This window comes from Carassius carassius, chromosome 49, assembly GCF_963082965.1.
Source record: "Carassius carassius chromosome 49, fCarCar2.1, whole genome shotgun sequence".
Classification (NCBI taxonomy): Eukaryota; Metazoa; Chordata; class Actinopteri; order Cypriniformes; family Cyprinidae; genus Carassius; species Carassius carassius.
The window spans coordinates 18,381,735-18,442,162 of NC_081803.1; the positions used below are offsets into that span (position 1 = coordinate 18,381,735).

The 60,428-nt window shown below is 37.0% G+C and overlaps 3 protein-coding genes across 5 annotated transcripts; 2 read left to right on the plus strand and 1 right to left on the minus strand.

Annotated features, from left to right (window-relative positions):
• Positions 1-2,238: 2,238 nt before the first annotated feature.
• On the minus strand, positions 2,239-32,335 carry aak1b (AP2 associated kinase 1b). Of its 3 annotated transcripts, none has more exons than XM_059545388.1 (21): positions 31,333-32,335; positions 27,815-27,933; positions 26,997-27,105; positions 25,627-25,769; positions 23,756-23,877; positions 22,414-22,495; positions 22,081-22,213; positions 19,444-19,547; positions 19,195-19,280; positions 18,943-19,109; positions 18,097-18,179; positions 17,351-17,656; positions 16,487-16,662; positions 16,128-16,348; positions 14,274-14,354; positions 13,876-13,935; positions 13,291-13,395; positions 12,561-12,662; positions 11,469-11,579; positions 11,048-11,152; positions 2,239-3,552 (listed from the first exon to the last, which is right to left on the minus strand). In XM_059545388.1, the coding sequence occupies exons 1-21, from the start codon at positions 31,496-31,498 to the stop codon at positions 2,954-2,956; spliced, it is 3,180 nt and encodes a 1,059-aa protein (XP_059401371.1). In that variant the 5' UTR covers positions 31,499-32,335; the 3' UTR covers positions 2,239-2,953. The 3 variants fall into 3 exon arrangements, with proteins under 3 accessions (XP_059401371.1, XP_059401372.1, XP_059401373.1); XM_059545390.1 differs by lacking the exon at positions 2,239-3,552 and adding an exon at positions 8,850-9,886; XM_059545389.1 differs by lacking the exon at positions 17,351-17,656.
• A 2,852-nt stretch (positions 32,336-35,187) lies between these two features.
• On the plus strand, positions 35,188-46,028 carry anxa4 (annexin A4). The gene is made up of 12 exons (XM_059544944.1): positions 35,188-35,295; positions 35,637-35,724; positions 37,381-37,475; positions 38,393-38,506; positions 39,279-39,369; positions 39,493-39,572; positions 39,737-39,793; positions 40,868-40,961; positions 41,743-41,838; positions 41,924-41,982; positions 42,075-42,197; positions 45,856-46,028. Exons 1-12 carry the CDS (start codon positions 35,287-35,289, stop codon positions 45,913-45,915), a joined length of 966 nt encoding a protein of 321 aa, XP_059400927.1. The 5' UTR covers positions 35,188-35,286; the 3' UTR covers positions 45,916-46,028.
• Positions 46,029-49,574: 3,546 nt separating this feature from the next.
• On the plus strand, positions 49,575-54,964 carry adrb3b (adrenoceptor beta 3b). Its single transcript, XM_059544907.1, has 2 exons — positions 49,575-51,015; positions 54,003-54,964. Exons 1-2 carry the CDS (start codon positions 49,819-49,821, stop codon positions 54,009-54,011), a joined length of 1,206 nt encoding a protein of 401 aa, XP_059400890.1. The 5' UTR covers positions 49,575-49,818; the 3' UTR covers positions 54,012-54,964.
• The last annotated feature ends 5,464 nt before the right edge of the window (positions 54,965-60,428 follow it).

Consider the following 60,428-nt stretch of genomic DNA (forward strand, 5'->3'; position numbering starts at 1 on the left):
CGACTGTACATATACATACATATACATATTTATACATATACATATATATATTTTTTTTTTTTTTGAAAAAAGTATATATAAATGATAATTGCTACTGCAAAGTCTCTTTGCTATAACATTTTCAGGTTTCACTCTAATCAACGTGGCATCATTGTAAAATCTGGTGCCACAATAAATAAAGTGGCAAATTTTGACAAATTGTAATATGAATCAAAGTAATGGTTCAATATACAGTCGTGGCCAAAAGTTTTGAGAATTACATAAATATTAGTTTTCAAAAAGTTTGCTGCTAAACTGCTTTTAGATCTTTGTTTCAGTTGTTTCTGTGATGTACTGAAATATAATTACAAGCACTTCATACGTTTCAAAGGCTTTTATCGACAATTACATGACATTTATGCAAAGAGTCAGTATTTGCCGTGTTGGCCCTTCTTTTTCAGGACCTCTGCAATTCGACTGGCCATGCTCTCAATCAACTTCTGGGCCAAAACCTGACTGATAGCAACCCATTCTTTCATAATCACTTCTTGGAGTTTGTCAGAATTAGTGGGTTTTTGTCTGTACACCCGCCTCTTGAGGATTGACCACAAGTTCTCAATGGGATTAAGATCTGGGGAGTTTCCAGGCCATGGACCCAAAATTTCAACATTCTGGTCCCCGAGCCACTTAGTTCTCACTTTTGCCTTATGGCACGGTGCTCCATCGTGCTGGAAAATGCATTGTTCTTCACCAAACTGTTGTTGGATTGTTGGAAGAAGTTGCTGTTGGAGGGTGTTTTGGTACCATTCTTTATTCATGGCTGTGATTTTGGGCAGAATTGTGAGTGAGCCCACTCCCTTGGATGAGAAGCAACCCCACACATGAATGGTGTCAGGATGCTTTAACTGTTGTTATGACACAGGACTGATGGTAGCGCTCACCTTTTCTTCTCCGGACAAGCCTTTTTCCAGATGCCCCAAACAATCGGAAAGGGGCTTCATCTGAGAATATGACTTTGCCCCAGTCCTCAGCAGTCCATACACTATACTTTCTGCAGAAGATCAATCTGTCCCTGATGTTTTTTTTTTTTTTGAAGAGAAGTGGCTTCTTTGCTGCCCTTCTTGACACCAGGCCATCTTCCAAAAGTCTTGGCCTCACTGTGCGTGCAGATGCGCTCACACCTGCCTGCTGCCATACCTGAGCAAGCTCTGCACTGGTGGCACTCCGATCCCGCAGCTGAATCCTCTTTAGGAGACGATCCTGGCGCTTGCTGGACTTTCTTGGACGCCCTGAAGCCTTCTTTACAAGAATTTAACCTCTTTCCTTGAAGTTCTTGATGATCCTATAAATTGTTGATTTAGGTGCAATCTTAGTAGCCACAATATCCTTGCCTGTGAAGCCATTTTTATGCAACGCAATGATGGCTGCACGCGTTTCTTTGCAGGTCACCATGGTTAACAATGGAAGAACAATGATTTCAAGCATCACCCTCTTTTTAACATGTCAAGTCTGCCATTCTAACCCAATCAACCTGACAATGATCTCCAGCCTTGTGCTCGTCAACATTCTCACCTGAGTTAACAAGACGATTACTGAAATGATCTCAGCAGGTCCTTTAATGACAGCAATGAAATGCAGTGGAAAGGTTTTTTTGGGATTGTTCATTTTCATGGCAAAGAAGGACTATGCAATTCATCTGATCACTCTTCATAACATTCTGGAGTATATGCAAATTGCTATTATAAAAACTTAAGCAGCAACTTTTCCAATTTCCAATATTTATGTAATTCTCAAAACTTTTGGCCACGACTGTACAATTGTTTACACAATTGAAAAATGTGACCAATTTCTCACATACCATGAGGGCCTCGAGTCAAACGGAGTTACTTTCCGATCTGCCTCATTTACCTCATCTAATGGATGCTCAAAGTTCTTTGCCCAATGACAGCCATGTTTTTTCAAGATACATGAATGGCCTTATAGACAGATATGGCACTTTGGACACAGTCATTCATGCTAATTTTCAAGTCAATCAGACAAATGGTTGTGTAGTTAAAAACTAAGTTTTTGTCCTATAATAGCACCCCAACTTTTTTTTTTTTTCATGCAAGCTCAGATAGGGGTAACATCCAGTTTGATGTTAATACGTCACTCTGCTCAAAAGTTATAGCCATTTTATAGCTTGTAAGTCCTGCAGGTGTTCAGAAAGGGATGATTAAATTATGAAGGAACAGTCAAAAACAAGACATTTTAACAGAATGGATTTATCATACAGATAATACACAGTGAATATACAGCAGATTGTTATATAGCAAAACTACAATATGCACTATTACAGATCGTAAAAGTGCTTCGATGATTTCACTGCATTAGATGGTGTGGATGCGACCGTCAGTTACTTACAGTCCATTCCAGTCCAGCTTAGAACGCACAGTACCTTGGGTTTAACAAGAACGGAAAAGAAACGTGATTCTCCAGCTATTTTTACCTGTCATAAGGCCTCAACACAATTCTGTCACCAGGTTCTGGAAATTCTTCCAGCTTTGAGACTCAAAAAGGTAGTTAGTTCTTCAAAAAGCTTAAAAACCATTGAATAGTTCCATCAGCTGCTCCCTGTAAACTAGTAAACTGAAAGCAACAAACTTCCTTCATTTTCACATTTTGCATCTTTTATTAATACTATGTATGATATATATATATATATATATAATAATGCATGAACCATTGCAAAAAGAAATTGGATGAATATACGTGGATTATAGACCATTACATCAATCAAAAGATGAAATCGCTCTCTTCATGCCTGGTGGAGCGATGCACAGAGGAAGAACATCGTAGTGAAGGTAAGCTAAAGTGCTGCGGTGATGCCAGATGGCGTCACGAGGACTGAGGTAGTCGTCTCATGATTGACTACGCCAGGATTGCTTCCACCACAGATATAACTAGCACTGGAACGGCACAATATTCTCAAACCTTAAGGCTTTCCCAATGGGCCCCGAGGTTGGAAGGGGGCTGCCAGGAAGGGGTCCATCACTGCTCGAACACCTACCATCCAGGAGTGAAGTGGTCCAACGGCGACTGAGCTCACGGCCGCCTGCTGCCCCACACTGGAGACCACGCGGTGGGCTGCAATGGGTTGCTGGGGCATCGGAGCCTCGACGCATTGTGGAAACCGGATTTGACTGTGCACCGGTGGATGGGGCAGAATTTCGTTGCCATTTGTGCACCTCGTTAGATGTTGCGGTCCAGACGGATCATTCCTTCTGCAGAATGGGGCCTGGAGGAAGACATCAGGCTGCGGATGGACTCGTTGAAGTTGAGGAAATGGAGCGCCGGTGAAGATGTCCCTACCATCTCGTCCACATCCAGGGAATGGGGCATTTGAGAAGATGTCTGGGGAGGACGATGGCGAGAGTTTGAGAGCTGTAGTGTTGAGGAGTTTGGAGTCCAGCAGTAGAAGCTTTGAACCACTGCTCGCATGCAGAACCTCTTCTTCCTCTGCAGGAACATCTGAGCACTGGATGTTATTGGCTCCTGATGAAGAATCATAGCCGTTGATGTTAGGCAGATCATCTGCAAGAGAGAATAAATTCAAACAAATTAAAGACTCCTTGTGGTCATCAGTTTTTTAATGTCTACATGTCTATCTGATGGTTAAAGGACAAACCATGTGCAAATTTATCAGTCAACACCACTGCTGAGCATTTTCTCCTTAAAACTGTGGTGTACCAAAGACAATCTCAGAAATTCAGTTTCCTACTTTAACATACAGCTAACCAATCTCCTCGATTTGCAGAGTGGGACTTTTCATATCATTAGCAGTCTGAGATGGCAAACAGGAACATGGTTTGGGTGACATTAAGACCACATTATTAGCTGTTTGATAAAGTAGTCAAGTCAAAGGGCAATAATTTCAATTACCAATATAGGTCTGACACTGTAGGGAGTGCTGAATAAAATGCATTACCATTCTGATGTACTGTATGGACTTGTAGACGAGCCTTTATAATTCATTCATGAGAACATGAACACTGTTTTTATGTTGAAATATGTCATTGAGGTTTAAGGGATAAAGGTAGTGACTGTGAGGGAACTTTTAAAAACAAAAATTAAAGGGGAGAATGCTTGCACTGTTAAAAAATTAAAAATCAGTAAAAATTACGGGGGCAAAAAGTAAATAAATAGCTACAGTACAGGCATCCTGGAAAGTTCTACAGGACTGGTTGGTGAAATGCTTTGTTTTTAAAGAGAATGACAGCTGGTTTATGACAAAGATGAATAAAAATAATAAAAACAACTATTTAAAAGTTTTTAGGAACATTAAGACTTACAAATAGAATGCAAATTTATGGCAAGTCATAAAACGTACTGTCTATCTAATTAAAAACAGTGAAAATGTTGAATCTACCAAATTATTAAAATGTTTTTATCTTTGTAATAAACTGACAAATCAGAAAAAACTGGTGGAAATGAGAAAGACGCATGATGAATCAAAGTTCATCCCAAGTAGCTTTTCCACAAGCTGTGGTGAATACCAATAAATAAGAGGCACACAACATCATGCACAAAAAATAATAAACACCATCTTGTCAACACACGATACTAAAATAATGCAATAAACATTCATTTACAAACATAAGATGTAACATAAAACCCTAATATACATTAATAATAAGAAAAAAAATATAAGAAACCGTTGGTCCAATAGACAAAAAAAATCTAATGTCAATTTGTTTTTTCACTAAATTATAAGAGGACTTGTTCTTTTTTACAATTTTCACAATATAGAATAAGGATACTGTTAACCAATCAACTGGTTTTTAATATAGCATTAGTCTTTTTATTGCTAAAAAAAAAAATTATATGTTTTTTTTTTGTTTGTTTTTTTTACAAAAACCTCCATCATCAGTCCAACTAGACTATTCAAAGAAACATCTATAGATGTCCAAACAAACAATGTGAACACTAACATGACCACCAACATTAATCATCTATTTAGGATGTTACACATTTCACATGAAAAGAGGTTAGCCAAATACAAAAGTGGTTATTTGCATATAGCAGCAGCAGAAACGGCTTTTACAATCTTCAAAAGTGCAGCTAATCGCACCTTTGAAGGCGGCTATTTGTGATCTGCAATGCCAATGGAAAAAGCATGGCCTGAAGCACAATACCAAATTAGGCTGCTTTTGCACCGAAGCTCGAATTTATTTATGAACTCCCTGCTTTAAGAGCTCATCTAAAGTAAATTCTATTTTAATGGAATGAATCAAAGCCTCCTAAACTGCAAAATTCCTACAGGCCTCCTGGCAAATTTGACTGCACTGGCTTGTGAAACAATTAGTTTGAATGGCGGTTGGTTTATGACTTTGATTAATAAAAATAATAACAACAAACATAAAAATTAATACTTAAAAGGTTTAAAGGCTGATTCAGGTCTGGATGCTGTAGAATTAGGTCATAAAACCAGAAAGGTACACAGACGTTCTTTAAAAAATGTTTGTACAATGTGCCCTAATACGGAGAAAGGCAGATGCTTTTTTCTTGTTTTGTGATTCTGCAGACGTCAAAAAAAAGATTAACTTAAGCCACCTGGCGTTCTAAATGCTATTTTGCAATATCCTTGGCTTACCAAATGGGCACTGTCTCAGTAAACACACATTTAGATCTCGGGTGGAAATCAATATGATTTACTTTTTCCACCGCAGTCTTACAGTGCCAAATGCACAGGTGTTTTTTTTTTTTTTTTTTTTTTGAACTTTCGGTCGGTGTTGAGAACGAAAGCTCAAATGACAAAGGAGGAAATGAGGGACGAGGAAATCTTACCTGGACAAGACAAGGCTCTGTCAGCCAGACCTCCAGCAAATTTAGTACCATGATAACTAAGAAAAACACCTTCAGTATGATCAGATATTTATGACAGAAGGAAGAAATAGATAAATTTGATAAATGTCTGACCTTTCTAAAAACGTAAAAAAAATAAATAAACCTTAAAATTTTGGTTTAAAAAAAAGAAGTAGTAATAAACAATCAAGTGCATTTGTTTGACACTCATCTTCATAAATTTTGGTACAAAATAATTTAAATTGTTTTTTTTGCATTTTTCTCTGTTTACCAACAGTCAGATGCATTTCATTCCCAAGGACTAAAAGTCTTATAATTTCTGATTATATTATAGTATAATTAAGGTTCATTGATGTACATGATTTGCTTGACTGCTGAGAGTGCAAAAATGTTTCAATGGATAAATAATTAACACTGGCACAATTTACATTCACATTTACATTTTATTTAACACCCCTTTCTTTGTTTAATGTTTTTCACAAAAATAGAAGGTGCACATGAACCCATCACTGCTCTAACACTGGGCTGAGGGCGTTTGCTACAGAGACCAATCGGGTTCCAACTCTGAGGATAAACATGGTCATAAATATTGTTTTTCTCTGAACAAAAACAGCACATAAAATCATAATCTTTGATTTTTGCACAACAACTCAAGTCGAACGCTACCCGCGGGGCAGAGACCTCTACTGAGAACTACAAGATGGAGCTTTAGGATTGCATAGGTTTACATGAGAGTCTGCGAATGTCTGTACAGATGAGAGGCGAGGATATAGAGAACCACCTCATAATTGACACTGCCAACAATAAATATTTTTCTATCCTCCACAGAGGATCGCTGAAGTGCAGTGCTATTCTGCCTTCAAGCAAACAAAACACCTCATAAAACATCCCAAACTTTCATGGAATTTTTCCATTTACAGAACTTTAGGGTGGGCGGTATAACTAAAAACCTCTATATATCACGTTAACGTATACGTCGTCGTATATTTATTAGTTGGAAATCCAAAAAATGCATGTTTATGAGTTTTTTTCAGCAAAGATTTAAATTATGTTAAAAGAATATCACGTCAAATATATGCTGTTCTCCTGAACTTTCCAGCAGCACAACTTTAATGTTGATGATGATGATACTAATAATAATGGTTTGTTGAGAAGTAAATCAGCATATTAGAATGATTTCTCAATGATCATGCGACACTGTGATCTAATGATGCTGAAAATTCAGCTTTAAAAGAACATATCAATTGTTTTGAAAATAGGCATTTTTCAACTCCCCTAGAGTTAAACAATTTTAATGTTTTCAAATCCATTCAGCCAATCTCCTGGTCTGATGGTAGCACGTCTAGCTTAGCTTAGAATAGATCATTGAATAAGATTAGACCGTTAGCCTCTCACTCAAAAATGACCAAAGAGTTTCTATATTTTTCCTATTGAAAACTTGACTTCTGTAGTTACATCTTGTAACGAAATCGACAGAAAATTTAAAGTTTTTCTAGACCGATATGGCTAGGAACTACACTCTCATTCTGGCGTAATAATCAAGGAAATTTGCAGCCATAACATGGGTGCAGCAGGTGCAATGATATTACGCCGCACCTAAAAATAGGCTACCGTTGGAAGTTAGCTGGGGACTATTTTCAGGCACTGGGTAATACCATTGGATATCAATGATCTATGCTAACCTACAGCTAAAAGTGTTACCGCCAGACCCGAAGATCGGCTGAATGGATTCGAAAACGGTAAAACTCAACTGTTTAACTCCAGGGGAGTTGGAAAATGAGCAAAAAAAAATTATACATATATACATATACATATATATATATATATATATATATATATATATATATATATATATATACACACATATATATATATATATATATATATATATATATATATATATACACATATATAATTTAAAAGTTTGGGGTATATCTGGCATCAAATAAAAATCTCAAGTAAAAAAAAAAAAAAATTCAAACAGAAATAAACTGAAAACAAGTTCCAATTTTTCTAATCACATAAGTCAAATTTGACAGCATGGGAAAAGTCGTTAATATTTCATAACTGTGCAAATACATCCAAAGTGATGCAAGTATAGCAAAATCTCTATGGGACCACCCAGCATTACTGCAGTTGCCCTTGTGAAACGCCAACCACGGTCAAGTTTATTTCAATGGCATTTACAGATTCATTTTTTTGACCCCCATTTTGGATCTGATCAAATGACTTAAAATTCTATAGTATGGCAGCCAGTGAATGGTAGTCTGCTAATATTGTACAGCATCAACGCGAGCATTTTCCCTGCTCTCAGTGGGTCAGTCTTATGACTCTCAGTGAATGAAAAGAGAACCTGTGCTTGAAACAGAGGTGCCTGCTGCGGGTCCAACTGTCTGAATGAAGCAGATAAACGACCTCACCACTTTCAACAACTAAGACTAGCTATTTATTTACCTCATGTCCACACACACACACACACACACACACACACGTAGAAGTACTGATATGATGATTGGCCTCAGGCATGTCTTAACTTCATATTCATAAACACCGCCATGCTTTGATATGCGTCTGATTCACGAGGATTGTGCAAGAAAGCATGGCATCAGGCTGTAGTTTCAAGGATGATTTATATACGTACGGCGTTGAGGATTGTAGAGCATTTCCCTCAAGACTACAACCCGTTTTTGTTGAAGATAAACATCTCAGAATAAAAGGCAATGAAAATCCGAAAACAAATCTAGTTGATTTGTTTACGAATGGTGTCAAACTGTGTCAGGATGCTTCAAGATTGTCCTCTTTTCTAATCGACTTTGTTCAGCAATGACGATCTGGCCGTTAGAAGATGAAACCGACAATTTACATTCGCAAACACGTTTCAACACAGAACAAAGAGATAGTTTCCTTTTAAATAGGTTTCATATACACATGTCTGCATTTATATATGGATACTTGATTCATACATTCATTCTCTAACACTATTCATATTCACATATAATCTTAACTGTATATGAAATATTTATTTTAAATTATTTCATTATGTATACTACGGGGTAAGATTGAGATCTCTGAAGGAATTGCTGGACATTTGGACCAGATGATTTATACACAGAAAAAATCACTTTTGAGGGCGGGAGGGTCGCATACTGCAGATATACACCAATTTACATTGTTTCAAGTCAACGTACAACATCAATAGAGCTATTTACAAAGAAATAACAGAGAAATTATGGTATGGAGGTCATGAGATGGCGAATGAGTACCAATGATGGCAATGAGAAGCTTCTAGCAGGTTTTGAAGTTTTAAAATGACTCTACATTAAGTTTTAGGATCTGTTCATACCCTGCGATCAGTCTGGGTTAAGATAAATTGCATGCCTACCTGCCTGTCTGTAAACATTTGTTTCGATTTGTACTTTATTTTCTGTCTGGAGGTAGCCAACTCCTTGAGTCTAACGACGAGACGAGCTTCCTGAGTGCCACTGAAGACACGGCTAAAGACTGAAGAGAAGAACAATTTTGATGTTTGAAGCTCAACGCTCTCACTCTTGACTGTGTGGCAGATGAAAGTGCGCATGTACAAAGGAACAACAGATATGGACACAGTAGGAAACCAGGTTTTGAGCCTGGAGAAAAAGGTTGCACCAGAGTTGAACAAAAAGTTGAACAAACTCATCAAGGAGATAAACATCATGGTGCAGGGGAGGAAAGCCGAGTTATGTCAAATCAAATGAGCGATGATGATGAGGATGACGAGAACTGCGGCAGGGAAAGAACATAAAACGGAAGATGTGATGAACAGGAAGAAACTGAAGTGACGGAATGAAGAAGAACTGATTAAAGAGGGAAATGGACTATAAAAGAGGGTGGAGGACAGGACAAAAGATTGCAGGAGGGATTCAGGGTTAAAGACAGAAGACTACAGCGGTTGGCGTCATCTTCAGAACAGCAGGAATTATCTGTACGGTCTAGAGGTCGATGAGCTGGTCCACCAGCAGCAGGGAACGGGCCAGGTTGGGCAGGCTGGACTCAGAGCTGCCACTGTTACTGCGAGAGTGACCTCCTAGAAGAGGCCAAATGGACAGGAAGGTTAGGGGAGGAGGGAAGGGAGGACAGCCAGATTAAGACAAGGCCGAGAAAGGGGACAGCAAAAGAGAAAGAGAGAGAGAGATAGTAAACATTTAGAGAAGTCAAGAGACTCTTACGAAACTGATTTTTTTTTTTCTCCAAACAAACTATAAAAGGAATTTTAGATATTTGATTCAGCTAGAGCCTTCACATGTAAAATGTAAAAATATGAGATTAATAATTTATTAGGAGAACCTCAGTGATTTGTGCACCATTACTGAATTGGTAGTTAAAATAAAGATAATAAAATTAAATAAAAGGGGGAAAAAAATTCAAACCGAGACATGATGCCATAGGAACCAAATGAAAGAAATAAGTTTAAGTACTAAAATGACTAAAACCTAAAGTTAATTAAAATATATATTTAAAAAACTATGACAATGCACATAAATAAAATTATTAAAACTTGAAATTAAAATGAAAATATATAAATGTAATCCAAAGAAGCTAATTCAAAATATTACTAAGTACTATAATAATGCAAAAATAGAACTAAAATAACAATGACTTGTCTGAATTAATACAGAAAAATAATAAAAAGAACATGTTCTTTTATGCAGTGTCCTTATTGGTTATATGCAACAACAAATACATATACATGTTTGTGTGTGTGTGTGTGTGTGTGTGTGTCTGTACCATCCAGTGCAATCTGATTTGAAAAAGAATGACTCTGTGAAATATGAACCACACTCAAGTACTTTTGTCATGTATGACTCAAAATAAATTGCGAACTAGTACTTGTATAACTGTAATACTGATTTACTGTATTTATAGCGCCTAAATAAGCATAATTACAGATTGACATACTTTTCTTCAATAAATGGTATTAAATAAAAACAATGTTTTTGTATGACTGTTTTTCATATATAGGACTAGTTACTTCCTCAAAAATACTTATAGAATAGTTAATGGAACTGGATCCAGAATTTCTATTGCCCTCTGTATTTTTTTCTGTATTTCTGCAACTGCCAAAAAGAATGCACTCAAAATGTACAGTTCTCACATATGCATAACTGTTTGTTTTCATTATAAATGACAGTAAGACGCAAATTGCTCACTCATTCTTGCAAAAAGGATTTGGTTCCTCAAAGCTTACCTTGGGAGTTTTTGGAGACCAGTACTGGTATGGGGTCAAATTCATCTTCATTGGCTGTCTCAGCGCTATGAGGCTCAAAGCCTGAGATCAAACAGGAGTCTGCAGCTGAGAGGCGATGAGGGTTGGGGCAAATTACAGTTTAAGAGTAAAAAATTTAAGAGGGGGGTGGCAGGGAGAGACAAAGATGGGTGAGGAAAATACAGCACTGTTAACCCTGAAATTCTCACATTAATGTTTCTGGCTGACACTTTCCTACCAAAGCTAAACAAATGTCAAGAAAGTGCATATGGTATGTTAATAATAATATTTATTTTTTATTTTTAATTAAACTTTACAGTTTTACCATTCTTTACCTCTTTTATGCCTCACCACTTTGCATAAACTATAAATGCAGGCAAAACAAAAAAGTGATTGGATGTACCTGGAATATTCTGGGAGGGGGCTCCTGAAACAGGCGCAAAGTCATCCAGAGAGTAGGCGGAGCCAGAGGGGAGAGGACAGCCCAGCATGGAGTCCTCTCCAATCAAAGGGTCTACAGCACAGTGGCGAGCAACACCAGGGAAATACATGAAATCCTTTAAGTCACATGAACTAAATTAAAATCAGAGGGTCATGTTATTTAAATTTTCAGAGGTTCACTTTTAATCTTAGTGAAGGGTTTTCTTTAGTTGGCAGGACCATTTTCTACTCTTTTTCCTGACACTCAAAATTAAATGAGTCAAACAAAGTTTGTTCTGCCCCATTTGGACACCAAACGGGCATTACTGACATGTAAATGTGGATAGTTATGTGTTCAACATCTGTCAGAAAGTTGTTTTTAATATATAGAATGGAGCGTTTTGAATTGTAAAATTTATGGTGTTTATTTAGAAAAATGTTGCAGAAAAAATGGTCCACTGTCTATTGTTAATATGAAGCACAGTTCACTCAGAAATCACTTTTAAACTGATGAGCTTTCTGTTGGGCAGCACAGCGATTCTGCATGACCAATTTGAACCCGTTGCTAAATCTAAATGGGAAATCTTTTGGCCAAAGGTGAAATTCCGTGGAATTTCCATGGAAATTGCATGGATTCTTATTGAAATGACTGGATTTTTGTCCGTGAAACAATGGTAAATGTGACCACACATTTACAGTGTTTTATTATACAAGGAATTAATTTATATATAAAGATAAAAGAAAATTGTTTCCTCATTGCATGACCCCTATAATAAGTTCTGCAATTTTGCATTGATTGATGTATTGCTCTTATCTGTATGATCAAAACAGTGTAATTTAAGTTATTTTCGGGTTATCAAGAGAAGATGCCTCAATGCGTATACGCGAGGATCGACTCCAGAGGGTTAACAAACATACTAGATTCTTAAAAATGTGGGGGAAAAGGATACTGATGTTTTTAATGTGAGAAAATAGCCTCAGGCCCACACAAAGAAAAGATTCTGCATCCACAGAAGTATTTGACAGGGTGCTACAATGCTTGGCAAAGACGTCTGTTTCTAATGCATATTTTTACCTCTCAGTGCTGATGATACTGGATCTGCCTCCACAGGGTGTAGCTGAGCCTGAGGGGGCTCTAAACCAGGAATCAGAGTCTCCAAACACACTTCCGTTTTGGCTGGGAATAAGAGAGTGAAGAAAGTACAAAGAAAACAGACAATGCCACATTGTGAATTATTTGCCACATCATCAAACAGATCACTGGAATCTTTCATAACACATTTAAAATCAAACATCCATTTTTAGTCTGATGGACCATGCACAATTTCTTTAACAAGTGACTCTATTCTCTCAATAATGGACATCAGAAGAACTTCCTTTTGCTGTTTTGAGATTTACATGATGATTAGATCCTTTGAGCCATCTTGGAAAGGAGGGATGTGCAAATCATAAATAACTACAGGTGTACCTCAGGGTTCAGTGCTGAGGCCCTCATCTTTTTGATATACACAATATTTATGAAACCCATCACTATGCAATAAATCAGCTTTTTCTAAGACTACTCTAGAAGCTGTCCAAACCTTTTGTGAGTTGAATTCTCAATGTTTATACAAACAATAATTAAAGTTTAATTTCATGTGGCAAGAAGACAAAATTCCAAGCTATCACAAATATTACAGGGATTGTTTACTCTGCATTACATAACAAAATTTAGGGGGAAAATGTCATGTGTCTCAGTGAAAAGGACAGTGTTTAGTTTAGCTTTTGTAAAAGAGGCAAGCATCCAGTGAGTCAAAAGCTGATACCATCTCTAGTGTCATCAATGGAGCTACCAAAGGGGTCAGCCATTGACAGCAGATCAGGCAGCATGAAAGAGGTATCTGGAGACTTCAGGCCCTCTATCAGTTTCTCTGTAAGTCAGCAAGTGAAAAAAGACAGTTAGGCAGAATAAACACAGAAATGTATTTCTACAAAGGAAAAATAAAGGACAATGGAGGTTTTGAATTATAAATAATTCGTTTTGTATTTTTTCCAATTTCTGAATGTTTTACTTGAATACGTGACACTCTAAAAAAATATCTGAAAAAGCACTTAAGTAGCTTTATGGAATTATAATTTATATTTTGTTTCTTTTTTCCATTTGCATTTATTCTTTTGCTTTCAATTACTTTTTAATATTATTATTAATTCTTTATTTCAAAAATCACTAGAAAAGGATAAAGTCAGGTTTGTTAATTCCTTTAAATAAAATAAAAATATTAAATAATACATTAAGATTTTGTGATTCACAACATTTAAAACCATTGGTATTTTGGTAACAATTGCAGTTGTGTGATCACTAAGGTGCTCACTAAGAAGGTAAGTAAGGCTGGCTTGGATATCTGGATTACCTGGCACAGCTAGCAAACCAGCTCCTGATTCCAAGCCCAAAATGTCAGCAGGTCTTTCAGCTGTATGAGAGAAACAGAAAATGGAAATAATAAGGTGGTCAAGAAGCACTGAACAGTCAGTGTGAATAGAGCAAGTTGGACTGGACTGGTGAGCCTTGATTCATCTTAAGGAGTCTCCTGCTGATTCCTGCAGTTCAACTACCTCAGATGTACTGAACATGTGTCATCATGTAGCGAGGGAGGCCATGAATGGTACAGAAATAAAGAGAGACTGACGGCACATGAATGGAATATCAATAGCCAAATACAGAAAAACAGGAAGCCAGGATGTCACTATCAGGGTAATACTGATATCATATAATTTAAGATAGGAAAATTAGTGATGACAGTACACTTACCAGAAGATGGAGGAGTAGGTTCTGCAGCCTCCAGCCCAGGAATAAGACTCTCAGTAGTGACAATCAGAGGTTCAACAGGTTCTGCAAACAGCAAAAACACTCATGATCATTTCAATTTCAAATTTAAAGGGATAGCTCACGCAAAAATGAAAATTCTGCACATCTATCAGTTTTGCTGTGTGCTTTGGATCATTGTCATCTTGAAAGGTAAACCTACTTCCCATTGACTCATTGATAAAGCCTTTGAATTTTTTTTTGTATCCATCTCCTGACTTGTGCCTGTAAACAAATTTATCAAAAGTGCCTTGCCACCCATATTTGATTGTTTGCTTCAGTTTCACTAACAAAGAACTGAAATGCTCCAGGAAAAGCTCTTTTCATGCTGAGCTTATTAAAATGACCACAGCTGATCACAGATGAAAGTCAAATGGCTTTGTGTGCCATTGAGAAGGTGTTTTAATACACCTGATTGAGTTTACAAGTCATTTTAGTAGGGGGTGATGCTTTTTCCAACTCAGTGATTCAGTTTTTTTTTTTCCTCACATGTTGGTGTTGTGTGATTATTTTAAACTGGGGGTGATTCTTATTATGTCCACTGTATAGTGGGAGAGGGAGAGAGAGAGAGAGAGAGAGAGAGAGAGAGAGAGAGAGAGAGAGAGAGAAGGATGTGCACTGCAGTAAGGGTTGACCGGTATTGTTTTTTAAGTTTTTTTTGTTGACAGCCGATGCCTTGGAAAGCCGGTGGCCGATATAATTTAGTTTACCGTATTTTTCGGACTATAAGTCGCACCTGAGTATAAGTCGCATCAGTCCAAAAATACGTCATGATGAGGAAAAAAACATAAGTCGCACTGGACTATAAGTCGCATTTATTTAGAACCAAGAACCAAGAGAAAACATTACCGTCAACAGCGCTCTATGTCTTCAGTGTAGACTACAGGAGCACTGAGCAGCATAGAGCACCCTCTGACGGCTGGAGACGGTAATGTTTTCTATTGGTTCATTTCTCTTGGTTCATTTCTCTCGGTTCATGTCAAATTAATTTTGATAAATAAGTCGCACCTGACTATAAGTCGTAGGACTAGCCAAACTATGAAAAAAAAGTGCGACTTATATTCCGGAAAATACAGTATTTTATTTTAAGGAATATGAAATCATTTGAAAATGTATTAAAATATAAATGTGTTAAATAAATGGCAAAGTATTTTTCACAAATAAATATTAATAAATATATTAAACACTGTAACCAACAGGGCACTCAGTATTCAGGGAAGTTTGTGTGCATTAATCTTTTTGGGGTTTTTTTCAAATAAAGCCAAGGTAACACTCATTTTACAGCACACAGTGAAAATGACATGAAAACGGCAGTATTTTTTATTAAATGTTTATTAGACATCAATGATTTGTTTAAATTATATAAGTGCGTATTTGCTGAATGCTGATGGCAAACAAGAAAGTAATATAATGTTTGCCGTTCTATTCCAAATAATATAAAAGCAATAATTCTAAGGCTTTTTGTAAACATTTTAATATTTTTTTAACCATTCTATCTGATAAATAGACAGACTTATATCCATATTTCAACAGAACTGTTAACGTCAACAGTGAACATGAGGGAGAATGTGAGCACTGTGTGTTCAGCACTGCCGTCCAAAGCACCATCAAAATAAATGTCAGACGCACCATCAAAATAAAAGTCCCACCTCGAATGCATCGGCCAAACAGGAAAACTTATTGGCCGATGCCTATATTTAAAAAAAATCAAAATCGGCCTCGGCGATATATCGGTCGACCACTACACTGCAGACTGTGCAATGATAAGATGTACCAGAGTTTTATAGAAAGCAAAGTTACCATCAGCAAGTTTGGTGAAATCTTTGTTGAGTAGGTCCTCAGCCGTGAGTTTGGAGAAATTGTCGTCACCGAAAGGATTCCAGGTGGGCTGGTCTGGGGGGCTTGTCAGGCTAGCAGCTGAGGCAGGAGCTTGAGGGACAGAAGTACTGCCCTGCTGGGCAGACTGGTACACACTCTGCTGGGAGGACTGGGGAGAATTGGATGGGGTGGCGCTGACTGACCTAATTGTGCCCAAATAGAGAAACAAGTATTAAAAAAAAATCAAGTTTCAAGTAGGTTCAAATTTGACAGGACATTTTTTTCTTGCTATGTAGGCTATATAATTAAAGTATCTCACTCTATATTTATAGATTTCTCACTTTGACTTGTTAAGGCTGGCTTCTGCTGTGGCTTCCTGCAGCTGCTGAGTGGACTGGCTGACCGGCACACCGAACATAGCGCTGTGAGTAACATCACTCTGGATACGTCTGTGCCCTGCCTTCTGGGCCATCTTTGGGGATGAAGGAGGAGTCTGGGACAGGCCAGGGGCTGCAGGCTGAAGAGATGGTGAAAGGACAGCAGGATAAGCAAGTAAGAACTCACAAAATATGAAAGATATCGGAGTGTGACAAAATTGAAATTTAAATGCAGTGAAATGGTATGAATTAAAACAAAATAGAAACATGAAAAACCAAATGTGATTGACGAAGTGCTAATGAATGCAGATAATTAATAAACATTAAAACTGAGAAATAATTTCCAACATTAACTTTTTCTCTATAGCAAAGTGTATTTGTGCATTTGTATTTAGCAAAAATGCATTAAATTGATCAAAAGTTAAAAAATATTTCTACATCTGTTTGTTTTTTTTACTTTCTATTAAAATACTGAAAAAGCATCACTATATAGAAACATACGGTTTCGATTACTTTTCGATTAATCGTCCAGCCCTACCATAAAATGAACATTTCAGTAAATCAAAAATGAAAGCATACAACTGATTTTAACAAAAACATTGTCTGACAGTTTTTAGATAATTTTCAGAGCAAATAAACCAAAACAAGCAAACATCCATCACGCAAACAATCAAAACCATCTGTGCTGATCCAAAACAAACCAAGGATGGACAGATGGATGCAACACAAAGGATGAGGAGGCATGAGGTGCATCATTAGTGAGAGTGAGGCTGCCAGCTCTTTGAATCAAATGGGACAGAGCAGCATGCACAGGATGGAGGAGATTACCCTCTCTTCTGCCTTCTCTGTGCTGATTTGTGATTGAGGTTCTGGCTGCTGGACAGTGGGCGGCACCGCTGCAGGCTCAGCCTGTGCTGGAGGCGGGGGCCCAGCCGGCTGAGTGGCAGTGGGCTGGATGGGCACCGGCTGCTGCTGAGCCGCAGACGCCTGCTTACGACGGGCGCTCCGTGCGGGTGCGGTGGGTGGGACGGGGCTGGATGGAGGAGGAGTGGCTACAGCTTTCGGAGGGGCAGGGCTGACAGCTGCAACTGGAACACCCCCTCCTGCGGCTGCGGCAGGGATGGGCTGCATGGGCTGTCACACAGACAACTACTATGATGTGAACCATAAATGGGACTTTTACATGTGACTGTTACTTTAGTTTAATAAATGCAATCTAAAGGCTGGAGTTGTTTTATAGGACTTCAAACTAATATACAGATTGGCATCTCTCACAACCAATAAGTGAGTTTGGGGTGGGTTATTTGTTCATCCTACCAACTGGAAATCAGTAATTTTAGCCATCACATTTGTTTAAATTAGCTGCATAGAAATTACACGCATTCTGTTATGGAATTAAATTTAAAGACGTTTAATTAAAACAAAGCTGCACTACTTTTATGCAATTTTATCTCAGTTCCTGGTCAACCAAACTTCTTGTAGCTTGTAATCATAGCATCCTTCCTGCTCTGTAATAGAATTTAAAATGAAAAACTGAGCACTGTAGGCTTTGATTAGTTCAGTGAGGTACTCACCGTTTTCTGCTGAGGGACCGGAGACGTCTGGGCTTTCTGAGACTGAAGCGCTGCAGCTGGCTGAGCCAAATTCACACTGACAGCTGAAAAACACAGCGATCAACTGAACATTTTAATAATTACTTTGAATGAATAAGATCAACACTTAAATGATCAGAAAATATACATAATAAGAGGACTCTGCCAAACTCATTACAAATTTTTTCATACATAATTTAAAAAAACATTTTAACAAGAAATTCACACTGACAGCTGAAAAACACAGCGATCAACTGAACATTTTAATAATTACTTTGAATGAATAAGATCAACACTTAAATGATCAGAAAATATACATCATAAGAGGACTCTGCCAAACTCATTACGATTTTTTTCATACATAATTTAAAAAACATTTTAACAAGAAACATTTACAATTATATTATAAACATTTATAAAATGTAATGCAATTTTACATCTAATATTTATAAGAATTACATTAACTATATATCTGTGTAGAACATGTTAATGTTAATTAAAAAGTTATTACATAGATGTACATTTATAACAGGCTACGAAACAAACATTTACAATATGCATTTAAAATGTAATACATTTTACAGTAACAATAAGCTTTTTAGTATTTTATAATATGTATTATAATTGCATGTAAACAAAAACAATAAAATGTACCATTAATAATGTTACTAATTTTGTTTAATACATTAAATTTATGGAGAAACATGTCTGCAAGACAGCTATTATGATTCAGTTCTACTACTGGTTCAGAGATGACATACTCTAGCCGTAAGCGTATTTTATGCTAATATACAGTAAATGTTGAAGAACAGTTCATAATACTGGTACCTATCGACTGAGTGGCCACGACGGGCAAGTTGGCTCTCTTGCGTGGGGTCAGGGCAGCAGGCTGGATGGGCAGGATGCCCCCTAGTGCCTGAGACTGGGATTGCGCAGCTTTGGGCCGCTGGCGTGGGGTGATGGAGGTTTCAGTGGTGGGAATAGGGTCTGTAAGTCTGCGGGACAAAACATAGACACACTTTCAGGTTAAATTTAATGACCACGGTAGCATGGAGTAATATGGAGTCTCTAATCATGTACCTCGCCTTGGTCTGAGTTTGGCTCTTCTTCGCAGCTGCTTCGCTCGCTCGGATTGGCTCAGGAAGTTTAGCAGGAATGGGAGAATTCTGGGGGGACATATTTCAGCTTAGTTTTGTTTTAATGATTTCAGGCATTCTTGCAGGCTGACACACTCAAGCACCCAATCCAAAAACTGATCCCAGAGGTAAAAGCACTGACCCAACAACAGGCCGAGAGTCACTCCAGAGGAGAGGAAGCAAAAAGACTAACCTTGACGTTTTGGACAGGGCAGTCCCGTCGGGCCAGTTTGAAAGCAAAGTAGGACACCTGATAAATGTCAGGCCTCTTATCAGGGTCCGGTTCCAGCATGTAGCCTGACAAAATCACCACCACAGAGGGAAGGAAAGAGGAGAGAGAGCAGGAGAAAGAGAGATTGAGCATCACCAGGTGACAGATAGAAAAAAAGCAGAGCGGATGATAATTATGAGTGTTTATTGATAGTTGAAGTTGAAGGAATAGTTCATCCATCCAAAAAAAGATTCTTCATCATTAACTCGCCATCAAGTTGTTCAAAATCAATATCTACTTCCATGAAACACAAAAGGAGATGATTTTTAAGTTCTTCTTTATATGCTTACATCGTGTGATTGGTTCGCGAACCAGATATCACTACACTGCAGAGTTTTGAACGGTCTCACAACAAACCCGGAAGAGAAGACAATGCTGAATAAAGTCGTAGTTTTTGCTATTTTTGGACTAAAATGTATTTTCGATGCTTCAAAAAATTCTAACTGACCCTCTGATGTCACATGGACTTATTTGAAGATGTTTTTATTACCTTTCTGGACATTGACAGTATACCGTACACACATTTTCAATGGAGGGACTGAAAGCTCTCGGACTAAATCTAAAATATCTTAAACTGTTCCGAAGATGAATGGAGGTCTTTCATTTTGGAACGACATGAGGGCGAGTCATTAATGACATAATTTAGATTTTTGGGTGAACTAACCCTTTAACCTCTGAATTTTTTGAAGCATCGAAAATACATTTTAGTCCAAAAATAGCAAAAACTACCACTTTATTCAGCATTGTCTTCTCTTCCGGGTCTGTTGTGAGACCGTTCAAAGTGTAGGGATATCTGGTTCCCGAACGAATCACACGATGTAACAGGATCTTCTTCAACCAGTTCAGCAAATCGAACTGAATCGTTTGAAACGGTTCGCGTCTCCAATAAGCATTAATCCACAAACTCCCTCGGAGTTAAAACAAACCAATATCCCGGAGTAATTCATTTACTCAAACAGTACACTGACTGAACTGCTGTGAAGAGAGAACTGAAGATGAACACCGAGCCGAGCCAGATAACGAACAAAAGATTGACTCGTTCATGAGTCAAGAACCGGTTGCATCGGTTTTTGGATCACCAGTACTTCTTTTGGACAGTTCAATTCAATAAACCTGTTGAAGAAAACAGTTCAGTTCAATCAGTTCAGAATCAACATCAAAAGAATCAGTTCAGTTCAGACGCTCTGTGTGTCAGTCTGCTTTACGCTGAATCACAGATGCACAGTATCATCAACTCCTCGGTTCTCGAATCGGACGCGTCTGACAGAAACGGTTCTTGACTCGAGAACGAGTCAATCTTTTGTTCATTATCTAGCTCGGCTCGGTGTTCATCTTCAGTTCTCTCTTCAAAGCAGTACAGTCACTGTTTGAATAAATGAATTACTCCGGGATATTGGTTTGTTTTAACTCCGGGGGAGTGTCAGCCACATTAAAAAAGTTAACAGTTTAAGTCATTTGTGGATTAATGCTTATTGGAGGCGCGAACCATTTCAAACGATTCAGTTCAATTTGGTGAACTGGTTCAAGAAGATCCGGTTACATTGAATGATTCGTTCACGAATCGGATATCACTACACTGCAGTGTTTTGAACGGTCTCACAACAGACCCAGAAGAGAAGACAATGCTGAATAAAAGTTGTAGATTTTGCTATTTTTGGACCAAAATGTATTTTTGATGCTTTAAAAAATTCTAACTGACCCTCTGATGTCAAATTGACTACTTTGAAGATGTTTTTCTTACCTTTCTGGACATGAACAGTATACTGTGAACACAGTTTCAATGGAGGGACTGAGAGCTCTCGGACTAAATCTAGGTCTCATGGGTTTGGAACGACATGAGAGTGAGTCATTAATGACAATTTAGATTTTTGGGTGGACTAACCCTTTAAATTTTCCTCACACAAAGCGGACACTTTTATGCAACGCAGCAGCATGACTGGAGCCCAAGACAGCCCATGGCACCTCAGTCTATCTTTCTGCACGACCATTTGAAGTTCAAGACATTGACGCCTGTATAGCCTTCATCCCTCCTCCAGAAGTCTGTGGTCAATAAGCAACGCCTCATTGTACCATCACAAGTAACAATCAGATAAGAAAATATATGCTTTTTTCTTTTCCTTAATCCTCCCTGTTGTAGCCTTTACTATTCTAGATAATGTCTTACAGTTTGTATTATAAGTACTTCTTTATTTTGCAAAGATACAACTATTTGAAAATCTGGAATCTGATGGTGCTAAGAAAATACTAAGAAAATCGCCTTTGAAGTATGAATTCTTAGCAATGCTTATTACGAATCAAAAATTTAATTTTGTCATTTTGGACAGTACATATAATCTAATTCCATAATCAGTCCCCTCTGCTTTCACTAATGACTAGGACTTTCTCATTCCCCTTTGAGTTCAACAGAAGAAAGAAATGACATGAGGGAGCATAAATGACAAGATTTAGTTTTTGGCTGAACTACCACTTTTAAGTGAGACCCACAGCCATACTGAGCCAGTGGTGAGAGAGCAACAGAAACCTGGTGCGGGACGTGAGCAGAAAGAGACCGATACTTACGGATGAGACGGTGCATGTCTGGGGAGTAGCGGGAATTGTCTGGAATGGTGAAGTTGCCATCACAGATGGCCACCTGACTCTCACCGAAGGGCAATGTGAAGAAACAGAGTTTATAGAGCAGACAGCCCATTGCCTGAAAGAATGTAAAGCCCAAGTCACTATACAGTATACAGCCATAATACAATATAACAGCCTTGAATAAAGTTGATTAAACATTATTATTACTACTGTTCTTTAATTTAGGCATGGAAGAGGTTTCAAAAAGTGGAAGAAAAAGCCAAAGACTTTAAATATCTTCTGACTGGCTTTCATATCTTTGAGATGTTTAATTACCCAGATGTCTGCTTTAGTGGTGATGATTTTGCCGTTGTACAGATTCACCATTTCAGGAGCGCGATAGGACAGAGTTGTGTACCTTAACAAAACAGACATTTCTTTTTTTTTTAATAAAACACTATTATAACAAGTGTTATTTTAATGAATGCATGATATATCTGACCATATCTGAATTGTTTAATAGTGTTTTTTTTTTTTATTAATTGGCATCAGTTTAATAGCACTGTATGGAAAGCAGAAAATACAATATATTCTATGACAATTTTATAACGTGCTACACATTATTATTCATTTAGATATAACTTATCAATTTCTAATTATTAGAAGCAATTTGTTAAAATGTCACTTAAAATTCTAGGTTGAAGGATAAACAGTACGGTTTCATTATCCATCATAACATATATTGGCCAATATTCAATTCAAGTTTATTTGTATAGCACTTTTTACGATACAAATCATTGCATAGCAACTATTCCAAAAATGAAGTTTCTACAATATTAAGCAAATTAAAAAAAGATATATGTAAAACAAGAGTGACTGAAATAAAGTAAAATACTGTTATACACAGTGGCGTCTGTAAGAAAAGATAAAATATACAATATTATTGTGAAATATTTGTATCATTTAAAATAACTGTTATAATACTATTAAATTTTAAAATGTAATTTATTCTTATGATGGCAAAGCTGAATTTTCAGTATCATTAATGTATCTTTCCTTGATACAAGTTTCTTTCCGATCCTAAACATTTGAACGATACTGTATATGATCTCTCTCTAATATCCCCAGTCTTCATTAACACCATGTTATAATCTTGTCAATATTAAAGTTAATGAATCAAAAATCATGCAGTGCTTTTTGCAAACCATCATTTTGTAACACTATGTATATCCATTCTGAAAGTGAAAGTGAAGTGTAGCCAAGTTTGGTGTCCTATACTCAGAATTTGTGTTTTGCATTTAACCCATCCAAGTGCACACACTTTGCTGTGGCACAGATGGGGGTTCAGTCTCTTGCTCAAGGGTCTCGAACCAACAACCTTTGGGTTACAAGTCCGTCTCTCTAACCATTAGGCCACGATTGCCCCCACTGATCAATACCCTAAATGATCAATAGCCTCCTCTAGCATTTGTGAAGTGATTTCACTCACCTCAGGTACCGCTCATGAGAGAAAATGTCAAATAGATAACATTTATCATTTCTATGCATTAGGGTTATGCACATTAGTAAGAAATGTATTAAAACAGTGGATTTTATGAGTAATCCCTCTTCTGCTGTACTCCCAATGGTTATAAAACAAATTCAATTTCACAGAAACTGGCTGATTGGAAAGAATTACTTTTTAATTTCGTCCTCCACCACAGTCACGCCGTCATTCTGGGGGTTCTGGAACTTCATGGTGGCGCTGCCAAAATCACACAGAACATAGTGTCCTCTGTCATGAAGGAGGATGTTTTCCACCTGCAAAGAGAGACAAACGTCACAGGAGATGTTTTTCTCTCCAACCCTACTAATCAAGTTGTTCGCTCTGAAGTGGTTTTTACCTTAACAGTCAGTCACACAAGGCTGTTAAAGGGTTAGTTCACCCAGATAGCAAAATTATGTAATTAATAACTTACCCTAATGTTGTTTCAAACCCAAGACCTCCGTTTATCTTTGGAACACAGTTTAAGATATTTTAGATTTAGTCTGAGAGCTCTCAGTCCCTCCATTGAAGCTGTGTGTACGGTATACTGTCCATGTCCAGAAAGGTAAGAAAAACATCATCAAAGTAGTCCATGCGACATCAGAGGGTCAGTTAGAATTTTTTGAAGCATCGAAAATACATTTTGGTCCAAAAATAGCAAAAATGACGACTTTATTCAGCATTGTCTTCTCTTCCGTGTCTGTTGTTAGAGAGATTTCAAATCAAAGCAGTCTGGATATCCGGTTCGCGAGCGAATCATTCAGTTCACCAAATCGAACTGAATCGTTTCAAACGGTTCACATCTCTAATACGCATTAATCCACAAATGACTTAAGCTGTTAACTTTTTTAATGTGGCTGACACTCCCTCTGAGTTCAAACAACCAATATCCCGGAGTAATTCATTTACTCAAACAGTACACTGACTGAACTGCTGTGAAGAGAGAACTGAAGATGAACACAGAGCTGAGCCAGATAATGAACAAAAGACTGACTCGTTCACGAGTCAAGAACCGGTTGCATCGGTTTTCGGATCACCAGTAGTTCTTTCGGACAGTTCGATTCAATAAATAAACCGGTTGAAGAAAACGGTTCACCGGTTCTTTTGCGCTCGACATAATGGCGTCATTTGCAATGATTGCCCTTGATTCAAGCCTTCAGTTTACCCGCGCTCATAACACTAGCACAGAATCAGTTCAGAATCAATCACCAAAAGAATCAGTTCAGTTCAGGCACTCTGTGTGTCAGTCTGCTTCACGCTGAATCACACATGCGCCGTATCATCAGCTCCTCGATTCTTCTTATCTGGCTCGGCTCGGTGTTCATCTTCAGTTCTCTCTTCATAGCAGTTCAGTCAGTGTATTGTTTGAGTAAATGAATTACTCCGGGATATTGGTTTGTTTGAACTCAGAGGGATTGTCAGCCACATTAAAAAAGTTAACAGCTTAAGTCATTTGTGGATTAATGCTTATTGGAGACGTGAACCGTTTAAAACGATTCAGTTCGATTTGGTGAACTGAATGATTTGTTCGCGAACCGGATATCCAGACTGCTTTGATTTGAACTCTCTCTCACAACAGACCCGGAAGAGAAGACAATGCTGAATAAAGTCGTCGTTTTTGCTATTTTTGGACCAAAATGTATTTTCGATGCTTTAAAAAAATTCTAACTGACCCTCTGATGTCGCATGGACTACTTTGATGATGTTTTTCTTACCTTTCTGGACATGGACAGTATACCGTACACACAGCTTCAATGGAGGGACTGAAAGCTCTCGGACTAAATCTAAAATATCTTAAACTGTGTTCCAAAGATAAACAGAGGTCTCACAGGTTTGGAACAACATGAGGGTAAGTTATTAATTACATAATTTTGCTATCTGGGTGAACTAACCCTTTAACAATGATTAATTCCATCAAGGGTTCAAACTGAAAGTTTCAAACAATTTCATATTCTTAGAAAATAATGAGAAGTACAAAAAGAGGGGAACGAGCAGAAAAAAAAGACAGTAGAAAATAAAGGAACCTTGAGGTCTCGGTGGATTATGGGAGTTTTGTACTGGTGCAGACGTGCCACAGCCTCACAAGTGTCACAGAAGATCTGGAGCGCTTCCTGTTCGCTGAAACCTGTTTGCAAACGCTGGTTCATCAGGTTCACCACCTGACCGCCTGCAAATAAACAAATGTAGCGATGGCACGCGTTACAATACTTCAGTTTCAAATCAATACTAATACCACATTTTGGAGAAATCTTAAGGCAGAACAAATCAAAGCATTTTCCATCTTTTTGAATCTGTAGATTTCAATTCGAGTCAGAAATGTCCACTTCAGCAGCACTTAGACCATACCGTACAGTTTTATTCCTACCATATTTAATTCACCTAATTTATATAAAATTTTATTCCTAAAAATATTTCAGTTTTTTGGGGGGCTGTTGACAGCATTTTATGAAAGAGATCTAAAATCCCCCTTTAACTCTAATATCAACTAAATTAATTTCAGTTCTGGAAATGTATTTAAATTTGTGCACCCTGTGAATATCAAGATCACGTGAGAGTCGCCCCTTCTGAAAGTGAACACAGTACATCCAAATGGTTGGCCTCTAGTAAACACATTTAAAAGAAAGAAACAAGCTCTTTTGGAAGAATCAAAGAACCAATCATTTATTTGAGGCTTTGAACACAAAATGAACCAATATAGACACAGAAAGCTTTTCACATGAAGACACAAAAACTTTTTAGAATCACCATAAACCACAATGAGATTTAGCCTTTTGTGCTAGTGCTGTCAGGAAATGTTATAGTAATTTGACGAATGAAAAGCTTTCTCAAAGTACAACAAGATAAGGAGAAAAGGTCACCTCAGGCTATGATGGAGGCCTGAAATCTATATAAAGAATGCCCCCAGGTGGATGAACTGTATAAATACAGCACAAGTTCTGCATAAGCAATGATCAGGGATGCCATAGTCCTAAGAATTAGACATTTTCCTAAGAATTAATAACACTTGAGACATCAATATTACAGATTACAATGCACTAGGGGTGTAACTGTACGCAAAAATCACGGTTCGGTAAGTACCTCGGTTTTAAAGTCACTGTTCGGTTTATTTTCGGTACAGTAAGGGAAAGAAATGCAAACATTAAACTGCAGGATGTTTATTACTATAATGATGTCTCAAGGAATGCTAACAGCAGGTGGGGGTCCGCTAGCCAATGGCGGCACCCAGGGGTGCTTCAAAAAAATATAAAACCCAGCCCCCCTGGTGTCACCGGGCCTTAGAATCAGCTGCAGGGCAGGATTTGCGCTGAACGCGGAGTTCCGCCACTTAATATGTTCGTTTGGAAACACGAAAATGTACCTATGTGCCGCATACGAAATGGAAAAGCAGACTTACCTCTGCAGAAGTCCATGAGGATAAACACCTCCCACACGTCTCCTCCTCCTACAGCCGTGATGCTGGAGTCCAGGAACCCAACGATGTTCTTATGACCACTGAGATCCCGCTGGAACACAGTCCACAAAGAACAAAAAGAGTAGGAATGAGTGAAATATAAAATATATATATATATATATATATATATATATATATATATATATATATATATATATATATATATATATATATATATATATATATATATATATATATATATATATATATATATAGAGAGAGAGAGAGAGAGAGAGAGAGAGAGAGAGAGAGAGAGAGAGAGAGAGAGAGAGAGAGAGAGAGAGAGAGAGAGAGAGAGAGAGAGAGAGAGAGAGAGAGAGAGAGAGAGAGAGAGAGAGAGAGAGAGAGAGAGAGTGAAATATTACAATTTAAATTTGTATTTTTTTATTTTTAAATATTTAAAAATATAAGTGATGGCAAAGTTGAATTTTCAGCATCATTACTCCAGTCCTCAGTGTGATCCTTCAGAATTCATTTTAATATGTTAATTTGGTCCTCTAGAAACACTTGTCATCAACATTGAAAACAGTTGTGCTGCTTAATATGAAAACCCATACATTTTTTCATGATTTGTTTTGATCAACTAAATGTCCTTACTGTCAATTTAGATCCATTTACTGAATAAAAGCATTAATTTCTTTGAGAAATAAATTGTACTGACCTCTTTTAAGTATTTGAAGTGATGTAAATCAATGTAAAATGTCTCGAATGTCAATTCTCTCACTATTGCTAAAGCATAGAAGACATTTCATCACACTCACCATGATCTGGATCTCACGGTTGCAGACCTGCAGGTCATGTTCGTTGTTAACGTACATCCTCTTCAGGGCACAGCGCACTCCCTGACTGGTCCGCACCAGGAAGACAATAGCGAAGCCACCTACAAAGGGAAACACAAAGTTTATGTGGTTTTACTGAAAACGTGATCCGAAAAAATGTAAGATATTTACAACACAACACCGCCTCCCTGTGGAAATCAGCATTGTATACTTACATATTAAATAAAAATATTTTATTATATGAATATAAAGACACATACTGCATACATATTTTTTGTGTGTTAAAAAACAGTTTCCATTATTATTATTCTTAATTATTTAACTTCATGTTTCACTATTTGTATTCAATCACTAAATTCTGTTTTGTTTTAGTGGAAGCACTCAGAAAAAGCATAAGCAATCCATGCTTCTATGACTAGACATCAGAGGCTGTATATGTCTGCACTCAGATTTGCTGTGTTGGCATAATGTGGTGTTATTCCTCAAAGCAGACACATGGGAAACTGGTGGAGGAAAGTAGGACACATATTTCATCAAGGATCTTGCACTAAACGAACAGTCGATTTACAGTCAAACAATCAGCGAGATTATCTCTCTGCAGAACAGCTGCTACTGGTTTTATATTGCAGAGCTGAGAAAAGATGCTGAGAGGTGTTTGAACAGGACAGACCAGTCTGAGATGCACCAGGCCTGAAAGTCTATTAGCTTTGTTACTAGTTCCATCTGTGAACTGGAAATCAAATTAAAGTGAGCAAACAACCGTTTCCTTTACATCACTGATGACACATGCAATTCATGATGATGCAATGAACGCTTGCCCTCTAAAACAGCTTTCTTCTGTCCACCACAAAAGAGGTTTTGGGCAGGATGCTTTTTATCATATTCAAAACTTTGACAGCACCTGGAAAACATTTACTGTCACAGTGTGGTGTAAATGTAGTGTCAATGTTATGCTTAATCTCCCTTTGAGGAAGAAACCAAACCAGGTTTAAAGTAGGGCTGGGCGATATACAAAAAAAAAATGATATCTCGATATTGTCAAAATTTTTACGATATTCGATATATATCTCGATATGTTTGCATTTAAATAATAAAAAATAAAACATGATTTTCTTTTGCCCATTAAAAAAAAAAAAAAAACATTTAGATTAAACAGCTAATTTAAGCAGTTAAAAAATCTAGACCAAGAGATCACTTACTGCTTTTTATTAATGAATACATGTAGGCCTATATGTAACTGAAGCAGTGCAAATTAAGTAACAGTTACAGAAAGTGCATTCTGTCAACTTTTTAGTGCATGCAATTCACAATTTAAACTATGCAACTGGGATAATTTTAATTTTTTAACAAGTTTTTAAGCTAAGAACACAAGTCTGTCAACTGTCTGTGGTTTTAAGAGAAGCTCTGTGGCATGAAACTGTTCCTACTGACACTAAAAACCCTCTTAGATGGGGAGTTAGTTGCTGAAGCACATAGCTATTTGTTATATATAAATATATATAAATGAATACCAAAGACTTTTGCATTCTCTCTGTCTATATTATGGAAACTGGTAAACATATCAGTGAAATTCCCCAATAGTAATTCCAAATGGCCATAGCCTATGTTTCTCTATTCAAACATCAGCGGTCGAGTAAGTGCATTTATTTTGCGATCACAAATGCAAACAATACAGTTGAGATCTCACGACAGAACACAGACCGGCTGAACGACGCTTTAATTAGATCGCTCAATTCCAGTTTGTAAGTGTTTTCAGATTATCGTCAGCGGCTCTTCCGCAATGAGGAGTGAGCACGTGCGCATGGTTGCCAGATTGTTTAAAATAAGCAAACACCGGGAAGAAAATGTATCCTTGTAACAGTGGAGCTCTGATTCGGAGATTTAAACTCTTGTTATCTGGCAACCGCTATCATTACAGCTCTCGTAGTAGAGGGGCGTAGAGCAGTCAGCAGTTACAGGCTCCTTTTTTGGACACTCGGCGCGTTCTTTTGGGAAAGTATGCTTGAATTTGAAATATTCGATATTCCCGATATATTCAAATTGTACATCGTCGTCAAAATTATTCCGATAGTATCGCTAATATTCGATATATCGCCCAGCCCTAGTTTAAAGCAACACGAGGGAGAGGAAATAATTACAGAATGTTTATTTTTGGGTGAACTTTGCCCTTAAATTTCTCATTCAAAAATGGATCTTTGAATCAACATCAATTATATATATATATGTGTGTGTGTGTATAAATATATATATATATATAAATATATACTTTTTTTGTTGTTTTTAAAAGAAGTATTTTATGCTTACCAATGCTACATCTATTTGATCCAAAAAAAAAAGTATTATAGTAAAATAGTACACATTAATATAGCAATTTTCCATTTATTTATTCCTGTGATGCAGAGCTGAATTTTCAGCATCATTACTCCAGTTTACAGCTTCACATGAGCCTTCAGAAATCATTCTAAGATGCCAATTTGCTACTCAAATTTTTTTTTTATTATCAATATTGAAAACACTTGTGCAGCTTAATTTTTTTTGGGAAACTGTAATACACGTTTGTTTTTCAGGATTTATTATTTGACAAATAGAATGTTCAAAACAACACCTATTTAATGGATGTCTTTTGTAACAATGCAAAAGTCTTTACTGTCACTTTTGATCAAATTAATGCATCCTTGCTAAATAATCCATATTTTATAAATATTAAGAAAAATTGCAATGAACGAACCCAAACTTTTTGAACAGTATTGTAACCTATATCTTTTTAGTTTTTACCCAATGTGCTCCATTATTTTTTTTTAAGCACAAATACCCCATATAGTCTCTCAATGAATATAAAAACTGCATGCTAATATTAATTAATATAATATTAATTCTAAAAAAATATAAAATGCTTTTTGAAATAGTTTTAGATGGTGTATAAGACGTCACAGCACAGGACATGTCAACACCCAAGTACAGATGAGCAGGGATTTCCAGACAGAGGATTTAGATCACTAAATAAAGCTGCCAGAGGGTTTGAGAAGAGTGCTGAGATCTGAGCACAGTTCATCATCAGGCCATGCTACATGTTTGCAGGATTCAATTATCTGTAACTAACTACCGTACAAAACTAAACATGAAGTTGTCATAAGTCAACCAGGCAAATTGATCATTCAGTATTTGGTCATTTTAAAATGACCAACATTTGGCCAATCTGCTTCAGCAATTTTCAGTAAATTTTGAGAAAATATTGCACACATATACATATGACTTTTCCAGGCATTCACAATACTGGATAAGGATTTTTAAAACCCATTTTTGAGACTGAATGAAATACTGTAAAGCTGAATTCTAAACTAATTCATTAATTAAACATATTTCCCTGATATTTCCAGGTTGCCCTTGAAAATGTTAGTGTTAGCACTCTGTAAAGTCTGTACAATAAAACAACATCTATAAATGTCATCGTCAAATTTGAATCCTGGTTGTAGGTTCAAGGCCTGCATGGAAAATTTTACCTTCTGCCAGAGTTTCTTCTACAGTGACCTGGTGTCTTCCTACAGTGAAAGCCCGTCCGATGAAATTCCCACCAACACTGCTGCTGGACCCAGAACTTCCAGCTCCCCCTCCGGAACCGGGTCCCGAGCCCACCAGCTCCCTCCGGGAGTCAAAGAACTTCTTCATGATGTATCAACGATCCCCTAACTAACGATACTTATTTGAGCCTATAAGAAACTGAAGTGGCTTGCTTGTTCTTGTGCCAGAGGTCTAGATCAGCTGTGACTGTCAAACATAGACTCCCAGCCCAATTCTGGTGCTGATCACAGCTCAAATGAACCGTATAGCAACAAAACCGTACTAGTAAATGAAAACAAACAGTATATGTACTAGATTAATACATCACAGTTGAGTACTCCCAAATCAACAGCGTCTGTCAGTGATGGCCTGATATGATTAAAGTGTTTGTCTAGTGTTTATATAAGGGACACGGGCCCATATCACGATATAAATATTTAAATAAAGTCTAAATCAATGTAACATTCAAACCCTGTTGAAAAATCAGACGTGAAGCGAAGAGAACATATTGTTTTGCTGGATGAAAGTCAAACTCTCCATCATCAACCAGCTGTGCAGCTCATTAACATCTAAAAAACCACCCACTTTTCACGGAAAAACAGATGACATGCGGATATTAATCAGAATAAGCGATAATTTCATGAGTTAAACACCCATAATCATATTATTTCGTTTCTTGTTTGATGAAAAAAATATATATATCATTTAAATCCAACACATAGTCAGCTAGGCGCTAACGCTAGCATTCCTGCAAAACCTTCTCAGACGCATATGCGCGCTCCCATCGGAGCGAGGCCTGCCGGTGAACGGTGAACGGATGCGGTTCGGTTTCAATCGGACAGAATCTAATTCAGGCAGAAATGAGCGTGTTGCTCATGGCGATTCTCGTCTGCCGCTTTGGTTGCTGCAGATGCGCCAGCTAACCGGAAACCACACCGGAAGAGTGAAGCTAGCGCTATAGAAACTACAATAAAAGTCTGAAATTCTTGATAATTAAAGTCGTTTTCCCTTTCAGTGGATGATCAGCGAAGGAGGCAGTGAAAATGCTGACCTTACGAGGTCAAATCAAATATTATATTAGCAGAGTGTTTAATATGAGCAAAGTGTGTGTGTGTGTGTGTGTGTGTGTGTGTGTGTGTGTGTGTGTGTGTGTGTGTGTGTGTGTGTGTGTGTGTGTGTATCTATCTATCTAACACACGTTCTGACAAAAGCTACTGGCTACTAATAAAGATTTATCCTGATTGCAACGTTTTGGAAAGATATTGACTTTTCTTTACAAACATTAAATTGCTACTCAGATTTTTTATTTATTTTACTTTATAATGTTGCATTACAAATATGGTATATAAGAAATGTACTTATATATGGAAAATATTTTTTTCCCGCATATGTAAATGGACATCACAAATATATAAAGCAGTGGTACTTTCAAGTTTGTCAACTCGTACCAAGAGGGGGGCTATAACTTCCTATGTAAAAGACGATTCAAGACGAGTTGACAGTCACTTGTCATGGTCTTTATGTACATAATTACAAAATTACTTTTTTTTTTTTGCTGCAAAATGTCAGCTGGGAGCTTTCAACTTGTGTTTATCCACGATAGAAAAAAACTGCATCCTCTAATGCAATTAATTTTACTTCAAATATATTTGGAAAACATCCGCGACAATAGACTTTAGAACAAAAAGCTATTAAAGAAACTTTTGAAAGTGGCTATATGCAAAGCCGAGACTTGTGACAGACAAACACTGTCATAGTTTCATAGTTTCAGGACACTGTTGTTCAGTCTCTTATCTCAACGTAATATAAAGAGGAGGGGCCGTGAAATAGGAACTGTAGGCGATTCTGTCCGTCCAGGCCAACACCCATTAAAGTTGCCAACAAAACTCAGAAACATTCTCCTAAATCTCCACTCCATTCAGTGTAACGGGTGCCGTGCATCTCTGAATCCTTCAGCAGGTAAGATGCTACAAACTCCAATCCGCTTCCCAAATAAACTTTAACTTCGCTTTCAGGTTATTCTCGTCTCTTTCCGCTCTATAACGAATGTTTATAAAACCAACATAATGTTTTAACAGGCGAACAGAAAACACGTCATGGAAATAGAACGTAATCGTGTATTGATACTTGTTTGTAAAATCATGAAGGTTTCCGCTAACGTTTTTGACAGCACTGAACGCCCGTATTCCGTTCCGTCACGTGACTATTTACCGCTGAACATGATCCTTTGAAATGTGGCTTTCGTTAAAATACAATGAGTCATATTGCTTTGAATAACAAATTAATTAGACCACACACTTTACAAATGAACCTATAACCCACTTTACAAATAAATGACCTATATCGGATAGTCAGCAAGAAAGGATGTAACCACAGGAGGGAAAAAAACAACAAATACAAATTAAATCTCTTTATTATATCTATCGATTGTTTCTCCTAGATCAGTTTTCTTACTTTTTGCTGCTATATAAGGACCCCCAAATATGATGATTTCCTTGTTAAGGATCCCTTTGTTAAAATATAAAGGCAGCTGTACATTTTCACATAGGACAATCTATTTTTTCCCTGTGTGTGAAAAATATTAAATGTAACAAAGACAACTAAATCAAATAATTGTCTCCAAAATTAAATAATTTTCTTTTGCATTGTCATGATTTTATAAACACATTTTAAAATATGATCTAAAAAAGATTTACTTTTAAGTTAAAAAAACTGCAAAAAAAAAGTTACACTTAACATGGTATATGTTAAACATATTTCACTAATATAACAAACCTCATAGATTTGAATATGAATAAAATTTTCATATAATTCTTACAGTTCTAGGCTATTATCTGCATTTTTATTTGCTTTATGCCGTATGTCAAAAGTCTTGTTTCTGTTTGAAGTTCTTCATAGGAATCTTATTAAGTTGATGACTAAATGAATTCTGATTTACAACTGAGAAGAACCCTCCTGAGCAATAACATTTTCCTTTGAGTCCTAATTTGTGGGTTCTACTGGTGGGCAGATGCTGAGCTTTCTCAAATATGAGCTTAATGTTTCATATGAAACACTGCGATATGTTTTGAATGTCAATGAATTAATCTGTGGTGCTGACGCTCAAAAGCAAATGAGGTTAACAGTGTTGAAGTGTGTCGAATATAATGGCAGCAGGCTCTTTGAACGTACAGCACATTGTATGCAAAGAATACATTATTAAAAGGTCTTAAATGATGCACTATAGTCATGGGGCCGCTGTCAGTGTTACACAATGATGAAGTGAAAATTGAGAGACTGCATTGAGAGCCAGATGTCTCTGTGTTTTAAAGGAGGTTTTCTGGGGGTTAGAAAACGTAAGTTTATTGTTTGAAAGGGGAAACTGATACTGAGCATTAGGCTGTTAATTACCGGTTCAGCCTCTTCTGTTTAATGAGCTGAATAGTAAAGTGGAAACTATTTTGCTAGTGGCATCCAAAGGCGTTATTTATTTAACAGTGTCATTAACCCCGTCATTAGATCTCAGTCCTAAATTTCACTTAAATAAAACCCTAACAAACTGGGATGTGTTTCCTAAAAGCAAGCACCAAAACAAACCATTGGCACCAGTAAGAATATGATTTATGATTAAAATGTTTTTAGAAAATGCATCCCTGGTCTTTCATATTATTATAAATGTGTCAAAAAAATGAACTGTTTTTGCTTGTTTATTTCAAAAGCCGTGTATTATAAAATGAAATTGATTACACCACTTTTGCATTTCATCGGTTTAAAAATGCATTTATGTTTTACATGTACAGTTCCCTGTACAATGGTTCCTTATACTACATTCATATTTTTTATAATTGTTGTTTTTATTTCTTGGCTTTAGTGTTCTCATCTAGTCATCTCAAGACTCAAACCTCTCCTCCATCACAATGGCAGCGGTAAGAAAAGTATTTCAAATATGAAGAGACACAATGTTAGTCATTTTTTTCATGTCTGAAACATTGATGCGTTTAGTCTCTCTTCTATATAATTCAAAGGCAATTCAGTTGAAATTAATTGTATCAATATTGTATCAATATCAAATATTTGTAATCAAATAAAAGCATTTTCCTGTGCCAGTCAAAAGTCTGTATCTTGTAAACCTTTTGATATAAAGGCTACCGCATAAATGCTTGAAATTAGAATTTGTGAATTTTGGAACTCAACTCAACAGTTTAAACTTAGGTTTTGCACTTGTTAAATCTGTCTAAAGGTGATGCTATCTCTTCTTTTGCTGTAGTTGGGCGACCGTGGAACCGTGACTGAGGCATCAGGCTTCAACCCAGAGGAAGATGCCCAGAAACTTTACAATGCTATGAAAGGAACTGGTAAGTGATTGACAAATCAGAACCGGGCTTCAAGATGAGCGTATTTACACGATCCATTTTGTTTGGCCATTTGAATAAAATCAGAATAATCACCTGGTTTCACTTTGAAAGTGTTTTATCAGGTAGATCAGTGAACTAAATCTCTTCATATCCAGTTAAAACTGCAAGCTGTGCTCCGCACTGACACCTGTGTGTTTAGCTGGGCTCTCGACCAATGCAGAGCAGAGGATGACTCTTTGGCATTTGTCCTGTAACCGAAAAGGTTTTTCCTCATTGTTGTAGACTTGAGCTTGGCATGATGTTGAGAATGCAGATTTCTAGATAAATGGAGTTCAGCTGATTTCAGCATGAGTTGCATTACGGAACACGACTTGCTCTCACACTGTAGCTGTTTGACAAAGGCTTGCTTGTTGGCCTTGAGTGAGTTGTAAGTAACATGCAGTTTAACACTTTAAATAACAGTGAACTTGTGATTCGGAAAGTGTCAAAATTGTCCATGCAGTGAAAGAAAATGAAGCAATCTCTTGCCATTTTACTATCAAGCATGTACAGGGTGAGACTTTTAGGGTAATGTGCTATTTGGTACTTTAAATTACAAGAAGTTGTTAATTCCGAAAGTGTCAAAAATGTAAATGCAGATATGAAATTGAAAACCGCCATCATTTACTCAACCTCAAGTCATTCCAAACCCGCAACACTTTCTTTTTTTCCTCCATGAAACCGGGGAGAAATTCTGCAGAATATAGAATTCACACACACAAAAAGAGATCTAAGAAACTCTATACTGTTTGAAATTTAGCAGTTAGTAAGATAAAAAAAAATAAAATAAATTTACTTTTATTCAGTCGAGGACACAAAGTTGATAATTTACAGTAAAGATATTTATAATGTTACAAAAGTTTTATATTTTAAATAAATGCTGCTCTTTTGTTTCTACAAAAATGTTAAGCAGCACAAGTGATTTCAACATTGATATTAATAAGAAATGTTTCTAAAATTACGTTTTAAAATGAATTTTAATGAAAATTAAAATGTGGTACATTAAATTATAATTTTTTTCACAATTTTAGTTTCTCCTGTATTTTTTCAGAGTTTCAACAATATTAAAACATAATTTATTATATATGTAATATTTATTATACCATATCAGATATGGTGAGATTGGGGTGATTGAGAAATGAGCGACACCTGCTCGACCCACCGGTCTCGAGTCCCACGGAGGAGATGGAAGGATACAAAACAGGAGTGACGACAGTGAAGGATGAGAGAGGAGCAGGCCTGGGTTTTATTTTATGTTTTGATTTTGTTTGGGTGCATCAGTCGTCCGTGAGGGGCTGCCGCGCTGTTTTGTGTTTATTTTGTAATTAAAGATTCAGTTTGATTGTCCACCGGTTCCCGCCTCCTTCTTCCCGATAATTATGAAGTTTTAATGCGTTACATATACATTTTGTAGCACGTTAAAAAATACAATATCCATTAAGGATGCGTTTTGGAGATAACCAAAGGTTCAGAGAATGCGGTTATCAGCTGATGCTGGTAATCTCAAAATGGTAAAAAAAAAAAAAAAAGGAAAAAATTGACATAAGGCTTACTAAATGTTGTCTACAATTGAATTTTTTTAATTTCATGCCTTACCCACAACTGAATGAATTCCAGGTACCAATGAGGCGACTATCATCGAGATCCTCGCCCATCGCACTATTGCACAAAGGCAGAAAATCAAGGAGTCTTTCAAACAGAGCGTGGGAAAGGTAACACACTCAATTTCATTTAACCAACAGTTGCCATTCTCTGAAGTAAGGTCTATAAAACTCAGACCTGTAGCCTATCATTAACAGGTCTCATTTTGGACCAAAACAACACGTCTTCCTGGTCGAAATTAGGGAAGCTTGTAGTCATGTTCTTATCTTTATGGAAGGTCCTAATGGCAGGGAAGGTGTGAGCAACCGTCAGGTTGTATTTACATAAAACATATGGTTCGCAAGGTGATTAGATAACAATGTTGACCATTCTTGATGCTTCTGTAGTCGGTATGAAGATAGACAAAGCAGAGTATGTATCACTGATAAGAGATGGATTTAACTCCAGTCATTAACTCTTCATGTCAGTGTACACAGTGAGGGAACACATTACATCTACAAGCGGTGTCTTTCAGGAGACATCACTGCTTTATGACTATTATCATAACAGAGTATAAAGAATGCAGTATTGACTTTTATTGCACTTCCTTGTGGTTTTCCTCTATTAATCTGTAAACCTCTGTAACTCTGTAAGCCGGTCAGGGAAACCAGAATCAGTAAAAGTCAGGGTCAGGTCTTGCTGGTCATATTAGTGGAAACACTGAGCGACTACAGGGCATTCAGCATAGCAAGAAAGTGTTAATCATTGTGTGGGAAATTCTGGACAGCGTTCAGGACGGCCTCGTGGACACAACATGCCTTCCCCACTCAGACTTACAACAGATATTACAGTTTTGGTCTGCAACCAACACCATTTTCCAACACCAAATCCATTTGTTTCTTCAGTGATATGAGATGTGGAAATGAAGCATGAATGAATCCATCTAAGAAGAAATATTGTACTTTTAAGCTTGATATGCCTATAGTTTGTTTGCTGTTCTTTCACATGTGGTATGGTAAATAACAATTTATTTAAAAATCCCATTCAGGAACTGGTTGACTGCTTGAAGTCAGAGCTAACTGGAAACTTTGAGAAGGTTGTGGTCAGCCTGATGATGCCCGCCCCAGTGTATGACGCGTATGAGCTGAAAAACGCCATCAAGGTTAGTGAGGATCGGGAAACACCCATTTCAGACAGTATTTTACTTGAATGTGCATGGCTTCTGGTGCCAACCACTTCGAGTTGTTTTGGCTGTACAAAAACAGCCCGAGTAAAAAAAAGCCATTGGCTCCTATAAGAAAATAACTTAGGCGCCAAATAATGTTTTTAGATGCCACAGAATAAATGTGTTTGATTTTTTTTATTATTATTATTTTATGTATATTTTTTTTACATTTTAACATTTCAGTCATACTGTCATGTGTTTATGTCTCTTATTTTCTTGACTTTATCAACATTTTAATCCATCTTGTAGATGACGTGGGAACTAAGGTTCACTTAAAGCGGTGCTTGATTGCGATTTCACTTTTTTGACGTTAGTTAGCTTGTAATGTTGAATATAAACAATATCAGTTGCATTGAAGAGCGCCATAAACAAAACTGTATTTATTGTTTGTATTTCGTTATGAATTTTGAATAATTTTAAAGCTGATAGGCAGGTGCGCCTTAAATAATGAAGTCGATGCGAAAAATACGGTATTCAGAATTTGTCCTCTGCATTTAACCCAAGTTCACACACACAGCAGAGAGTAGTGAACACACACACACACACACACACACACACACACTTGCAGCAGTAGGCAGGCATTTTTCCTGCGGCGCCCAGGGAGCTGGATACCTTGATCAAAGGCACCTAATACATATGTATATGTGTATGTATATATGTGTGTGTGTGGTTTTAGTCACCAATCACAATACCTTCAACCTTTCTCCAGGGTGCAGGAACAGAGGAGACATGTCTCATTGACATCCTGGCCTCAAGAACCAATGCTGAGGTGAAGGAAATCATTGCTACTTACAAGAAAGGTACAGATGTGCTACCTCTCAAACTTATCACGGATATGCACTTTTACATTGTGAAAATTATACAGGTCTACCCAAATATTTTCGTTCACTTTTCTTGTGCTAATAATGATGTCATTATCACAGAATATGGCAAGAGTCTCGAGGACGATGTCTGTGGAGACACGTCTGGAATGTTCCAGAGAGTTTTGGTGTCTTTACTCATGGTAAATAAACAAATCACCTGTTATTTGTGGAGAAGATTATTTGCTGCCTTTACTCATGACCTCTTTTTAATTCACTTAAATATCAACAGTGTCCAGCCGGGGCAGGTGTGACATATGAGATGCATATGAGATGTATTGGTTTAGTTTTTCTGCTTTGCTTATAGGCTGGCCGTGACCAGAGCACCAAGGTGGACGAGGCTCAGGCTGTTCAGGATGCAAAGGTGAGGATTTGGCATGGTTAGCTTTTCAGCAGCACATGTTCAAATGTTTTGGTGTAATGGGTTCTGAATACCTTAACCTGGGTCATACTTTGACATTACATGCTTAGCATATCCAGTGTGATTTGGTAATTGTAGTAGTCTTCAGTGTACTGTGACCCCCAATTTCAATTTCAATTATTTTTATAAAATACTTATAAAAACCTATAGTATTCATCATTGTACAACTAGCTAGTTACTTACAGTAAGTGAAGTCTAAAGAGCATGATGTACAATATAATACAGAACATTGTAGCTGATTCACACTGGAACACAGACCACACTGGAAGTGTTTAATTCACTTAAATATCACTTTCTTGCGACTACACTGGTTGTGCTGCATGTTTCTGATTTATTGAAAAAGAATCGACTCACGAGAGTCATTCATTGAGTATTCAAACTAAAGCGGTCGCACTAAATGTCTTTAAGTCTCACATAACAACAGTTATTCATTCAGGAATCAGACTGTTTTCTTTGTGCTGTAGTTTCTGATTCATTGAAAACAACCAGCAGATGCAAGTTATTTATTTGAGAATCGTACCACACTGGTCACACTGTATTTTTGATTTATTGAAAATAACCATCTCATAAGAATAGTTATCTTGAGAATCGGACTACACTGGTCATGCTGTATGTGTGTATGTATATATATATAAGAGTTAGATCAGAGTTGTTCACTGTGGGATACGACTGGCCACTCTGAATGTTTTTGATTCATTAAAAAGAACCGGCTTGTAAGATTCTCTATGGAATCCAACTACACTGGCTGCAAAACAAAAAGCACTCTTATGGTGCCTTTCTTTACATTAAATCTTGTTTGTATGTTATCTAATGTAGTGATTTATTTTTATGCGTGGCTAATGTGTTTAAATTAAAATTGGGCATCTGTAAATTCTTTGCATTTACTATTCTTTAATGGACGTGTTTCATATTCAGTGTCAGCGAACTGCATGTGGCCTTCAGCCTTAGCTACACAACAGTCATGCTGATCTTACTAATCATTAACAGTATAAAGGGAAATTGTTTCTTATTCAACAGGACATCTATGAGGCAGGCGAAGCTCGCTGGGGAACAGATGAGGTCAAGTTCCTAACTGTACTGTGTGTGAGGAACCGAAATCACTTACTCCGAGGTATCTGTTCATGCCAAATAATAACCGCAATACTCCTTACCACTTCTGTGTTCATTCTAGGAAGCAGCACTGTGTGAAAATTATCTTATAGGACAGTGGTTCCCAATCCTGGTCCTGGAGAACCCCCAACACTGCACATTTTAGATGTCTCCCTGTTCAAACACACCTGATTCAACTCATTAAAGAAGACTCCAAGACCTCAAATGTGTGTGTCAGATAACAGAGACACCAAAAGCGTGCAGTTTTGGGGTTCTCCTCCAGGACCAAGATTGGGAACCACTGCTAGTACAGAACAATGAAGTAGGCTCATGAATTCCACCTTGTGGTCACTGGATGTAAATAAAGTTGGTTGGAATAGATGTAGGCCTACTTCTCATACTGTTCAGTTAAATTGTGTAGTACAGTGTTATTTTACTAATATTTATATACTAATATAGGTTTTATTTTACTTTTTCAGTTTAGTTTCAATTTAATTTGAGTAATTTTGTTATGTGCTTTAATCATTTGTTTGGTTTAATATATATATATATATATATATATATATATATATATATGGATTAATTAATGTGCATGGTTATATTTTTCTGCTCCTTCACTCATTTTATTTAAAAATGCAAAATTAACATTATTCAGCTATTTATTTTAACTACATGGTGTTAACTGAATTAAACAAAGCAATGTGAGATCATGTGACAACTATAGTGTTTGAAACTTTGCATATTGCATGCTGTTTTAAGTAGTATTAAATCCAACCCATTCTCAACCATTTGTCTTTTCCCAGTGTTTCAGGAGTATCAGAAGATTTCTGGAAGGGACATTGAGGACAGCATAAAGCGAGAGATGTCTGGCTGCCTGGAGGATGTATTTCTGGCAATAGGTCTGTCGTGAGTAATATTTAAATTATCTTCACACATTTTCAATTGCATACTAGGACCTAAAAAGCTTCTCTTTAACCTTTGCAGTTAAATGCCTGAAAAGCAAGCCAGAATTTTTTGCTGAAAGGCTCTACAAGTCAATGAAGGTAAATGGAAACACCATCTAATGTGATATTTGTACACATTAGAGATATGACCAGTACAAAAGTCATAATTTCTCTTGTTTCTCGGCTCTTAGGGTTTAGGCACCACAGATAGCGTGCTGATCAGGATCATGGTGGCTCGTGCCGAGATCGATATGCTGGACATCAAAGCAGAGTTCCTGAGGATGTATGGAAAGACCCTTCATTCCTTTATAAAGGTGGGACACAGTTGTTTCACTGAGAATATGTGACTAAACACAACATTCAAAAACCATTTAAAACATATTACAAATACTCTTAACACAAACCTCAGAAATGAAGCAAAGCCAAACTTTTAAAGGAATAGTTCACCCAAAAAGGAAAATTTACTAAAAACGGACTCATTTGCTTATTCAGTATGTAAATGAGTTTCATCAAAACAAATTTGGATAGATTTAGCATTCCATCACTTGTTCAGCAAAAAATCCTCTGCAGTGAATGGGTGCCGTCAGAATAAGAGTCCAAACGGATAAAAACAACACAGTAATCCACACCAATACAGACCATCAGTTAATGCCTTGAGAAGTGAAAAATTGTGTGTTTGTACAAGTACATCATTAGGATGTTTGATCTAGTTTAAACCAGTTTTAGCCAATATACGAGTCCATAATCCATAATCCATTGTCTGTTGTTCTCTCACATCAAAATCCACCAAGATAAGTGTTTAGAACTAAGTGTTTTCACTTTTAAACTATGCTTGATCTGTGCATAGTTTTCTCCTGATTCAGACTAGATTACTTTTTCACTGGAGAAAACCATTTTATGTATCCGAGAACTTATTTAGCTGGATACAATGATCTAAAGTTAAAGGAGTCATACCCTCGTATTACCTTGGATACCTACTGCTGTATTATAGTCTTTCAGGCCCTTCTAAAAAAGAAAAGTGGAAAAAAAATAAACACAGAGCTCCTCAGACCCTTATTTCTGTAGGCATTATTGTCTCGCGAGATCTGATGCGATATTTTGGCTGTCGTGGACGGTCATTATAATAATGCAAATGAGGGGCGCGTTGATTGGTTGCAGGAAGGGGGGGGGGGGTTGACAACGCAGGTAACGCTTTAGCATATCATTACAAACTGACATCATGGCGCAAGTTGTGAATGAACGCGACCGGCTTCCCGGCCAGTGTATAAGTATGAGGCGCCGTTTAGGGCTTAAATCAAACTTCATTCACGCACACATATGAAACACGCTTGCATATAAACTAAGTGGTCACACATACATGTATATGAACTCACGCACATAACGTTACTCATATGAGACACGAGCACAGCACACACACACAAATATAAGACGAGCACAGCAAACACACACAAACTAGACGGCGCCTCATATGTAAGCGTTAGGCAACAAATAAACAATAACCGAATTCATGATGATCTCAGTCATTTGTTTTGTGCAAAGTACGTTAGCAGCCATTCCCCATACCTCGAAGCTAATACTCCTGCCAGTGTTGTGCCTGGACGCGTTCATTGAACGATAGTTCATGAACTCGTTCATATTTTGGGCGAACATGACTTGTACGTACCGCATTACTGCCTGATGAACGTTACTGTGAAGTCGTTCATTCTGGAGTCTGTGAACGCCACGCTCTCTCTCAGTTTAACTTCGTTCAGTAGGATGCCAGATTTCTATAAAGCCTTCTAGGCGAAAACACACCTAAAAACCACCGTAAAACCGGCCTTAATATGTAGCGGAAAAAACACCCAATCTGGCAACACCAGACTCTCTTGTTCAAACGCGTTCATCAAAATGAACAAATCTTTTTTCGAGTCATTTTGTTCACTTAAAGGCAGGGTAGGTAATACATGTATAAACAACTTTCTTCCAAATTTGTTTAAACTTTCTATATATATCAATGCATAATTAAAATGTAAGTACTCTGATAAAAAGAGTATAAAAATCGAGTGACTTTAGACCGTTTAATCTGTATTAAACACAGCTCATTATTTCCATTTCGGGACGAAACATTGGATTGGCTTAGGCGACTGTCACTCTCTCGCAACCATGGCAACCACCCTTTTGCCACACATGACCTGCCCACTTGCGCGTGCACGTTTGATTTGAGGAAACAGCACGTTTGATTCAACAGGCACGGATCCTAGGAATACCAAAACAATGGCAGAGAAACAGCAAGCAAAATTCACAGTACCAGCCTATGCAGTTAGTGAAGGCAAACCAGGCAAAAAAAGGAAGACAGTAACAGTACAAGAAAAGGCAATGAAATAAAGAAATAAAACGCGAGTTTATATCAGCGTGGCTTTCCAGCGATGGCGAGAACTGAGGGAACTCAAGGGGCTGAAAAGTGACTCCTTGATGGCTTTATTTCTGCTGGACAGGTAAATCTTTCTTTTTGTATTTTGATCATACATATTTTTTTCATGAAGCATGTGTCATTAGCACACGTAGCTGCGTAACATAGCTAACATAACATTACTTAGCGAGCCGTAGTAGAGGCTTTGGAAGGAGCCCAGAAGGGAGGGGGTGCAGTGAATGGAAATAATGAGCTGTCTTTAAAACAGTCGTGAGAGGTCTACAGTCACCCGATTTTTATACTTTCTTTTTCAGAGTACTTACATTTTAATTATGTATTGATATATAAATATAGTTTAAACAAATTTGGAAAAAAAGTTTTTTATAAAATTTTTTACCTACCCTGCCTTTAAGGGGCTTTAAATGTTACTATTAACTGGCAAATTCCCCGAACACATCAACCTACGCAATCTTGATCATATTCTGAATTAAGAAATCATTATAATGCAGTCAAAAGTCCGTTTTTGCAGTCAGTTTACAGGGAACATAAATAATTACTTCACCACGAGTCTTTCGTTTATTTGTCTAGTGACAGACGCAATAGCAGCATACAATAGCCGCATTAGCAGTTAGATGCTGTTTGTTACACACAGTAGAGCAATTAAAACACAGTCTTACCGTTTCAATTGCAGACAATTTTGTTGGAATGGCTCTTTTCCCAAGCTTCGATGCCAACTTCGCCTGATATTGCCCGAAATTTGTGAAGGATTTCGGCGTACAATGTTTAGCACAAACACGTAACGATAAACCAGTGGAAGGGTTGAAGGAACCGCGTCATTAAAAATGAATTTAATCCACTGGTCTCTAATAGCTAGGTCCGTTCTTGGTAGAGAAAACACATTTACATGTTGATTCTGGCAGTCAACCACAGAGCAACTCACGTGTGCACTAGTTCCAGCGTCTTTCTCGACTGAATATGAGGGGGAGAGGGGAAGGGCGAGCTTCCTGCTGCGGTGTCCATATATGGCATATCCTGCCCCGTCTTGACGTCAAGACGGGGAAGAAATCAAAATCTCGTATTTGAGTGCACGTGCACGTGGGCTATTTTACAAACCCTGAGGTAAACAAACGCTTCACTTTTAAATATCGGCTTCCCGGCCAGTGTATAATCGTTAGGCAATCATAACATACATTGATTCTCGTGGAAAAGTGCAAATTGTGGGTCATGACTCCTTTAAGAACATCTCTGTGGATTCATTTCTTACAAACACGCAGCTTTTCACTTCACAAGATGTGTGAATTACTTGTAGATTGTTTTTATCAGCTGTTCTGATTCGTTTTGACGGCACCCATTCACTGCAGAGGATCAATTGGTGATGTAATGATATGTTTCGAAATCTGTTCTGATGAAGAAACCAACTCCTCTACACCTTGGATGGCATGGGGGTAGATACATTTTTAAAAAAGTTAAATTTTTGGGTGAATAATTACATTTATTTAAATTAATTTTGCAAAGCAAAAGCACTTCTAAAGGCAATACTAACATTTAACCCATCATGAAACTCTGTTCTGGTTGTGTATTAGGGTGACACATCGGGCGATTACAGTAAGATCCTGTTGGAGCTGTGCGGAGGAGAAAAGTAACTCGTTTGCCGTGTTCATTAGCGTGAAACGCTGTCTCTCACACCAAGTCTACTGCATTTCAAACACATTCCCTGTTTGTAATACCCATTAAAACCAAACAGTGTTGTTTTAAACGAGACCCATGTTTTATTTTGTTTTGTGTTTATTGCCTTGGAATTTATGGGAGTCCTTTATAGATTGGTGTTTCAAATAAATAAAAGGAGAAAAGAACAGCCTGCATTGACTGTATTGATCTGTTGTTGTCTCGTTTAATTTTTTAATCTCCGTACACTCACTGAGGTCAATTTTTTTAAATTACTCTGAGTATAATTTGTTTAATGTACAACATGTAAATTCTGTCTAATTTTGCTAATTGCTCATGGTTTTTTGCATATCAGCATAGTTTCTCTGTTTTTCTAGATTACAGGTTTCACAGACCATGTGCTTCAATTTAATCAAGTGCAACATATTAATCACATGAGTGAATGTGGCATCTGTCAGAATTATGGGGAAAATGACTGACCAAAAAAAGTGCATTTAAACTTTTACCACTAAGTGGTGCTATGCACGTATTCATGTACACTCCTGTGTAAGTCACAAAGACTTACGTTTGTGGCTTGAGTTATCATACCTTGTATGTCTATTAAAAACAGAGAAATGAAAAGAAAAGAAAAATTCCACGAATAGGGTATATATATATATTTTTTTTTTTCAATAAACTGAGTTAAAGGAGGTGCTTCACCTTTAGTAAATGTTGACTGTCTACAAACTAAATTATAATTTATTTTGAGACATATGTGAATACAGTTTTAAACCCTGATTTGCCTTTTTTCTGGCAATAAATACTAAAACATAAAAATTACAATTTTAATAACTTAAAGTTTTATTTATTTGAAGACATATATTTTTTCTTGCTTTGTTAGTTTACAATAAACCTACTAAAATGACAAAAACACCATAAAATCACAAAATATTAATAGAAATGCTTGCTGCATGACTTGTATGTTCCAATACAGAGAGAATCGTATTCATGAAAAAAGGCTGATAGAGAACAAGCATCAAGGTTTTTGCATAAAGATGCAAAACAAAGATGCGCCCACATGGGCAGCGATGTCTTAGACAAATGAAAGCCTTTTTTTAATCGCCTGTGCAATGGAACACAATATCTCTGTTAACCCACTAAACTGTCTGACAGCAATGGTTTAAATTCCAGAAACAAAAAAATCCAGACAGGGAACGGTTTGTAAATCTCAACATTCAGCAAGCGGCCCGGAGCACTCTGGGATCACGGGAACGAGTGTTACACAGCAACTATGACAGAAAGCGCTCTCTCTTTCCTGAGCTAATGGTGGCCCACAGCATAAATAAATCTCAGCCACTTGAGGCCATGCAATTGTCACCATGATTTTGTTGTTTTTCCCTCGTGTGTCAGTTTGCAAGAAAGTTTCAGAATTTTTTAAAAGGTTGCTGCTTTTTTACCGCTATCATCGGAGAACCAGAGAAACGAACACACTCTGTTTATGTGTGTGAAATTGTACGCAATGTACTTCCCCTGAGGCTTACAGTCCATCAATGTCAGGCTAGAGTGCAGTACAGCCATCACATAAATTAAAAACACACCAAATCAAAGAAAACAGCAAATGAAGCTCCCAGAAACCTTTAACACTTTCACTATTCACTATTCACGTTTGTTGTACGATTTACTCACCTTGAACAAATTAAGACAATTTCAGTATAGTGTTATTAACATGGACATCCTGACATCTGTCATTCTAATATTTTTCCTATTAAACAGTCTGTCATTTTCAGCAGCAAGCGAACATCATGAGATGTTGTGAAACTTTGTCAAGCTTGGCTTGAGCTGCCAGAGGGAAGCAAATGAATGATGGCTAATCTGACTAACAGAACTGCATTGTAGCATGACCGTCTATACGCTGTGAATTCAGTGTAAACAAAACCAGAACTAAAATGCAACAACAAAGGAAACAAGCAACGCTCTACAAATTAATTGTAATAGGGTCAGGGCAATGTGTTGGCTGATCCAAGAGCATGGAACATACATTTCAGAAATACAAAACAACCTCCACAAAAGACATCCTTTTGCATAAATGATGCAAACCATTTTTAAATGATACTAACCTAATTATATAGTGAACAATTATTTAGTACATTAGTAAGTCAGTTGTACATTTTGAAAGCTATGTGCCCATTCTGTAGAAGTTCTTTGTAAAGGCCAAAAGTTATACCACAGGAAGCTGACAATACGGTGCCCACCACAAACCACACGTCCTGCATCCTTCTGAACATTTTGTTCACATCAATATTTAGAGACGTGGGAAGGTGCACAGAGAACGACTGCACGATGATGGAAGATTAGAGTTAACTTGCTGACAAGCATAAATTATTGAAGATGATTTGAGAGAGGAAGAACCTTTCTGGGTAAGCTGTCTGAAATTGCTTTACTACTGCATAAAGGGATCAAATTTTCCATGTCGATTTCTTTCATTTCAACACGGATGTAACAATTAAATGACTTTAGCAAAAAGTGATGCATAATGGGTCAGGAGGTGGTTTGAGGTCATCTCAAATGATAAGACATCTGAGTAAGCCAGCTGAATTTTTTTATTACTTTATAAAGGCATCAAACATTCCACATGGGTTGGTTTCATTTTAACAAAATATTATTTTAAAAATACTCTGTACACCGCTTCTTTTTTGTGTGTGTTTGTGAAGCATAAAATAGCTGTAAATCAAGAAAAGAATACAATAAAACAATGGCACAAATAATGCTGTTATTTTTTTTCATTTTGTTATGTAAGTATGTGTTTGGTTGTAGCGGCTGCAGCTTTGTTTTTGTGAAGTCATTTTGCATAAAAGCAGATTAGATTAAATGTCAACAATGAAAGCAGCTGCATATCATTTAAATACTACAATAAAATCATTAATATATATTATATATATAAAATGTATAAAGCACAAATAATGCATTGTGGGTCAGTAGGACTTATATGATCGTTTGATATGACAAAAAGTCTGGGTAAGCTAGCTGAAAGTGTTTTATTACATCATAAAGCAAACATTTTCAATGTCAGTGTTTCATTTCAGTACAGTATTTTGAAATAATAGCAGCTTTGTTTTTGTGATGTTGATGCCTAGTGATAGTGATTAGTGATAATTAAATGCCATCAGCAATAATGGAAATAGCTGAAATTATCAAGAGAACCATATAATAAAAAATTATAAAAAATATGTTACAAATAATGTATTACGGGTCAGGAGGAGGTATTTGATCATCTCAAAGGTAAGTGGGCTAAAACTTGCTTTTTACACCACAAAGGCATCAAACATTCCACATCGGTCAGCACCTAAATAAATATATTGAGTACCCAGCAACAGCTTTATTTTTGTGAAGTTATACGTATATGCAGATTAGTCCATTAACAATTAGCAACATCAGGAAACAAGTTGTAAATATCAATAAAATAGTACAAATAAACCATGCCACATAAAAAGTTTAATGGGTCAGAAGGAGTTATGCAATCTTAGGAGAAGTTATGTGACATTAAAAAGTCTCTCATGACGCTATACGTCAAACAACTGTTCTCTTACCCACCGAATGCTCCTCCTCCTTGTGCATGAAAACAAATAAAGTCTTGCCCAGTTAGTTAACTTACAGACTGCAAGTTTGCATGCAATTATCTCTCATGTCTGAAAAGCCTATGAACTTTCGAAATGAGTGAGTCGCTGATATCTCCTTCTCGCTGGTGGAAAAGTTCTGTCATTGTTCTTCAACGTGAAGTCACCTGGAACCTGTTTCTTGCAGGGCATTAACCCAGCATGCAGAGTTATTTAGCTGTACTTAGGAATTGACCAGTCCTGTGTCAATTTCTTTTCTTTTTTTTTTGCTGAAAGATTCCTCTCAGGATGGAGGCCAACAACTCCAGCCTGGTTGATGAAGCACAGCCCCTGTTCATTCTTCCTCTGGCGCTGGTCATCTTCCTCACAATGTTTGGGAACCTGCTGGTCATCTTGGCTATTGTTCGCACCCCTCTGCTCCACACCACCACCAATGTCTTCATCATCTCCCTGGCCTTTGCGGATCTCATCATGGGTTGTGTGGTCCAGCCTTTGGGCGCCAGCATGATGGTGAGCGGGAAATGGCTTTTAGGGGACAAGTTATGTGACTTGTGGACGTCCGTGGACGTGCTTTGTGTCACGGCTAGCATAGACACGTTGTGTGTCATTGCCGTTGAGCGCTATTTTGTGGTCACAAGACCTTTTGGGCATAAGGAACTGCTTGGTAAGCGCAGAGCTGGCTATATCGTCTGCACGGTGTGGATAGTGGCATCCCTAGTTTCCTTCGTGCCAATCATGAACCATTTTTCCCGTGCAGAATATGATGCGGCAATAAATTGTTATAATGAATCAGAATGCTGTGATTTCCATACTAACAAGCCCTACACCATCTTCTCCTCAGGGGTGTCCTTCTATGTGCCCCTCGTTATTATGGTGTTTGTGTATGGGAAGGTGTTCATCATCGCGACCAGACAGTTGAAACTCATTGTCAAGAACAGACTCCGCTTTCTGAACACATGCACAGAAGACTCTTGTGAAAGTTCGTTGCGTAATTTACGCCGGAGGTCAACGAGGCATGTTGTAAAAGAACACAAGGCGGTCAAAACGCTGGGGATTATTATGGGCACCTTCATTCTCTGTTGGCTGCCCTTCTTTTTCTTCCAAATCATCAAAGTTTTTAATCCCGAAGTGCTGTCGAAGGAAGTGTTCCTCCTGTTGAACTGGCTCGGTTACACCAATTCAGGCCTGAACCCAATCATCTACTGCCACAGTCCCGAGTACCGCACCGCATTCCTCAATCTTCTAGGATACAAAAAACTCAAGCGGTTACATTACGACACAGCGCACAAACATCTATGGACCCTCAGCTCATTCATCCAAAGCAACGGTTCTGTAAATATGGATTGCTTAGGTCACGAAGCTCCATCTGCCAAGGGTGGGAACGTTTGCTCAGACATGTGTACAGTTTTCAAAGAAGAAGAGGTGGAAACTCAGCCTCACAATGACTCAAACGCGGCACAGATCAATGTAGCAGAGATGTCAAAGGTAAGAGAGTTTTTAATGTGAATGATGTCTCGAACCGTGCAAGCTGGTGAGGTGTGGTGTGCTATTATTTATCTAAGTGATTGGACTTTCACCTTAAGGATGATCAAATGATTGAAAGAAAAAAATCCCATTAACATCGAAACCACCAAAAAGTCCTAGCAACTGCATACCAACATTCTAAAAACAATCCACATAGCTATGCCTTGGCATCCGTTCACAAAACCTAGCATAATGGCATTGACCTATGAAACAGCACTCAAATTTTCTTCAGAAAATCCTTTACATTTACTTATTTAGCACCTTATTTGGCACTTATTTAGTTGGCATTTATATTTTCACTGTACTAAAGCAAAAATCTAAAAAATTATCTGGAAATTATGATTTTTACACTAACCTCACACTAATCATTGGTCCTTTGGGGTCCATGGACCACAGTTTGAAAACCATTTAATTTTTCCAGATAATTCCAGATAATCATTTTTTGACACATTTATCTTTTAGAGGTGCTTTATAGCAGAGTTGATCTTTGCTTGCAACTTTAAATCATTATTTTCCTGTTTATCCCTGTAAAGTTGCTTTGAATCTATCTGTATTGTATAAAACACATTAGAAGTAAAGGTGACTTAACAGATGCTATTATCCAAAGTGCAGAACACTGCAAGCAATATATCATCATAAGAGCCTACAATACATGCAGTACATAATACAAAATGTCAAGCTAGTGCAAAAATGAAAAGCAGAAAAAAAGAGAAATTGTTTACTAGAGAGGACGACTTATATAAAGTACATTCATTTGTGGTTGTGGTTAAGTGCTTGCATTTCCTTTAGACCACCTAAACAAATCAGTATATGGTCTTTAATTTTTAAAAGTAATTAGATGACACTAAAAGTAAAAAAAAAAAACTCTAACAATCAGGATTTTCTCTGAGAAAGCCACATTTGAGAAACTCCCACGCCTACCGTTTCCTTGTGGGTGGTAAATGTGGTCAGTCAGCTTATCAAGATCACATTCAGTTTGAAGCATTTCTTCCTGTTCGATGAATGACACTGACCCTAAATAATACAGGAACTAATGCCTGTGAATCGAACAATAAGTTAAGTCTAATTAATTCAAATTAAAAATGAATAAATAAGAAATTACAAATTCTACATTTTAGCATTCTTTCCATGTACCATTCATTATCCTGGATCTGGAGTGCACGGGACGATGATTGCACAAACTAGGACATAAATCGACCTGTTCCTCTCCAACAGAGAAGGAGAGGAGTGACCTCGCCACTAAAACACATGCAGTACTGGATTACACCTTCATTTTGTCAAGATGTGGCCCATTTTACTCCTAGACGTGAGAGATATTAAGCTAGATTAAACCTCTAATTATTTACCTCATCTTTTAAAATACTTTCAGGTGATATCAGACCCTTAAAACTGATTAGCATTGCACAACCAATCAGTTCCAACATGTACCTCAAGTGACTGAAATGAGTCAGCTCAGCAGAGATTACCCAAAGTGTGTTTTGTGAGAGGCCTTGAGTTCAGGTTGAGCTCATACTAGATACGTGTTGTATTTGATTATACACCTAAACATTTTCATCATGTCCTCATTTAAGTGTTTGGTTACATAAAAACAAGAATAATAAACAACATTTCTGTGTTTTCTGCAGAAAAATGTGCGATTACCGCGACTAAGATATCCAAGGATAAAATGTTAAACAACCATTTAAAATGTGGTGCGAAAGCTTTTTTGTTTTCTCAGATGACGTCTCTTTAGAGCAGGGGTTGGCAACGTCAGTTCTGGAATGCCAATGTCCTGCAGAGATTATCTCAAACCCTGAAAGAGTAGTATTCCTGAAGACCTTGATTAACTTGTTCAGGCGTATTTGATTAGGGTTAGAGCTAAACTCTGCAGGAGAGCGGCACGCCAGGACCGACGTTGCCTATCCCTGCTTTAGAGCATGCACAAGCAATTCCTATTTACAGCAGCGAGTGTGAACTGTGAACCCTGATTTGCAAATGTCAGTCAAGATCCACAAAACAGCCTCGCTCATGAGTCAGTAGTTTGTGAATCGTTCAAGGCTGCATTTTACAAAAGTACCATTATCCTAGTTGATCCTATAGAGAGACGACTGCACAGTTACCGAGTTACCAAATCGAATCAAATCCCATAAGCCATATCTGAATGCGAAGGAATCTTGAAAAAAGAAATATTGAGACAATAAACATTATTATATTGTTGGATTATTTCAATAATATATCCCACAAAAATATGATGCAGCAAAACTGGTTTCAACATTGATAAAAGGAAATCAGCATATTAGAATGATTTCTGAAGGATCAGGTGACACTGAAGACACATCACAGGAATAAATTACGTTTAAATACTGCTGTTTTACTGTATTTTTGTTCAAATTGATGAAGCCCTGGTAAGCAGCATATGTATAAGTATATAAAAATCTATGGATATTTGTTAACACTTTTTCATCCACCCATCAAAAATTCCAATCACGTAGAAATGAGATATCACAAAACCATCACATGTCTCTTTAAATCCCTAACCCTAGGAATGGCTTAGCAAGCACTGCCAATTAAATTAAGTGAAAACTAAGTGAGCTGTACAGTACACACGAAGCAATATCTGTCATAATCGTTCTGGTCTGGATCAGAATTATGGTTCAGTTTGTGGTTGTTTTAATCAAGAACATACATCTTATGCCACAGGGGATTAGACACTCTAGTGTACGTGAATCACATGTACTAATGATGATTGAAAAGAACACTTTGAGACACTACAGACGCAAACACATCTGAGAAACATTTCAGCATAATCCAGCTGATGTCACTCAAGACGTGCGATGAGAGAAAAATACATATTGTGCAAAAACAACGCACTGATACATGTACCAAAGCACACAGGAACACAAACACTAGCTGTCTGTTTTTTTCCAGTTCAAACGTCTAATGATTTCATAATTATTTTCCTCCCACAGGGCCACTGAAGATGGGAAACAGATCCTTTGCTTTTCATGAGAATTAACTGTTCCCGAACGTCATGTTTTTCAACTGGACCTTGATTGTTTTACATTTAAACCATGTGCACCGGCAAAACAGCCAAATCCTTAGGTAAAGAGCAGCAAAGTGGAAAAATGATATCGAGAACAAACCGTGACATAAAAATGATCACGCGGTGACAGTTTTTTAAACTTTAAACAGAATGAAACTGGAAACTGAAGTCCTAAACTGTCATCTCTTTACCTCACAAATCATCAAAAACAAACCTGTGTAGATGTTTTTTTCCCATGTTTCCAGTTCTCTTGCCCATTGGATGGAAACATTATCAGAAAAATAATTATGCAGTAGCACATGCACAGCAGTAGTGTTTGTGCTGCTGCCCTTGTGCCATCTAGTTTGTTTTATCTTACAAATCCTCAAAATATCAAAATATAAACTTATGAGATATAAACTAGGAATTCTGCATTTTTGTGTTTCTGCCATAAAAAAGTACTTGTCACTTTTCTTCTCAGTTTATCTCTCAATTGTAAGTTCATATCTCACAATTATGAATTTTTTTTTCAATTGTAAGTTTACATCTTACTATTCCATATATTCCGTCTATTCTTCTCAGAATGCCAACATCTTACAATTCCTTTACATCTTACCATTCCATCTATTCTTCTCAGAATTTCGAGTTTATTTCTCACAATTCTGACCCTCTTGCAATTTTAACCAAACGTCTGAATTATGAGATGTAATATCAGAATTGCGAGAAAATAGTCAGCATCAGAGACTTTCTTGCAATTCCGAGTTTACAGTCTGCACTTTTGAGTGTATATCTTGCAATTCTGACTTTATTTCTCAGAATTCTGAGTTAACATCACACAATTAAATTTTTCTCAGAATTCTGAGATTACATCTCACAATGCTGTTTTTTGTTTTTTTGCCACAGCATTTTTTTTTTTTTATCTAACAGTTTTGGGGTGCGTTTCCCGAAACCATAGTTGCTAACCTGTTAGCAACTTGCTTAGTTGGCAATTGGAAATTGCATTGCAACCAACAAAGTTGCTAACTTAGTTAGCAACTATGGTTTTGGGAAACGCACCCCTGAACAATTGAAAGTTTACATCTTACAATTCCATCTTTTCTTCATAATAGTGAGTTTATATAATCACAATTTTGACTGAAATTATGAGCTATAATATCAGAATTGCAAGAAAAATAGTCCAAATTGTGAGAATAAACACTCAATTATCTTTATTATCCCATGGCAGAAACAAGCTAATGAAAAAAAAAAAATCACTGATTTCAAACTGTCTACACAAGTAAACACCTCGAACATTATAATAAATCACCAGAATGCACTTGTGCCACAATTACTGACCAAAAACAGACATATAATTCCATAACCCCGCCCCCCCCCCCCCCCCCCAGACACACACACCAAATATTCTAATTATATAGTAGTTTTTTTTTTATTCACCTCACATCACAAGGTGTGGTAAAGCATTAATTGTGGACAGTACAAAGCTCTGGAGTGGATCGACATGATATTTCGCTGGCTGTTTTGTGTCACATATATAAGCAACCTTCTATTCATCTGTTACTTTTATCTTTGTGAGAAAAAAAACTTGTCCTGAAAATTGAAACAGAATGAATAAATGCATGCACTTTGTAATATATTTATAACAAAAAAGACAAAAAAAACAGCTACTACATGTTCCAAGTATTGTCTTTTTTCATGGTAAAATCTTGCAGTGCTATGTGGAAATATTTGATTCTGAGGAATTGAACAAGCATGCTGTATCTTCATACTTTATGAATTCAAATCAATGCCTTCACTGGGGAACTGAGTCATTTTAATTGGTCTGTTCTCTCTGCTTTTCATTATCATGTCATGGAAAACATCAAATCTATTAGTTTGATGAAGCTCAACTTCACAATTCTTCAAATAGTGGAAGCATTGTTATTAACTGCAATCTCACAAAAGGTCAGAACATTGTGTGAAACCACTGCATCGGTCTCAAATGAGCATCTGGAGGTTTCATTCTAAAATGGGATGCAAGAACCTGACAATTTGGAGACAAATACAAGCTTGATCCCTACAGTGTCAATCAATATGAGGACCTGATATGAAAAAATATATATATATTTTTGCTGCAAATTTATTTTTACCTTCCACAGGAGATTCATATTATGCTTTTTTATTTATTATAAAACAATCACCTGCTGGATGAACACAGGATTTGATATTTGTTAAGTATGAAATGGTCTATGACCATTTTACTTATATTATGTATTTTTTCGTTTATGAAATGTATATGTATAATATTACAACAGATTTCTATTTTCAACAAATGCTGTTCTCTTTTAACTTTCTATTCACTTAAGAATCCTGAAAAACATTAACTGTTTTCAACCTTGATAATATTTTAGAAATGTTTCTTGAGCAGCAGTTCAGAATATGATAGAATGATTTCTGAAAGATCATGTGATATGTGTTAAGGTTGAAGTGGTATACTACTTTTATACTATATTTATACTGTGTGCATTATGCACATCTTCTGTATGCAAAATATGCAGTACTGAGCAAAATACACAATACAATGTGCTTGATATGACTTTGCATTTCATATGTGATAAATCTTTTGATAAGCTCATTATTTGATTGATTTGATTAAGTGTGTTTGCTTTGCTAATTTGATTAAAATGCACGCACAAAAAAAACTACTTTAGAAGGCTTTAGAAGAACTATGCAACCATTTCACAAACTATTTTACATGCTAACTGGTCAGTATGTAGAAAGCAGTAATGCTGGTGTTTCATTCTCAACCCTGCAGCCATTGGGATCTATGTAAAATGTATGAGAAGAAACTCTGACATCCAGTGTGCTTCCCTGAGAAACTTCCATGACTTTTTCCAGGTTGTCTTGAATTAATTTGTGTCATGCTCATGCATAATAATGTTTACATCCTTGAGATTTCAAAGCAAAATCGTTTATTATGAATGCACTCTACAAAGAAAGCCAAAAATGTAGTTTTAGCATTAATCATGAGCTAGCATATGCTACTTCTCCAGCATCATACGACATTCCCTGACATGACTGCTATTTAAATAGGCCAAGTGCTGAATCATAAGAAAATACAAACAGCATAATAGATAGCGACAGCTTTCAAAACTTGCACAGTCTGTAATGCCATCCCTCTGGATTAGAATAGAGAAGCCACTGAATAGCACCCAAAAGAGTGAATGAGGACAACACTTCAGAAAACACACTTTTGGTAACCTGCCTGACTAGCTAACTAAAAGTTGTTATGCTACAGAAATCCTAACATACAGAATTTAAGAAATTTGTATGCTAGCCTATGCTGATCAGATGGTTTAAACTGGTCTCCTAGTCTGACCAGCAGAAGAAGTGGTCAAAACCCCTCTAAATCATTCTTCATTATCTAAAAATCTAAAATTTGGACTTCTTACGCATTATTCATAACTCCTGCAGTGCAATAACGATGTGATTTGCACTTTTTATAATGTCATTATAGCAAATATTGAGCGCTCCATCTAGTCGAATGTTTTATTCAATTGCTTAATATAATAATATATTAACCATACTTTAATATAGACAGGCGAGCCTACTCCGCGCTCCGGCTCGTTCATAGTTACTTTGCCGAGCTTTTGTTTATGAGTTGTTTAATCCTCATCTAGTAACAGGCTTGCCTTACTACCTTCAGTCGATGTTCCACATTTGCTGGTGTCTCATTTCAAAGGCTGCACTGTCCAGAATTCTTATCTGTCAGCCGCATACATCATCGAGGCCATCTCATTTCAGAAGACCAGCCATTACCAACAAACAAACATATAAATAAAATGATTTTAACCTAATTTTATAGCACTTGCATATGATTGCTCTCTTGTTGATTTTGATTGCTTCCATTGTCCTCATTTGTAAAACGCTTTGGACAAAAGCATCTGCTAAATGACTAAATGTAAATGTAATGAGATTGTAAGAGACTGTGTGCGTCTGCGGCTGATTATGGATTGCTTGTCAAATGAGTCTTGCTCGGTCAGAAGGAATAGGCAAATCCAATGATGCAGTTTGAGAATTTATTGAGGAGGAGTCAGGTACATGGAGATGATAAGGGTTTACAGGTATCAGTATGACAAAATAGGTTTGTGTGTGTGTGTGTGTGTGTGTGTGTGTGTGTGTGTGGTTATATCTTAAGAATGCACACAGCACTTCTACACACAAGACTAGTGCAGGATTAACAGAGGATGGCAATTCTCTGCACCGTGAATACTGCTCTCATGACCCTGGACCACACGAAAGTGAAAGCGCCTAGCAAAACCACAAGCGAGCAGAACTATATGAACACAGGCATTATGGGTAACGTAGTCTATGTCAGGGCACGGACTTTTAACAGAGATATAATGGAAAATTTTATAATTGTTGATTTGCTTGAAATGATTTGAAATGAGATGTATGTGGCTGACAAATGCGACCTCTCAAGGAGGTCTGCTTTTATGTTAATTATTGTAAGCAATTATTGTGAGAATGTGTCAAGTGATGCAGGCTCTTTTGCATCATCACAGTGTGATTGGTTTCATGTTATAGAAAGATGAGAAACCATTGATAGAGGCAGAGGAAGTGATTATCGGATGACTGATCAGAGCATTCTTTTAGCTGTTTTTGTGTGTGTGTGTATGTGTTAGTTGTTACTGAGTGGCACCTTTTGTAGCTTTTAGATACTAATACATTCACTTTAAGGTATCAATGTACCTGTAGGTACAAAGGTGTACCTTTTCAAACCCAATGACATTTTTTGTCCTGCCACAAAAATTACACATTTCACCTTCAAACTACAGCTTTCCCAAAAGTTCCACTATGATTACAGATACATGTATAGATAGAACAATCTCAGTGCATGAATCTTAGCTTTCTCTAAATTCTTTCACAACCACATGTAGTCTGGACTAGGCCAATTTTTTTACAGAAAAAAATAAATACATTTGAAACTGCTTCTCTTTCTGTCTCATCACTTTAGTTTTGTAGCTAATGTTTGCTTTAGAGAGGAAAAAGCTTCCAGAAGATGACTCTACCTCTCGCCTTCTGTAAAATGTATTGTATATATATATATATATATACATATATATATATATATATATATATATATAGCCCAGGCCTAAAAGCCTGTATAAAGCACAGGTCTGATTGCTCATGGAAACCGGAATGGCCGTTCCAGCACAATGTTCCCTCATCAGAGTAAAGTAAGGCTCTCTTCATCAGTGATTCATACTGCTGATGTAACAGAATGTGGAGCCGCTCTGCACACACACAATATGCACACACAGTTGCTTCATGAATATACTGAAAAGAATGTAGTCAACAGCTTTGGAAAAACTAAATCTTAGCCTGTCTGTCTGTCTAATCACATTGAGAGAAATAGAAATATAGATATGTCAAGTTTACTAAATTTATGGTTCATTAATGCCCCCTTCAGGATGTAATTACATAATAATTTTCCTTATCAGTTGTTTTAAAATGACATTTTTCATTATATGAAAAATTCATTATATATATATTATACATATATACAATGGGGGAAATATTTATTTGATCCCCTGCTGATTTTGTAAGTTTGCCCTCTTACAAAGAAATGAAGGGTCTGTAATTTTTATGGTAGGTATATTTTAACGGATAGAGACAGAATACCAACCAAAAAACACATTATATTAAGGTTAGAAAATGATTTGCATTTAAGTGAGTGAAATAAGTATTTGATCCCCAGGCAAAGCATGACTTAGTACTTGATGCAGAAGCCCTTGTTGGCAACCACAGAGGTAAAACATGTCTTGTAGTTGGTCACCAGGTTGGCACACATCTCAGGAGGGATTTTGGTCCACTCCTCTTTAATGATTCTCTCTAAGTCCTTAAGGTTTCTTGACTGTCGTTTGGCAACTGAAAGTTTCAGCTCCCGCCACAGATTTTCTATAGGATTGAGGTCTGGATACTGGCTAGGCCTCTCCATGTCCTTAAAGGGGTCATATGATGCAATTTAAATTTTTCCTTTCTTTTTGGAGTGTTACAAGCTCTTGGTGCATAGAGAAGATTTGTAAAGTTGCAAAGACTAAAGTCTCAAATCCAAAGAGATATTCTTTATAAAAGTTCAATTAGTCCACGCCCCCCTAAATTGACACGTTCTAACATGCCCCCACATCTCTATGTCACTACGTGGGAAGATTAGCATAATGCCGCACAGAAATGCAAAAAAAAAAAAAAAAAAAAAGGTGCACCTTTTATTCTCGTTGTAGTATTGTTGTTGCTGCCGCTGCCACCGCCCCCATGTCATATGACGCTGTCTGTTTCACTGTGAAAGCAAAACTACTTTGTTTGGTCTTCCAAAAGTGGATGCTTCGTCATGCTT

Bases quoted from the DNA above. Each gene is read 5' to 3' on its own strand.
- aak1b (XM_059545388.1), bottom strand. From the start codon at position 31,498: ATGAAGAAGTTCTTTGACTCCCGGAGGGAGCTGGTGGGCTCGGGACCC. The intron at 19,110-19,194 runs GTACATGATTAG...TTTGTCCCGCAG, and splicing joins CAAACTCAGACCAAGGCGAG to ACTTACAGACCCTATTCCCA. The intron at 11,580-12,560 runs GTAAAAATATGC...ACTGTGCTGTAG, and splicing joins AGTATCATCAGCACTGAGAG to ACCCTTTGATTGGAGAGGAC.
- anxa4 (XM_059544944.1), top strand. The intron at 39,370-39,492 runs GTACAGATGTGC...TCATTATCACAG, and splicing joins CATTGCTACTTACAAGAAAG to AATATGGCAAGAGTCTCGAG. The intron at 41,839-41,923 runs GTCTGTCGTGAG...TAACCTTTGCAG, and splicing joins GGATGTATTTCTGGCAATAG to TTAAATGCCTGAAAAGCAAG.
- adrb3b (XM_059544907.1), top strand. From the start codon at position 49,819: ATGGAGGCCAACAACTCCAGCCTGGTTGATGAAGCACAGCCCCTGTTC.